This window comes from Lactuca virosa, chromosome 3 (assembly GCF_052849685.1).
Source record: "Lactuca virosa cultivar CGN04683 chromosome 3, Lactuca_virosa_CGN04683_v6, whole genome shotgun sequence".
Classification (NCBI taxonomy): Eukaryota; Viridiplantae; Streptophyta; class Magnoliopsida; order Asterales; family Asteraceae; genus Lactuca; species Lactuca virosa.
Window position 1 is genome coordinate 344043267 of NC_136428.1, and position 72089 is coordinate 344115355.

Genomic DNA, 72089 nt, shown 5'->3' on the forward strand with positions numbered 1-72089 from the left:
GTCCAAACGTGAAGACGAGTTTGTTGATGGTCCGCGGCTGCGGTTGAAGGAATGTCCTCAACGTTAGAGGACTATGCGGTTGGAGAATGTGGTTCCCCCTCGATTTGAGAGCAACCCGCAAATGTGTCTTGGACTGTAGGAATTTGTTCTGCATCTGTTGAAGGAGGGTCCCCTTGGATCGAAGATGGGAGTTCCCCCTGAATCGATGACATTGGTTCCCCCTGGATTGATGAGTGATTAATAACCCTCGAATCTGTTCTTGTATCAATGTTCTCAACTTTTTCATCCTCATAGTCTTCAGAAAAATTTGATTCGTTGGGTACTCTGCGGTCAGACACCGGAGCAGCATCTTCTAGTACTGGAACCTCGATGGCTGTCACTTCCAATGGAGTGGAACTTTCCCCCTCAAGCGGCAAGGTGGGAGTATTGAGTGACCGATCTTCAGACATGGTTGGTCCAGATACTTCAGCATTTTGTTGTTGGGCTACCAGAGACACCAGAATTTCTGAGAGATGAGCTGTCTCTGCAGGATCAAAAAATCATCATATTTGAATGCAACTATGTTCAACGGACCCTGATAAGAATAATGCGCTATAGATCGATAGATTCTAAACAGTAAAACAATATTAATCAAGTAAAGAACACAAGAATAGATCAAATGGTGTCGAATGATTAATATCTCACACCTCAGAAGAGCTCGACGAAGAACTTCGACTGTAGATGTGTGCTAGGGTTACAATGCAAAAGATATTAATGAGAACGATAACCTAAAAGCTATACATGCATGCAATATATATAATCTAACCCTAATGAGAATCCACGGTTGGACAGGCCCAAACCGGGTAAACAAAATGGACTATTAAACGAGACCAAAGACGCAACACTTTAAACCTAACAATCTCCCCCTTTGCGTCAATAGAGGCGAAAGACTACTTCGATTGAGTAACTTTAGTCTTCCTCACAATCTTGAACATCTTGGGGATGATGGAAAGAAGAGTTTGACGAAACAAAATATACCACCGAAGCATATCAGTAAACATCTTTTTATCAGCTTCGCTGTTCTGATTACACCCATGTATAATATCCAAAATATGCTCCAAGCAGGCGGTGGAAAATAGGTGTTTGTCAATAAGAGCGAACAGGCATTGTTGACCTTCGCCCCTAATGAACATAACAATATGAAAATTGGGGTCAATTTTTCCCTTAACCATCACATTGACATCGCTTGCTCTCCCTATCGACTTCATAGTGGTCTTCTTATGTATGGCAGAAGCGATTTCCTGATCCATCTTTGCGACTTCATGAATATAGCACACGAGCATTCGCTTGATGTGATCGATAATGGGCTGATACTCCTTTTGATTGGTCAGCAAAATATAGTTCAGGAGTATCCAATCACGAGGATTCAGGTTCAGCAGATCAGCCAGGAAAATCATATGAACTGAGCCATCAGAGCCTCGGGTCACTTTGAATTTGATGTGGATAAACTTCCCTGCTGAAGTGGGTTTCAACACCTTGACCGTTGTGATTTTCCGATTACTCCAAGTTAGGTATTGCGGCTGAGCAAACTCAAGATAATACTCAAGCAAATCCCAATCAACCTTCGGGTATGGGGAAGGAATGCCAGCCGTTGACTCAAAACAGTGAAAAATGAATGCCTTTCGGGTGATTGGCATGTCAAACTGTGAGTCCTTGGAGTTCTCAAGCCCGAAAGAAAGAACCGGTTCGAGCTAATGAGTGCTCGGTGCATCGATTACCTCTCTCTGAGGCGAATCCATAGTCCATTCAGGAAACATAGACTTCTTTTGCTCTAGCATTTCGTTCGCTTTTATCTCCTTATCAAGAAGTTCCTTATCTTTTTGAATTTTCTCCCGAATCTCTTGATCACTAGGCTTGACTTTCAGACTTTCAGTTTTAGAAACATTTCCTTCTGTATCAATGTCATCGTCGTTTTCATCCACATCATCAACCAATTTTCTTCTTTTGCTTGTCCTTCATACTGCCCGAAGCTTCATTACCCTTCGGCTCAGTAGTGACTTTCGGTTTTGGAGGTGGATGAGGTTGGCCCTTGCCCTGAGTAACATTATCTCCCCCTTGTTTCGGAGGGACAACAGACTCCGGAACACCCTCAATTCTGCTCAAAACATCCAGAGCAAGTCTCAACTTCTTAGCCAAGTGGCGTCGAATTGAGATGGTAAGAATGGAGTCATGGGCATCCAGGAGGTGTAGGAGAATGAAGTGGACATCACCAACCGAACTTTTAATTATTTCACGATCAGTTTTTAAGTCTTCAATCTCCTAGTTGTCAGTCTTGAGCTTGAGATTCTGAATTTTAAGCTGAGAAGTGCGCTTATCCAGCTCATCCATAATCTTGTTTTCCACAGCAAGCTCAGCTTCAAGTTGAGTGAGACGAGCATCAACTGAAGTGTGAAGCTCTTTATTAGCAGCCTGAATTTCTGTCGAGCTTCTTCAAAATGTTTCTTTTAGGCCTCAAGGGAACGCGTAATATGATCAACCGAAGTGTTCACTGTTTGAGCATTCTTCTGGGCGGCAGCTTGAAGAGAATCAAGAAATAGTTGTGCATCCGAAACTAGTTTTTCGACATTTACGGTCGCCTGCTTGCACTCCTTGGTGGAAGCTTCAACTGCAAGTGAAGCTTTCTGACAGGTGGAGGTTGAGGCTTCAATGGCTTTAACAACACTGGAGATGGAAGTGTCATGATCTTTGACAACGGATGCGAAGAAAGCCTTGAGTGCTGCTTCCGAATATGCACTGGAAGAAGAGGTAGAGAGCAGTTGGTCAAGTTTGTCATTCATGACCTTGAGATGCGTTTTGGTCACATGAGCGTCATCATCGTCATCACTCTGTACTCGATAAGGACTATAGTAAACATAGTCGAATTCCACGTCTTCCCCGCCAAGAACAGGTTCGGATTCATGTGATAGAGGCGGGGATAAAGGTGCGGAGGTAATAGGGGGATCATAACCGAAAGTAGATGCCCCCGTATCAGATACTTTGACACGAACATTAGGTTCGGTTGGATAAGTAGTAGTGGTAGTAACTATAGTGAACAGTGGGGTTATAATAGGGATTGAGGTAGCAGTGGTAGATGAGAATGGTGGAGGACAGGGAGCGATATTAATAGGAACCGAATGTGGAAGAGAACGAGGAGCTGAGTTTCAGTTACTGTCATTAGTTGGTGAGGGTGGAGGCGAATTACCTCTAGGTGGACTTTCGGTTCGAGTAGCTTCGTCGTCAGTTGACTCGGGTTCAGGCTGTGGGTCAGAAGGAACATACTCAGAGTCATTGGAAGATGGGGAAGGAGACTTCTGTCTGTGAGCTTTCATCTTGGTCTTTCGTTTCTTTGGAGCAGTAGGCGCTGCTTGCTCAGACTTGCGTTTCTTAGGAGTAGAAACTTTGGAGGATTGACCATCCTTTTCCCCTTTTTTATCAGGCTTCTTCCCTCGTTTGACTGGTTTGTCTGCAGCGTCTAGCGAGCTTTGCATCTCTGGAGTAAGCTGTCGTGGCCCTGAAGGGGTTAGCTTCTTGTACTCATTGATAACGTTGCTTTCAGGGGAAACACATCTGTACATTGACTCCAGAATTGAGCCAATGAAGATAAACTTGGAGGGATCTGATACAAGGATCCTCTTCGTATGGAAGGTAGCAATCGATGACTTGAGTGAATCCGCCATTGTTGGAACAGTAAACTTTTCCATCGCCCAATGAGTGATGATAGTCCAAAATCGAGCACACAAAATTTCAAAGTGCCTTGAAGAAGAGCTTATACTCTGAACTAGTTGAGACCATATGATTGACCTGTAATCCATATTAACCCCATGATGCAGACCATATAAAAGGGTCATGAATGCCCTACTCGTTCCATCTGAACCTGCAACCCTCTCCGATAAGCCATTGGAGATGAGAGTAAAGAGTCCGTTCCATTGAGGAGGAAGACAAGATTTCTTGAACTTGGTGACAGTGGTGAGAAGCTCTGTGTACCCCATATCATAGAACATCGTGAACAACTGATTTGTTGTAATGGAATCTGGGTTAATTATGGAATCGGCGACAGCACGGCGTAGCAACAAGCAAAACCTAGCTTTTGAAATCAACGTCTTTTGATTGACGATCTCGAAGAAGATATGCTCCTTAGCTTTATCGTAAACAACAGTGGAGTAGACGTGAGAGAGCATCGACATTGGAACGATTTCCACCTGTGTGAGAGCAACCACCAGTGGTGAATACTTGAGACATTCAACCACATGCAGCATGTACAAATCATAGACAAAGGGGTTCAGTTCGATGATCAGATTCTGATTGGGTTTGATGGGCAGAAGAGAGGACTGAGCGGATTGTTTGTAAACCGATGAAGATTCAGCCATTGTTGCTGGTGGGAAGAAGAAGATGAACAGTAGAAAATCACCGATTTGTTCTTGAGAGAGTTGAGATTTGGTAAAGTAACCCAAGAGGTGTGAGAAAACCTTTTATACCGTCGCTAGGAGAGAGAAAAATCCACAGTAATGATTTGACTATCTTCTGAATCGACGCCTGAAAAAGCGTGAGTTGACAGCTAGGTTTTCCGAAGAAGACGTCATCAGGCGTGATATTAGGTGTCGTTTCAAATTCACGCGCCTTTCCATCCTTATCTCCTGTTTAAATTTTGAATCGTTTCAAATTCATGCTGACTCACCCTTATTTTATTTTTATTATTAAAATAAATCAACACCACCATAAACGTGACTCATCCTTCTTCGTCATACTGAGGAACCTTCGCTCCATATTAAAGTGAACAACCATTTCTGTTAGAGCCGAAAGCACAAATCTGGAAATGTGCCATGAGTACCACAAACAAGAATTTGGAAAATCATAAAGATCTTCGTGCTAGAGTGTGCCAATGAAAAAGAAATAAAGCAAAATATTTGTGGGATTTAAGTGATGTCTATTTAGACACGTAACTGTGGATCCCGTGCACGAATCTCTTCCTTCAAAGTCAAGAGAGACTGAGAAGTGTCTGTGTGGTTTCCCGTGAAATACGATCAAATGTTTGTAAAGAAACATTGAAAGGCATCTTTTCAATTATAGGCTTTAGTGGGTAGTTTTTCTTCAACCGAACATCGATACTTAAAATAAGACCGAAAGTTGGATGAAGTACTTGTGAGACCGATGTGGTTTGTTGAACAAGTAGGTTTGGAGGATATATACAGTAACTGGATAATAATAAGAAATCTCAAAAACAAAAAGAAACTAGATCTTATGGGAAGAAATGTCCTGGTGTTAGACAGTTTCATAAAGATCACACAAAAATAAAAGGAGATTTCGTGAGGTAACAAGTAACAGCTTGAACAGTTTAGTGTTCACCGTCAATTCATTCAAGGTGTTGGATTTTGGGTCTCACTTAGCACGTGGTAAACGAAATTAAGATCCTCAACACAGAGATTGTGTAACCATAAACCTCAGTGGTAATTGTTGAGAGTCTCAAGGGTTACTTTTATGAAGCGAAACTTAATGGAGAAATGTGAGGAGATGGTGAAGGAACCGAAAGTACCTCTGCTGCATAAGAATGACAAAGCAGAAAACTCGTTACTCACTATGAGAAGAGTAAGTTAGCTCGTGACTTGAGCGATTGTAGCAGCCTGATTGGGAAGAAACGATTGGTGTTTATCGAATCATTAAGGCTTCACTCAGAGTCATTGATGCTTTGGTCTACATGCAACAACATGCTTCTAGGGACACTTAACTAGTACATAGATAAGAATGTTATACCTGCCTCAACGTCATTGTGAAACTTAAAAAAAACACATAGAAATATTTTTTTGTAGTTTTTGAGTTTTTCTGAAAAATAATAAAAACAGAAAAGAAAATATTTTTGGATTTTTTTTGTAATTTCTGAAAGATAATAAAAACAGAAAAGAAAATATTTTTGGATTTTTGTAATTTCTGAAAAATAATAAAAATAGAAAAGAAAATATATTCTGAATATAAACACGCGAAAGAATAAAAAAGGTTTACAAAAGTATACAACCGAAACCATACCTTAGAAAAGATGAAGCGAAATGGGCCGAGCGTTCGGTTCATTTCGGTTCTCGAAAAATTCTAGAGCCGAAATAGACCGAGCGTTCGGTTCATTTCGGTTCCCGAAAAATTCTAGAGCCGAAATAGACCGAGCGTTCGGTTCATTTCGGTTCCCGAAAATTTTTAGAGCCGAAATAGACCGATCGTTCGCTCTATTTCGCTTGTTCAATTTTAGTGAGAAGAAAGGGGTTTCGGCACTGAATCAGCTTCCATCATTCCCAAGCCTTGGAGTATCTTGTTAAAACTTGCTTCTGGTAAGGCCTTAGTGAAGATGTCAGCCAGTTGATCTTAGGACCGAACGAAGTGAACTTCAACATTACCATCTTCAACGTGGTCCTTGATGAAGTGGGATCTCAGTGCAATATGCTTAGTCTTGGAATGTTGCACTGGATTGTGACATATTCGAATCGCACTTTTAGAGTCACAGTAGAGAGGGATCTTCTTCATGCTTACGCCATAATCTCTAAGTTGGCTTTGTATCCATATGACCTGTGATGTACAGGATACTGCAGCGATGTACTCAGCTTCGGCTGTGGAAAGAGACACGCAAGTTTGTTTCTTTGACTGCCAGCTGACAAGTTTGCCATCAAGGAACTAGCATCCACCGGTTGTGCTGTTTCGGTCCAATCCACATCCACCAAGATCAGCGTCAGAGACAGCTTGAACAAAGAAGCCGGATTTTGCAGGATACCAAAGACCGAGAGACGAGGTTCTCTTCAAATAACGGAAGATATTTTTCACTGCAAGCATATGACATTCTCTAGGATTTGCTTGAAACCTGGCACAATAGCAGACAGAAAACATTATATCCGGTCTACTAGCTGTTAGATACATTAGAGATCCTATCATCTGACGATAGAGAGTCACATCAACAGCCGTTTATCAAGAGATGAAGTCAGCTTCGTGCCAAATGCCATTGGAATCTTTACTTTGGAATCTCCCGTCATGCCGAACTTCGCCAACAGAGTCTTCGTGTATGCTTCCTGATTAATGAAGATGCCTTCTAGTCCCTGTCTTATATTCAATCCAAGAAAAAAGTTAATCGGACCCATTGCGCTCATTTCAAACTGAATTATCATTAAGTGTTCGCCTTCTTTCTTGCGAAAGAAGGTTGGGTCGACCGAACCTTGTTTGAATTTTGACATTTTCAGAAAGCGTGTTAGAGTTTCATACCAGGCTCTCGGGGCTTGCTTCAATCCATAGACTGCTTTATCCAGTATGTATCAGTGATCATGATACTTCTCGTTCACAAATCCGGAAGGTTGCTCAACGTATACCGTTTCTTCTAGTTCTCCATTCAAGAAAGCACATTTTACATCCATTTGGAAAACTTCGATGTTTTTATGTGCAGCATATGCCAAAAAGATTCTCACTGATTCCAACCTTGCTACTGGAGCGAAGGTCTCTTCATAGTCTATTCCTTCTTCCTCTCAATATCCTTTCACCACCAGCCTCGCTTTGTTGCGAATGACGTTACCCTCTTTATCTAACTTATTTCTAAAAACTCATTTTAAACTGACTACAGATGCATTCTTTGGTGTGGGAATCAGCCTCCAAACACGATTTCGTTCAAACTCATGGAGTTCGTCTTGCATAGCTTGCACCCAATCAGAGTGATCAAGAGCAGCATTTACCGTCTTCGGTTCAACTTTAGAGACAAACGAATTAAACATGCAGAATTCTACTTGAGAGAATAAAGCGGCTTGCTTCGCCTTCATTTGAGAGCGTGTGAGAACACCCTCAGATGATTCACCAATGATTTGAGTTTTAGGATGATCCTTTGTCCATTTTATGAGAGGAGGGTAATTTGGATCATAAGCAGGATCCAGCTCAGCATTGACTTCTTCTTCCAGTTCTGACAGATCGCCTTCTTCATTTGCATTTTCATTCTCCCCCTCAAATGGCGAACCGAATCCCATGTCAGGTTCAGTACTCTCCCCTTCAAATGGATCTTCATGGGTTGGGGTTTTAGATGGGGTTTCCCCGTGGAAAGGCATGTCGGTTGTTTTTGGTGTAGACGAACCCTCCCCCTGGCGTATAGTGCTTTTTGTTGGAGGGTCATTAGTAGCAGGAGGTTCACCTCATACAGGAGGTTCACTTTCCATGTCTTTAGTAGCTTCATCGATTATTTTCTTCAAGGAATCGATTTTGTTATCTGCTGCTTTCGCTTCTGAGTGGATCGCCTTTTCTGGTTCATCAAAGAGGAGGATGTACTCTTCAAAAAGACTGGAAATAGGAACCGAGACTTGACCTGATTCTGGAAATATTTCCTCCGTTGGACTTTCGGTTGTTCGTATTTTCTTCACGTAATTGTCATCAAAAGTAACATAGTAGGTTTCTTCAATCTTCTTCGAGCGTTTATTCAGAACCCTATATGCTTTTGAAGTAAGCGAATAACCAAGAAAGATCCCTTCGTCTGCCTTGACATCAAATTTGTTTCGGTTCTCTTTGGAGTTGAAAATAAAGCATCTGGAATCGAACACGTGGAAAAACTTTACATTGGGCTTTCGATTATTCAAAATATCGTATGGAGTGATGGAAAATCGCTTGTTGAGGAAGGATCGGTTCTGAGTGTAACATGCAGCAGCAATTGCATCAACCCAAAAGTATAGTGGAAGAGAAGCGAAGCTCAGCATGGTCCGGGCGGCTTCACATAAAGAAAGATTTCGCCTTTCAACGATCCCATTCTGTTGTGGAGTATAGGGAGCAGAGAAGTTGTGAGTTACTCCCTTTTCAGCCAGAAACTCTTCAAAGTCTTTGTTTTTGAACTCTAGCGCATTATCGCTTCTTATATTTCTTACCACCTTTCGCATCTGCAATTCCACTTTCTTGATAAAAACCTTCAGGTTGGGAGTGGCCTCTGATTTCTGTTTAAGAAAGAAAAACCAGGTGAAGCGAGAAAAATCATCTACAATAACAAGTATAAACTTACTACCACCGAAGCTTTCGATAGCCGAAGTACCACATAAGTCGATGTGCAGTAGTTCAAGAGGTTCGATGATTTTTGTATTGATACGAGAAGGGTGACTCTTTCTGCTTTGCTTGCCCATCTCGCACGCTGCGCACAGGTGTTCTTTGTCAAATTTAAGAACAGGAAGTCCACGCACGTGATCACCAAGCACCAGTTTATTAATATCTTTGAAGTTCAGGTGCGATAGTCTTCGGTGCCACAACCAACTTTCATCTGAGTTCGCCTTCGACAGCAAGCATATTGCTTGCTTTCCTTTTATCGGGTTGAGATTTAGAAGATACATCTCCCCTTTGCGCTCATATTTCAACAGAACTTTCTTCGTTTGCTTTTCAATTATCTCTGAGCCCTCATCATCAAACGAGACTTTCAAACCGGTTCCCACGACTAGTTGAGAAACACTGATGAGGTTGTCCTGTAATCCTTCCACGTAGGCTACTTTTCGTATTGAGAATTCTCCATTGGTGATCATGCCATACCCTTTGATCGTGCCGTATGAGTTGTTTCCATATTTAACACATCCACCATTCTTAAGGGACCGAAACTCCCTAAGTTCTTCCCTCCTTCCTGTCATGTGACGAGAGCAACCACTGTCAATATACCATTCGTCGTCAAACTGCTCGTCACTGATAACCTGCAAAATTAAGCAGATTTAGGAACCCAAAGTCTCTTGGGCCCTGGTGAGTCTTTTACAGAATAGGGAATTGCAACCGAAAGATCAACCATATATGTTCTTTTGATTAAAGTGGTCTCATATTTTCCTTTGATGGTGTAAACTTTGATTTTATTTTCAACTTGTTTTAACTGGTGTGTGTTATTGTTAGATGGTTTCACAGTTGAGGTTTTCTTTGGAGTCCTAGGGTTAGCTGACTTTTTGGTATTTTGGACTTCAGAATCTGAGACGAGCTTTCCCTTTCCTTTGATATCCTTTACAGAGTTAGGTTTTGGTTGGGAGTTAGGATGATGGAATTTAGGACCGAAACTTGACTTTCGGTTCTGAGCACTTGTTTTGGGACCGAAACTGAACTTTCGGTTCTTAGCGTAGTAAGAGTTGGGACCGAAACTTGACTTTTGGTTCTTGTGACCACTAGTATTAGGATCGAAACAGGTCGTTCGGTTCACCTGACTGCATGACTGGCAGTGATTGACCCGAGCTTCCTTTTTCATCTTGAGATTAGAAGCTTTTTCAGAGCGAACATAAGTGGGGTTTTGGGATTGCCAAAACTGTTTTCTCTCATTTAGGTTCTTCATATATCTTTTGTTCCTCTGGCGTTTCTGTTCAGCAAGTTGCTCTTGAGTCAAGTGAATGTTGGCCTTAGGTTTCGTTTTCTTCTCATGAGCTTCGGTTGTTGTTGATGATTCGCTGGAAGCTTTCAGTGGTTCGTTTGGTATTTCTTTTGTACCACTTGAACTGGGTTTATCAAAGCTTGAGGTCTTGTTGAGGGGCTCGGGAATGTATCGTCCCTTAACTCTCCATGAGGTTTACTCTGACAGACCAATTGTTTCGTCTGCATTATCGATAGGAGCGGACCAGAAGTGGTTATCGCACCCTTTAGCATTATCTTTGTCAACCATGGACGTCAACTCTGTCGTTTGTTTCTTAGTCACTCCAGTGACTGCATACACTTGGTTTGGTGTAGTTTTCACCTTCTGATTGACAACAACCTTTTCTTTGAGTTTCTTGGATTTGTCCTTTGACACCCAAGCGTACTCAACCGGATTTTCAGATATGAGTGGTTTTGCTGCATCGGGTTCGCTCTTAAGAAATTCTGAACAATCGACCTCGTCTTCTACGGAGATTTCGCTCATCTCGCCGTCCTCATTAAATTCAGAAGTGGTTTCTAAATTTATTTTATTTTCTGAACTTAATTTGGCGTTGGATGAGTTAAACTTATGTATAGTCTTGGTCTTGACTTTTAATTTGTCGTTTTCGTCCAGTAAATTCTTAAGCATGCATTTATGTTCTTTGGACTCAATGAAAGATTCAATTTTGTCCAGTCCATATTTGTAGGTTACTGAAATCTCATCCGAAGACATTATAGATTCACATTCAGCAATGACTTCGTCTTCCTTAAATTCAAGGAAGGGCAAAATCATTTTATGAATCTTTTTACCTATCTCACAATCTAGATGCAACTTGGTGATATTTGTATATAAACGCTTAGTAATCAAACAAAAAACATTTCGTTGTTTTAAAAACATTAAATTGTCACGTTGCAAATAAATAAGTTCATCCCTAGACCTAGCTAACTCGGACTCCTTCAGCTGAATCCACATTCTTCTCTCCTCACTCTTGGAAGATTCCCTGCTGAGTTGGTCAGTTAGGTTAGAATTCGCTAAGCGAGTTTGCATAAGACTTCCACTTAAGTTAGAAAACTTGAATTTTAATTCATTTAATTCTTTTTCGTAGTTTGTTACTGTTATTTTAAGAGATTCAACTATGGATTGTACCTTCTTAATCAACTGATCGCAATCGTTGATCCTTTCACTCACAGGCTTAGCAGCGAAACAATTGTCATCCTTTAGTTTCGCTTCCTCATGCTCACCTTCGGTTGTATATCCCCTCATCTGCGATACCCCAGCTGACACCATTAAGAACCTCCCTGTTGAATCAGTAACACCTTCTTTTGCCACATAAGCTCTTCCATGCGAAGGTTTGCGTACCTCTTCATCTTCAGAGTTTGTAGACCAGACTTCTACTCCTCCAAACTCATCATCAATAACATTTTCCTGCACAATCAAAGCATTCATTGAAACATTAGTTGCTTTCTTCTTCTTTATCTCCTCCAACTTTCTCATGTAGTAAGCTTCGTCATCTTCACCATCTTTCTTCTCAGCCATCTTCCTTAACATGCAATCCTTGGCAAAGTGGTTCTTGCCATGACAATAGTTGCAGTCGTACCCAAAGTCTCCCACAATCTTACTCTCCTTCTTTTTGTCGTTCTTTTGAGAGGTGTTCTTGGTTTCTTCTTTAACCTTTTCTGAGCTGTAGCTTCCCTGCCAGTTTCGGTTCTCTTTGACCGGGAACTTTCTGCGAGCAAACTTCTTTGGGTTTGTAACCATCATTGCATATTCTTCACTGGACAGATCACACTATGACATATCAGATTCCTCCTCCTCGTCTTCTACATTCTTGCTCTTAGAAACAAGGGCCAGTGAACCTACACTCGAAACTATCTTCGCTTCCTTATTCACCACACTTTCATGAGATTTAAGTATACCCATCAGTTTCGCCAGCTAATATGATTTAAATTGCTCATGAGCCTTCACGGTCGAGACCACTGCCATCCATTCGGGCCTTAAGCCATTCATGAATGTAACCTTTTGTTCGATCACCTTCCTTTCAATACCGTGCTTCATCATCTTGCTAAGCAAATGGTTGAAACGATCGAATGTCTAAATGAGTTTCTCTTCAGGTTTTTGTTCGAAAGCACCAAATTCATAGAGCAATAGGGTTTGGATCGAGTGCTCTAAATCCTCATCAGTTGAATATAATTCTTTCAACCTATCCCATATTTCTTTAGTTGTTGTGCATGAACTTACCAGACGAGAAGTGTCGGATTGTAAAGCGAATCGGATCATCCTCACGGCTTTAACGTTTCATAACACCTTGTCTTTTTCGTCTTGAGGAATCTTATCTTCGTCCGCCAAGAGTTGATTATACTCTTTTTGAGTCTTGATCATTCTATTTGTTCCAGAGTGAACAAACGGACCCAATGTTATTGCCTCCCATATAAGATAGCCGTTGTCTTCAGATCCAACGGCATAGTCTTCGAAGTGATGAGCCCATACTTCATAATCTTGAGTATAAAGAATGGGAACCCTTGTAGTGAATCCTATACTGTTGGAGATGTTGATCAGATTGATTTGAGAGTCATCGTGAGACATGATGAACTTTTTCTTTTAATCTGCTAGAATCAGACTTGTAAAGTTTAATTTAGGGTTTTATCAAACACAAGAGATACCGTCGACAAGAAGAAGACAACTTCTATATATTGATAAAAGCGGAAACCCTAAAGGATTCTTCAAACAGAAGAGATGCGTATGTATTACACAATCTCCTGCTCTGATACCAATTGATGAGAATAATGCGCTATAGATCGATAGATTCTAAACATAAAAACAATATTAATCAAGTAAATAACACAAGAATGAATCAAATGGTGTCGAATGATTAATATCTCACACCTCAGAAGAGCTCGATGAAGAACTTCGACTATAGAGGTGTTCTAGGGTTACAATGCAAAGCTATTAATGAGAACGATAACCTTAAAGCTATACATGCATGCAATATATATAATCTAACCCTAATGAGAGTCCACGGTTGGACAGGCCCAAACCGGGTAAAAAAAATGGACTATTAAACGAGCCCAAAGACGCAACACTTTAAACCCAACAGACCCACAGAGGCTGGGATATCACTTTCCAGGATAAATTTTGTTTCAGTTGAAGGAGCAATGCTGCAGACATAATAGTCATCAAATTTGACATCAAAGCTTTCGACGATTAGTCTTGTACGTCTTCTGAGAACCCCGTAAGCCACTTTGTTGGTTGAGTAGCCAAGAAAAATGTCTTATTTTGGTGCAAAATTGTTAAGGTGATCCTTGTTGTTGATTACAAACACCTGCACCCAAAAATATGGAAGAATCAGATATTGGATTTGCGGTTGTTGAGACCTTCATAAGGGGTCTTGTTAAGACATTTGCAAATAATGCTTCGATTCTGAACAAAGCATGCAATTGCCACTGCTTCTGCCCAGAAGTAGAGAGGAAGTTTGGCAAAAATTAAGCATCGATCTAGCTGCTTCGATCAATGTTCTATTTCTTCGCTCCACTACTCTATTTTGTTGTGGTGTTTAGGGTACCAAAAAATTGTGACTGATGCCCTTGGAGACTAAAAAACTGTTCAAAAGTTGATTAGTGAATTCAGTCCCGTTGTCACTTCTTATCCTTCTGACGGGTAGTTTGATTTGGAGCTCTATTTCCTTTATGAAGTTGATCATGATCTGCGGTGTGTCTGATTTGAGTCTTAAGAAGAAAACCCAAGTGAAGCGAGTAAAGTCATCAACTATGACTAGAATGTACTTATTATGGTGAAGACTGGCTACGGTTGATGGACCACAAAGATCAATGTGAAGTAACTCTAAAGGTTCAACAATTGAAGAATCGACAATCAGAGGATGACTACCATTCGTTTTCTTACCACGCTCACAGGCTGGGCATAACGTATCATTGTTGTACTTCAAGATTGGTGGTCCACGGACCGAATCTTCGGTTACCAGGTTGTTGATGTATCTGAAGTGGAGGTGATCAAGTTTGTGGTGCCACAACCAACTCACTTTAGACACTGCCTTTGACAGAAAACACAACTGCGGTTTGCCAATGATCAAAGAGACATCCAAATGATACATTGTCCCTTTAGCTTTAGATTTGATCAGGCAAGTGTTCATGTCATTTGTCATTATCTAGCAATATTCACTATCAAATTCAACCCGATGACCAGCTTTACATAGTTGACCCACATTGATCAAGTTATGCTTAAGACCCTCTACGTAAGCAACTCTCTGAATAGGGAAGCTTCCTGTAGTTAATACTCCATAACCCCTGATAATTCCATTTGCATTGTTTCCAAAAGTGACGTGTCCACCATTACATATTGGCCTGAAATCGCGAAGGTATTCCAACCTTCCGGTCATGCGCAAGTAGAAGGCACTATCGATTAACCATTCTTCTTCTTGTTCCTCCTTGCACATTGCCTACAAAATCAAAGGGTTAGTTTGGACACCCAAACAAGTTTGGAGCCCCGGATAACGGTTGACACTTTCTTAACAAATGCATGCACATGAGATTCATGAACAAGTTTCTTTTCTTGCTTCAGTCCAAGTCCGGGACGTTTTACTCTTTTTGGAAAGTCACAAGTTGGGATTGGATGTGACTCTTGAAGTGGATAAAAACAAAACTTGAGATTTTTCTCATTCAACCAAAAACCATATTTTGTTAAAGGTCTGGAAGGTGAAGTTTCTTTCTTGTGTCCGGTCCTTGAATGGTGTTTTGCTGGAGTATTCTTGGGATTTGAAAAAGATTTGTCATGTGACCTAGACTTAGGTTTTGACTTGGTGACTGATTGATGTGATTTTGAAAGATTTGGAGTTGGCAAAATACCTTTAAAATTTGGATCTCTTAAGGTATTTTGTGAAAATGACTTGACCTCCTTTTGATGTTTTGCAGAAACGTTTTGAAAATATTTTGTTACTGATTGTTCCTTTTTTCATGATCCATCAACTGCAGTAGATTTCGAAAAGTTTTTTTTGCAGTGATAGGTTTTTCGAAGTCCTTTTTGATTGAAATTTGACTGTATTTTTGAAAATTTTGTTCTTGTAATCAGCTTCCCGCTTTTCTCATCCAGATCTGATCTCCTTGTGTAAAGCCAGTATTGCTTGAATTTTTGGTGAGACCACATCAGTTACATTCAACTGAGGTTTTTTGGAATTTTGAGGTAAAGTTCGAGGATTTGACTCATCAGAACTGGACATTTCATGACTTTGAGAACATTGGCCAAATTCAAAATTATTGATTGGCAATTCATGCAAGATAGGTTGAAGAGTGGTTGTGCAATGGACTGGGATCTATGGTATAGAAGCTTGATTGAGAGCCAGAACAAATTAGACGACAAGAATGAACAGTCAGTGTCTAGTTTAAGTTCTTCCATGGCAATTTCTTCATGAACATCTGAACTTGATTGAGAGCCAGAACAAATTGTGCCAAAAGTGGGTATGAATTCATTTGAATTACCTGAGGATTCAGGAAGAATTTCCTCAATGACATAATTGTTGTTGAGTTCACGAAGTCTACCGAAGTGACACTGGATGTCTTCAGGATATGTTTTGTTGTTGACTGGATATTGAAAAGGTCTATCCGGTGGAACATAGGGACGTTCAACATTGAATCAGGGAGAAGAAGTCTCATCGGTTGAGTGCCCATTGGACCATCCCCAATTATAAGTATTGTCTACGGTCCCATTGTTAACAATATTCTCAATAGCTTCACTTTCATTAAAGAGTTTTTCAATTAAAAGATTTAAACATACAATCTCTTTTCGGGAAAGATCCCGTTGATTGAAAGTAATATCTAATTGAGTTTCACTTAACATCCTAGCATCTTTTTCTAACAATAAGTCCTTTTCTAACATGGCGACCTTAATCCTTTTATCTTCTAGTCTTCCTCTCACATGATAAAGATCTTGGGACGCTATGTTCTTTTCGTCTAGGGCCTTGTTGTAGTCTAAAAGGACGGAAACACACGTGTCATTAAGTCTTTCTAAGTATGGTTCACAATCATGCATGCTGTAATTATTTGTAACACCCATAAAATTCAAGCCAATTTAAAACTTTTCAAAACATTTAAGACCAGCAGTTATTACAATTTTGTTTTCAAAATAGTCTAATATCATAGTTTTTCCTAGAAGCATAAATAAAACATGAGGAGCGGTACGATTACGCCTTCGCCTTGCCGCGATCCCCTAATGTACCTGAAACAATAAACTGAAACTGTAAGCCCGAAAGCTTAGTGAGTTCCCCCAAAATACCCATACCCACAACGATACCCATATAATCATAAAAAGCATACTATAGGTCCAGTCAACCATCGGGTTGGAATACCCTAGGCCCACAACCAACATGTTGGAATGCCAACATATTATGGACCCAATCATCCTCGGGATGGGATTCCCCAGGCCCACAACCAACAGGTTGGAATGCCCACATACTATGAGTCCAATCATCCTCGGGATGGAATACTTATGGCCCACAACCAACAGGTTGGAATGCCCCGGTCTATTGGCCTCCGCACAAAGAAGATAAGCCTCAACCGCTAAACAAACATATTCACATATATAAAAAATAATCACATAACAGTGTATAGACAACAACTTATCTAACAGATCATACCACATAGCACATAATACCATCCTATCTACCAGGATACCGATCTAAAAGATCATACCACATACCACATAATATCATCCTACCCTCTAGGACACCGATCTAACAGATCATACCAGCATAACATAACCAGATAACAATCCAAAGGGTCGTCCTTGGTTCCTCAGACCCTTGAGTATAGTGAGGATAACTCACCTCGCAAGTAGTGCTGAAATACCGAACCTCTGACTGCTGTCTCACCAGAAATCCCGAATTATTACATAATAAATACTAATTTAATACCCAAAATAAGTTCTTGACTAAGTGTCCACACAATTCATTAAATCCATTCTCTTTATTGGGCCAAGGCCCAATACCAAGTCCTTAACTTGAAGGTCCATATATAAAGCCCATTATTGGCCCAATTTACTAAATTGGGCCCAACCTCCTAATTGGGCCTAACCACATGATCCACTATCACTAACCGGCCCAAAATACCTTATTTACAAAGTCTAGCAAAGGCCTAATTCCATTTAGTCCATAACCAGCCCAAAACCCGAAGCCTAATTGACAAAAGCCCAACAGAGGACGTACGCTGGGCATACTCCTCTGGTACGCGGGGCGTACTCGCCCAGATGTTGACCACCATCGGGGTGGTTGACCCAGTATGTTGGGCGTAATGGAATTATGCTGGGCGTACTCAACAGTTTTCCAAAACCTTATTAAGTGCTTAATGGTTTAAGCACTTAAGCCCAAACTTCAGATCCAGAGACCTAACATGCCTAGGATCCATAAAGTCATGAACTTTATCACTTTGGACGTCCATAAAGTTCTTAATGCTTGGTCTTAATCCATTAAGACCTTATTTCTCCATGTATGGAAAACATACAACTAATGGGACCTCATTTCTATCACTCAAGGTCCCTTCAAGAGTCTAGAAGGACAGTCCTTTTTGTCCAAATCACAACATGCACCACCTTTTGGTTTTTGGGATAAGAAATGGTTCTTTTAAAGAAAAAAGGTGAGATCTATTCATATATGCATAAAGTTTGGAGCTTTATACCTTCTGGAGCTTCTTGGGCACAAGCTAACTTCAGATCCACAAGCTAGATCTTCTCCTCCAACTCTTTGATGCAATAACTTCCTCTTAAAGCACTCAAGAACACACTCAATAAGCTTAAACACATAAAGGAAAGGCTAGGGTTTGGGGGAAGACGAGTATAATCTGTGGAGGCTTAGGTAAGGGAGGTTTTGGTGCTCATAATGTTGCTTACATAGGCCCCAAACCCTAAATATTGGGGTTTCACCCAGACATTAGTACGCGCACCATACACAAGTGTACGCCCAACATACTAAGGCGGACCTAAGTACGCTTAGCGTACTCTTATGTATGCGCAACGTACTCCCTCTTGGCCCAAGTTTGCAACCTTGGCCCTTAAACCAATCTTGTGTCTTCACGTTTAACCCCCCCCCCCCAAGGACTAAAAATGACAAGGAAATGATAGAAGAGGGTTCGGGAATACCTACCAAATCTCAGGATGTTACAATTCTCCCCCACTTGACTTAGACTTCGTCCTCGAAGTCTGCTGCCGCAAAAAGATTCGGGTAATGCTCCCGCATCTCGGACTCGGGCTCCCAAGTCCACTCGGATCCTTTCCAGTGCTCCCACTGTACCTTTACCAAAGGTATGTCCTTGCTCCGCTGAACCTTCATCTTCCTTTCCAGAATGGCCATGGGCCTCTCCACATAGTTCAGGCGCTCATCGACCTGAATATCATCCAACGAAACCACTACCTCCTAATCCATAATGAACTTTCGCAATTACGAAACGTGGAAAGTGTTGTGGATCCGGCTAAGCTCCTCCGGTAGCTTTAGCCTGTATGCCACCTTGCCAACCCTGGCAACAACCTAAATGGTCCAATGTAGCGGGGGCCCAATTTCCCCCTCTTCCTGAAGCGGATCACACCCTTCCAAGTTGAGACCTTCAGGAGTACCATATCATCCACCTGGAACTCTAACTCATATCGACGTCTATCGGCGTAACTCTTCTGTCGACTCTGAGCAGTCTACAGCCGCTGACTAATCTGCTGAATCTTCTCGGTAGTCTGCAAGAATACCTACGTCTGTCCCATCACCCTGTGTCCGACCTCACCCCAACAAGCTGGGGTGCGACATCTCCGTCCATACAACAGCTCGAAAGGCGGGGCGCCAATGCTGGAATGATAGCTGTTGTTATAGGCGAACTCTGCAACGGGTACGTGCGAGTCCCAGCTCCTACCGAAGTCAATGACACACGCCCTCAACATATCCTCGAGGGTCGGAATGGTCCGCTCACTCTGACAATCGGTCTGTGGATAAAAGGTTGTGCTAAAGTGCAGCCACGTGCCCAGTTCCTCGTGGAACTTCTGCCAGAAACAGGAGGTAAATCTAACATCCCGGTCGGAAACAATGGAGACCGGAACCCCATGGCGAGCAACGATCTCGCGGACATACACGTCGGCCAACTTCTCTGTCGATGAACTCTCCCGTATGGCCAAGAAATGGGCACTCTTGGTCAATCGATCCACGATGACCCATATAACATCAAACCCCGTCCCCGTCCTTGGCAACTTGGTAATAAAGTCCACCGTGATCTGTTCCCATTTCCACATGGGAATCTCCAGGGGCTGTAGCTTGCCATTGTTGGATTAATGTCTAAGTCCATAACTATAATTGGTAAGACTTGACCCGACCCGACCCGGCATGGTCCATTTGGGTTGCATGGCATCGTGACAATTGGATAGACAAGATGAGGAAAAAGGATACTAGTGATTTATATTAATATATTATAAGTTCTAATATATTAATATATAATCATATTATTTAATTAGTATTGATCAAGAATTAATTTATAATTAATTAAGTGATCAAAAGTAACTAATTAAATATGGACTCTAAGATATATGTGTGTGATGGGCCAAGTTCATTTAGATTGGGCTAAGCTTTCATGGATAGTCCATGGAGTGTTTAACCCATGGATCATATGAAATGAAAGGTCATGGGTATTAGGGTTTAACCCTAATCTCCATACTATATAAAGATGTCCTTGGTTGGTGAAATGGGCACTAGTGTGTGTACACAAAAGGGCAAGGCCGATTTCACTAGAGAGAACCAAAGTATCCTTATTCTCAAGGTTATTCCAAGTGTTCATGGTGTTGTGTGAACCATTTGAGGTGTCACACTTGGGGCACTAGGCGCTCAAGCTTCATGAAGACAAGTTACAAAAAAAAAGGTATGTATTCTATCTATTTTATTACCCAAGTATATGATATTTGTATGCTAGTATAGGGTAATATCTTGGAAACTTCATATTTGCATGTATAATAGAGAAAACATAGATCCAAGGTATTTAGGGTTGTATGTGCACCATAGGATGTTGTAGTATACTAAAACCCAACAGTGGTATCAGAGCCATGGGTTGTTTTCTGTTATATTCATGCAAATGTTTGATTTTCAAAGTTGAAAAAAAAAAGAAAAAAAACATGAAGTTTGTCAAATTTTAAGATAATTACTTGTTTTGTGAAAAATTAATTATTTGTAAAATTTGAATCGTTTGCTATATGAGTTGAATTAGGTCAAATTTAGTAAAAGATAAAATGATATGATTATTTTATTAGTTTTAAAAGTTTGATCTAAATGTTTTAAGGAGTTACAAATTTTGTCATAAAATTTTGGAGCTCAAAAAGTTTTTTTAAAGTTGTGATCTTATGTGTTTTGAAACCTCCATAAGTTATGGATATGAAAAGGTTTTAAAAAAAAATTGATTCAAAGTTTTTATTTAGTTAAAAAATTTGGTGTTAGTGTTTTAAAGAATTCCATAACTTATTCTTAAGTTATGGAACATGAAAAGTTTCATCATAAAACAAACATTTAACTCCATAAGTTATGGATTACCAAAAGTTCTATGTTTCCTTGATTTATGAGTTAGTTTAGATTAATGGAAAAAAAAAATTATTTTTAGTTGTTTTCAATCCTAATTAATCTAAAAGTTGTTCATAAAATGTGTTTTTTTTAACTTGTCCTCAAGTTATATGAAAAGTCACATTTATGAATCTTAAAAACTCATAAATATGCCTTAGGTTACAAAAAAAATGAAGAGTCTTTTCTTATAAATAGTTTTTATGGCTCCATAAGTTGTCCTCAAGTTATGAATGTCCAAGAGTCTCTTCATTAAAAGTTTTAAAGCTTTACTTAAAACTCATAAGTTATGAATATCCAAGAGTTTTGAATAGTCTCTAATGAATACTTTAATTCCAAGTTAAGCCCTTAGAATTTTAAAAGTTAAAATTCAACCCTTATACTTTATAATATTATAAGTTAATAATATATATATATATATATATATATATATATATATATATATATATATATATATATATATGTGTGTGTGTGTGTGTGTGTATAAGAGCAACTCAGTCTTACCATTAGTAGGCCTCATTCACGAAGCCGGTCTATAAGGGGGGTATAAGGTTGTTGCCTATAAAATGGCAGCTTAATGGGTGTCCACTCTCACCCACCGCTTCCTTGACTGGTGGAGGGTCGTTAGCCGAACAGGTAGGACAAGGACTATAATTCTCCCTTCATTAAAAGTATTAATGATAAATACTAAGTAACTAAACCTTTTATTAATTCCCAATCTTAGTTACTTAGGAAAATGTGAATAAGGTGCTAATCCATGAAATTACACTTTGCACTTTGTTTAAACCGTTAGTGGAGCGTGTGTGGTTAACCGGCACACTAACCTGGATTTAACAAAGTAGGCAAAGGGTAACTTAATATTTATCATAGTATCGGTGGAGCTCGTCAGGTTAACCGACACATCGATTGAGGGGTAAATATTAAGGGTACCAAGTATATTTGCATGGTTACTTCACACCTTGTTTTGTGATCCTCAGCATCCCAGTCACAAAACCTGAAGGGCACACTCGAGATTGAAACATGCCATTGAAAAGTTCAATGAATCTCAAAAGATCTAGGAGTTTCAAATCCAAGTAAAAACCTAATTAAATTATTTCGTTTTTCATGGTGGAAATTGGTAAATCGTCATTTACCTACCTTCAACTATTTTATAACTCGGATTACGGCATTCCTCTTCCAGTTATAAATAGGTTGTTGGATCCTAGCCTTAATATTTCATATTGGGTGTTATATTAAGGACTTTAGATCAACTATCTTGAATATCTCCCAAAAGATGTCTAGTTCAGACATCTATGATCTTCCCAAATATCTTGGAACTTTACTTCCTCCACCTCCTCCAATTATTCTCCCTAACCCACAAGTTCAAGGTCACTCAAGCCCTAATGGCAAGCAAGGTCTATGTGTGATCACATCTTAGAGATGAAATCACATATTGACAAGCCGGGAGAGTTGGGTTTCAAAGTCTTGAGAAAGTTGGATGTTCAATCACTTTCTAAGTCACATAGTGAGTTCCTTTGGGACTACTATGAAACAGACTATGACATGAACCTTAATGATCATATCTATTTGCTTGGTGCTGCTGAATCAGCAATGATTTGGAACGATAGTAAAGAAAATTTGATTAGAAGATTAACTTCCCAAAAACTTTATGGACAGTGACAATGGTGACACTGGAAATCCAGAAAAAGCATTCTCTTCCCAATGGAAAGGGATTGGCCATAGTCAACCCGGTTGACCAAATGGTAAAGAGAAAGGCTAAGTCTGAGATAGTCCCATTACCAAAGGGTCCATATGTTTATTTTGCCAAAGGAAGGGGCGTTGATTGCAAAGCTGTCAAATTTACCTAAGGATGTTAAAGTCAATAAGTTTGACTCTACATCAGGTAGAGCCCATTATCTAACTCTGTTAAGTTCTATTTTGAGGTCCTCATTACATGATGTGACTGGGTCAAATGTTGATGTTTTAAGAATCAAAGAATAAAGAGAAATCTTAAAGGAAGTATATGTTGATTCTGATCGCGAAGGTGGATTTCGATCGCATCAGAATTTTGAGCAGTTGCTTAAGAAGTTATGATATATTGCTAAGGAATAGATAACAACAATTTTCCATGTGGATTGTAAGGATAAGTTTTTCCGCAAAGTTTTAAAATAAAAGAAAATTGTTTAATTTTATTTATTTGAAGTATCCTTACAATGGCATTTGTGGAAAATTGTTGCTTATATGATTCCACTGACAGCAATATTGGAAAATGGATTTGATTCTTTCATTTGTGGTAGTGTCTAAATTTACCAAATCAGGAAAGTTCCTCATCACCCAAGTTTCAATTGGACCGAAACTTGGAATCATGCAAGTTGAATAGTATGATGAATGAGAACTTTTAAGCATTGGAAAATCAAGACTAACTACTTGTTCACATGGATGTGTGGGTCAAGTGAAGGACTAAAGGGATCGAGTACACATTCTTGTGCACTGGTCAAGTCCACCACAAAGATCGATAAGACTATTCGTCATGATTTACAAAAGTTTAGTAAATATGGTTATAATTACAGGCTTAAGTGTAATTCTGAAGCATTGGAAAAGTCTCGATGTATGGCAGAACGAATGAGAAGAATCAAATTAGGCAGAAAGATAAAAGTTTCTCAAATATGAAAAGATGGGAGAGTACTTTAGTATCATGTTTTGTGATCATCTTAATGATTTAAGAACCACATCACAATTGGTCTTCTAAGGACATCTTAGTGCATTCTTATGACTAAGAAGAGGAGTCATGAATTGTTGAAATGGTTAAATCAAGAAGATGAGTCATACTTCGTTCCAAAACAATTCTTAAAGTCATACTCCAAGATTGTAACTTGAGTGATATATCTTAAAGAAAGGTTTAAAGCACTTGTCCAATGTAAGAGTAAAAGTGTCCTACTCTTGTACATTTGAAATTGGTAAGTTGTGATGTTTTGGATAAAACAAAGACCAACTAAGGCAAATTGTGTGAAGTGTTTGTCTTGATAAAGAATCCGCACTATCTCTTGAATATTTGGCAAGATAGTCTTATATGTCAAGAGGACAGTGGGAGTCTTAAAGATCCTAAAAAGAATTTCAAGAACTAATAAAGAATAAAACCTGAGGTTCTTCACTAGCACACGACTTGAGGTTTATAACCTATCGTGTTGACATATTCTGTGCCCATTCCAGTTAAAGTTGGCTTTGCATAGGAGTTCTGAAAGTTCTCAATTGGTTGCATAACAACTTGGAAGCAATGGCAGGCCCGGTACTGCCAGGTGGCAAGAAGTTAAGATTGCATAAGTTCAGTCCATATGAGTTTGGATTTGTCATTATCCTTGTCTTGTGACTATGGTTTTGACGATTCACATGGATAAGAACACATACACCATAAAATCTAAGGGTCATAAGGTTTCTCTCCGATTCATGAAAATGATGGTGAGGAAACACTTCCACCAAGTATATTTGAAGCAGATGGCAAAAGGTCTAAACAATTGAGACTATGATTACGGCATCCCTTTTCATAGTTCTGAAATTGTTTAGACACACATGCATGCTATCTAAGGAAAGGTGTATGATTTTGATAAAGTCTTATAAAAGCAATCTCATCTCAGAAATCTGAACTTTGGTAAGAAAGTCTGTAAAGTATTGACTTCTAGAAGTCCAACTGATTTCTGACTATGTGTCAAAGCTAGTGGGAGCATAAGTGTTATGCTAATAATCATCATGTTAGTGGGAGCATGATAATTATTGTTAGTGTTGCAAGTTAGCAATGTTAATTATGGAAAACAAAAGTTTCAATTCGTGAGGCTGCAGGGGTTGAAAGAGTTGTTTTGCTATAATTAAGTGAGAGGATATACTTCATTTCAGTTCTAAAGGCTTAGATTGAGACCCTTAATCATCTTTAGTCAAGAATATATATATGAATTTCATGTTGGATTGGTTCAACTTAAGGAAATTCTATATATTGCGTTCTCAAAATTTGATTATGATTACGGCATCCCTCTTCATAGTCAAATTTTGAAAACATGGCAAATAAAAATATTGTAGCAAAAGACCGGTCTAGAATCATGTCTTTATGAATCGTGTACCATTTGCTTTGGGTACAGGATCGATTGCATGTGCTATAATATTTGTCATTTCTAAATTTTTCCAAATGCCCAGAGGCATTAAGAAGGGAAAAGGTCTAGAATTGGATATGACTAAAATGATTAAGCAATTGTCGAGGACAATCTGAGGTTTACCAAAGTTTGGTTTCTCAGGGACAGTTGGAAGTATAGTGCTAATTTTGGAAGGACCATATTGACATATTATGAAAAGAGGCATCTCTTGTTCAGAAGTGATAGTCAAAATGAGAATATGGAGTTGTCTCCATAGGAGGAAGTTATCTGTGTAAGATTAGAAAACTTAATGCAAGAAGCATGTCCAAAGCAATGTACTTTGAATATGAGACTTAGTTTCCATGGAGTTGATCTCCATTGGAATACCTTATAATGACTGTTGACAAGTCTTTGTGACTTTGTACATATTCATTACAGGAGGGTCAGTGCATATAAGTTTAAAATCTAAACAGATTTCGATAAATGATAGGAATTTGAAATTCTCACATTTTTCGGTAAGGATTTGGGAGTGTGAAATTAGAATCATTGAAATTATGTTCAATTGGTTTATTTCACAAAGTAAGGATCATAGACAAACATAGAGTGCATACTTGGTGTATGGCAAAGCTATTGTTTAGAAAAACATAGTGTTCATGCTTGGAGCATGGGACAACTAGTGTTTTTAATTCAGGTATAAAGTTGATAAAACCGAAACAATGAAATAATGAGTAATCAGTATGGTGATAAATAAAAGTGGTCTATTTATATTCATAGGGTTTGATACCATATTTGATTCATTTATTCTTGTGTTTCATTTTGCATGTTTTGACTTCCAGAATAAACTAGGTCATTCTTCCTGAATGACTAAGTTATTCAAAATATCCACAATCGGTAATATGTTGGAAGTTGATATGAATCAAGACTATCATGGGTTGGCTTGTAGAGGTCTAAGATGTTGGACAAAGCGGTGCTACAACACTCATGAGTGCTCATAAGTTCTGAGTATTGGATTCAACCCATGATCATTTGAATCACTTCATGGATTTTATCACGAGTGATCATGAGACGATAATATCTTATATTCTTAAAACCTAGAGATATGAGTTGGTTATACATTGATTGCACGAAAACGCATTGGTAACTCGATGTTATAAAACGTGCCTTTGTGTATGATTCAACAAGTAGTAGAACAAGCCATATGAGTCGAAGTTTATCCATTCCTTTTACCTTCGGGATAAAAGCGATATCTGTGGGCCCCTCGATGATTTAGCGATGATACATGTGAGTACTTGGCCAAGCTAGGACTGATTTGATTTGTTCAATCAGTCAGTCATCATAAATCGGAAATCGGGAAACAACAAATGGACAGACAGAATGATTGATAATCCATGTCTCAGTCCATATGATATCTAGAATGGAGGAATATATGATCCCTTATCTAATGGACAAGTCATTGACAAAGGTCAAAGTTCACCGGCAAGGTCAGAGTTCGATAGAAGCTTTTGAGAGCTATGATTGCTAGTCGGGGTTTGAAGTCATACTCAGTAATAGTTTTAGACTTATCCAAGTGGGAGACTGTTGGATTAATGTCTAAGTCCATAACTATAATTGGTAAGACTTGACCCGACCCGGCATGGTCCATTTGGGTTGCATGGCATCGGGACAATTGGATAGACAAGATGAGGAAAAAGGATACTAGTGATTTATATTAATATATTATTAGTTCTAATATATTAATATATAATCATATTATTTAATTAGTATTGATCAAGAATTAATTTATAATTAATTAAGTGATCAAAAGTAACTAATTAAATATGGACTCTAAGATATATGTGTGTGATGGGTCAAGTTCATTTAGGTTGGGCTAAGCTTTCATGGATAGTCCATGGAGTGTTTAACCCATGGATCATATGAAATGAAAGGTCATGGGTATTAGGGTTTAATCCTAATCTCCACACTATATAAAGATGTCCTTGGTTGGTGAAATGGGCACTAGTGTGTGTACACAAAAGGGCAAGGCCGATTTCACTAGAGAGAACCAAAGTATCCTTATTCTCAAGGTTATTCCAAGTGTTCATGGTGTTGTGTGAACCATTTGAGGTGTCACACTTGGGGCACTAGGCACTCAAGCTTCATGAAGACAAGTTACATAAAAAAAGGTATGTATTCTATCTATTTTATTACCCAAGTATATGATATTTGTATGCTAGTATAGGGTAATATCTTGGAAACTTTATATTTGCATGTATAATAGAGAAAACATAGATCCAAGGTATTTAGCGTTGTATGTGCACCATAGGATGTTGTAGTATACTAAAACCCAACAGCCATGCGGCCTATGATGCTCGGCCTTGACCATCCTACAGGTCAAGCACCTCTCGACGTACCAAGCGATTTCTCGCTTCATGCACGGCCACCAGTAACTCAAACTCAAGTCCCGGTACATCTTTGTGGCCCCCGGGTTAATAGAAAAGTGAGACTTGTGAGCCTCCTCCATAACTGTCTCTCTGACCCCACTAGACATCGGAACCCATACCCGACCACATCGGGTCAACAATACCCGACTATCCTGCACAAACCGGACATTCTCGCCCCTGATCCTCTCCAGTTTCCAGTTCTCTGGTTGCATGCCCTCCACCCGAGCATCCCTGATCAAACTCACAAGCGGAGAATCCACCGCTATCCTCATACATACTGCTGGGGAGGAAGACCCAGCTGACTTGCGGCTCAGAGCATCCACCACCACATTCGCTTTACCGGAGTGGTAAAGGATCTCGCAGTCGTAGTCCTTGACTACATCCAGCCACCTGCGCTGCCTCATGTTCAGGTTCGGTTGATCCATGATGTGTCTCAGGCTCTTTTGATATGTGAATATGGTACAGCGGACCCTATAGAGGTAATGTCTCCATATCTTGAGAGTGAAAACCACCGCTCCCAGCTCTAGATCATGTGTAGGATATCTCGTCTCATGCGGCTTCAGCTGTCGCGATGCGTAGGCTATCACCCGTCCTCTCTGCATGAGGACCACCCCTAAACCTATGATGGGTGCATCACAGAACACCACAAAATCCTCAAATCCTTCCGGGAGTGTCAAAACTGGAGCCTCGCACAAACGCTGTTGGAGGGTATCAAACGCCCTCTGCTGCTCGGGGCCCCACCGGAAATCCACCCCCTTCCTCCTCAGTTGAGTGAGGGGTACTGCAATCTTAGAGAAATCCAGAATGAATCTCCGGTAGTACCCTGCTAATCCCAGAAAACTCCTGATGTCTGAAGGAGATCTCTGCACCTCCCACTGCATGACTCCCAATAACTCCATGAGGTGCTCCTCGTGCTGCTCTCGGGTCTTGGAATACACCAAGATATCATCAATAAACACTATGACCGAGCGATCTACAAGGAGCCCAAACGGAATCACCACGAACTCGTAATGTCCATATCGAGTCTGAAACGCGGTCTTCTCCACGTCCTCCTCTCTGACCCGGACCTGATGATACCCCGACCTCAAATCTATCTTGGAGAACCAAGATGCACCTTGCAACTGATCAAAGAGATCATCTATCCTCGGGAGTGGATAACGGTTCTTCACCGTCAACTTGTTCAACTCCCTATAATCAATGCACATCCGGTGCGAACCGTACTTCTTCCTGACAAAGAGGATCGGCGCTCCCCATGGAGAACTGCTAGGTCGAATGAACTGCTTGCCCAGCAGTTCCTACAGCTGTGATGACAGTTCCTACATCTTGGGTGGCTCCAATCAGTATGGTGCCTTGGCGATAGGAGCCGCACCCGGCACCAGGTCGATCTGGAACTCGACCTGCCTCTCCGGAGGTATCCCTGGTAACTCCTCCAGGAACACATCCGCAAACTCTCTAGCCACTGGAACCTCTGCGACTGGAGTCTGATCCCTGACCCGTGTATCCACCACACACGCTAGATAACTCGCACACCCGTGCTGAATATACTGCCGAGCTCTGGCATTTGAACAAAACCCTGATCCCACTCTGGTGCCCTCACCAAATATAATCAGTTCTCCCCCACTTGGGGTTCTAACTACCACCCGCTGACCCTCGCAATCAATCATGGCACCGAATCGACTAAGCCAGTCCATCCCCACAATCACGCACACATCCCCCATGGGAATCGGAACCAAATCTATCGGAAAGGACACTCCGAAGATCTCCAACTCGCATCCTCGGTAGACCAAAGAAGCAGAAACTTCGTGTTCGTTGGCGATAGAGACTCGCAATGGACACTCTAGCTCGTCTACTGGCACACTGAGCTCCCTACTAAAAGTATGAGATACGAAAGACCGACTCTCCCCCGAGTCAAATAAAACCAATTCAGGAAAGGAGTTCACTAAAAACGTACCTAAACATAGGTACAAAATATAAGCACAAAACATATACAATAAAAGAAATAGAGAATAAAAACATACCAGCAACTATGTACGGCGCCGCCCTGGCCTCCTTGGCCCTAAGCTGGAAGGTACACCCCTGAGCCTTTGGAGGCTCTGCCTTAATTGGCATCCCATCCGCAATCCTCAAAGTATCCGGTGTTGGAACCTGCGCCGGCTTGGCGGCTAGTAGAGGGCATTGGGCCTTCACATGGCCCACCTGCTCACAATGATAACAAAGTCGGACTCTGGGAGCCGAAGTTTGCTGCCTGCAATCCCTGGCCAGATGACCCTGCTTGCCACATCGGTGGCACCCACTCCCTGATCGGCACGTCCCTGAATGAGCCTTTCCGCACTTCCAACAAGTGCAGCCTGGCTGTCCCCTAGTCTTGGTATCAGCGGTCTTAGACCGCTTCGACGCCGGCTGTGACTGCTTCGGGGCCTGCTGCTGTTCCCTCAGTTGCAGCTCAATCTCCAACTCACGCCGCCTAGCGGCCTCCTGTAAATCCAGTAGAGTGTCACATCGCTCACCTATGCGGGTGATCTCCTTCACCGACTCTCCATCCTGTATCAAACTCAAAAACTCATGAGCCAACCGTTCCCACTCAACCCGAGGAATGTAGCGAGCATAGGACATATCCCTGAACTGCTCCCAAGTAACAGCAACTCTCTGATCATCAGTGTACGACCCTGTCGTCAATCTCCACCAGTCCTTGGCCCCGAGTCTCAGCAGGTTCAGGGCACATCTGATCCTCTGGTCAGTAGGACACGATCAAGTAAAGAAGCACCCCTCCACATCAGAAATCCACCTCATGGATTTGATGGGGTCCTGAGTCCCATCAAAAGTATGGGGCTTCGTGTTATCGAAGTCCCTATACTAAAAAGCACGACTGGCTCCTCCTCCTCCTCCTCCTCTTCCTGCTGCCGCCGATACATCCGCTGTAGCTGTTGCGACAGCCGTCTCAGCAAGGACTGCGTATCTTTCATCGAAGTACTCCCTAATAGCGGACTTAATAGTCCCAAACAACTCCGGAATCTGGCCCCGGACAATCTCGACCACCTCCTCGCGGATTATCTCCCTGACACGATCCTCTGACAACGCTGCTGGCACACCCTGGCCGATAACCTCGGGCTCTGTTGGAGCGCCCTGGTCACCCTGCCCTGATCTCAACCCGGATCCAGTCATAAAACGCCTCGTAACCACCATACTGAAAAATATAACAGGAAGATATCAGAAAATCCGCATAAATAATAGGAAACCAACTTCCAACTAAACCATAGGGATTGTGACTTCCTTGCTACGTGTATGGGTCCTATGCTTTCAGTAGTACGGGCCCATACTACCTTCCACACCTACCCACATTTGTCTCAAGTATCATCACAACACCCTGACAATATACGTTCACATGGTGGTCGCTCAATCCTCACTTCTAGAGGAAGGCTAACTATCTCACATTGACCTACCAGCCTCACACAACTCACTCGTCCATGAAACTTCCACCAACCCTGCAGTGATAGTGTATGCTAACCATACATAACGTTGGACCCTATAGACTTTCGAATATCTAATCCTACCCTAAGCCCTAATCAATAAGAACAGAACATAAGGCCAAATCAAACATTCTCGGGCTATAAGATCTTAATTATGTACAGCGGCGATACATACACAAGTAACTATAGTAATGATGTCAATCTCATATAAAGGAAACCCTAGGCTAGCAGGCATCATGTAATCAGGCAATTCTATCATGCAATTCCTGAATATCCCTAGCCTAGTACTAGAATGTTGTTCTAACACATTACATAATCAAATAATTGTAGGGTATTTTGGGGTCTACTTACTGGCTCCGGCTGATCGTATACCCTGCATCCTCCTTTACTTATTTTGAAAACCATTTAGAAATCATTTTAAAATTCTTTCCTTGATTTTAGACTGGATTCACACGAATGTTCCTCCAATTCACTCAAACCAAGGCTCTGATACCAACTTGTAACACCCATAAAATTCAAGCCAATTTAAAACTTTTCAAAACATTTAAGACCAGCAGTTATTACAATTTTGTTTTCAAAATAGTCTAATATCAGAGTTTTTCCCAGAAACATAAATAAAACATGAGGAGCTGCACGATCACGCCTTCGCCTTGCCGCGATCCCCTGATGTACCTGAAACAATAAACTGAAACTGTAAGCCCGAAAGTTTAGCGAGTTCCCCCAAAATACTCATACCCAGAACGATACAAATATAATCATAAACAACATACAATGGGTCCAATCAACACACTGGGTTGGAATATGCCAGGCCCACAACCAACAGGTTGGAATGCCAACATACTATGGGTCCAATCATCCTCGGGATGGGATTCCCCAGGCCCACAACCGACAGGTTGTAATGCCCACATACTATGAGTCCAATCATCCTCGGGATGGAATACTCACGGCCTACAACCAACAGGTTGGAATGCCCATGTCTATTGGCCTCCGCACAAAGTAGATAAGCCTCAACCGCCAAACAAACATGTGCACATATATAACAAATAATCACATAACAATCTATAGACAACAACTTATCTAACGGATCATACCACATAGCACATAATACCATCCTATCTACCAGGATACCGATCTAAAAGATCATACCACATACCACATAATATCATCCTACCCTCTAGGACACCGATCTAACAGATCATACCAGCATAACATAACCAGATAACAATCCAAAGGGCCGTCCTTGGTTCCTCAGACCCTTGAGTATAGTGAGGATAACTCACCTCGCAAGTAGTGCTGAAATACCGAACCTCTGACTGCTGTCTCACCAGAAATCCCGAATTATTACATAATAAATACTAATTTAATACCCAAAATAAGTTCTTGACTAAGTGTCCACACAATTCATTAAATCCATTCTCTTTATTGGGCCAAGGCCCAATACCAAGTCCTTAACTTGAAGGTCCATATATAAAGCCCGTTATTGGCCCAATTTACTAAATTGGGCCCAACCTCCTAATTGGGCCTAACCACATGATCCACTATCACTAACCGGCCCAAAATACCTTATTTACAAATTCTAGCAAAGGCCTAATTCCATTTAGTCCATAACCAGCCCAAAACCCGAAGCCTAATTGACAAAAGCCCAACAGAGGACGTACGCTGGGCATACTCCTCTGGTACGCGGGGCGTACTCGCCCAGATGTTGACCACCATCGGGGTGGTTGACCCAGTATGCTGGGCGTACTGGAATTATGCTGGGCGTACTCAACAGTTTTCCAAAACCTTATTAAGTGCTTAATGGCTTAAGCACTTAAGCCCAAACTTCAGATCCAGAGACCTAACATGCCTAGGATCCATAAAGTCATGAACTTTATCGCTTTGGACGTCCATAAAGTTCTTAATGCTTGGTCTTAATCCATTAAGACCTTATTTCTCCATGCATGGGACACATACAACTAATAGGACCTCATTTCTATCACTCAAGGTCCCTTCAAGAGTCTAGAAGGACAGTCCTTTTTGTCCAAATCACAACATGCACCACCTTGTGGTTTTTGGGACAAGAAATGGTTCTTTTAAAGCAAAAAGGTGAGATCTATTCATATATGCATAAATTTTGGAGCTTTATACCTTCTGGAGTTTCTTGGGCACAAGCTAACTTCAGATCCACAAGCTAGATCTTCTCCTCCAACTCTTTGATGCAATAACTTCCTCTTAAAGCACTCAAGAACACACTCAATAAGCTTAAACACACAAAGGAAAGGCTAGGGTTTGGGGGAAGACGAGTATAATCTGTGGAGGCTGAGGTAAGGAAGGTTTTGGTGCTCATAATATTGCTTATATAGGCCCCAAACCCAAAGTATTAGGGTTTCACCTAGACATTGGTACGCCCAGCGTACTAAGGCGGACCTAAGTACGCTTAGCGTACTCTTATGTACACACAGCGTACTCCCTCTTGGCCCAAGTTTGCAAAATTGGCCCTTAAACCAATCTTGGCTCTTCACGTTTAACCCCCCCCCCCAAGGACTAAAAATGACAAGGAAATGATAGAAGATGGTTCGGGAATACCTGCCAAATCTCGGGATGTTACATTATTAGAATGGATCATAATTTTTACCTGCTCGACGATGTTGAGGGTGCCATCTTTGGCCATGTAGCAGTAATTCCTATGCAAATTCGTCGATCCATCCTCTTTGGTGGTTTCCACCATGCAAATTTTCCCTTTCTTCTTGTTGTTATCAATCTCTTCATCTTCATCTCCTGACGACCACACTTGATGATCCATTTTCACGTGAGCAACGTAAGCTCTTGCCTTTTCTTTTTCCTCCATTTCTTGGGCCATTCTAAGGTAGAATGCCTTGTCCTTTACCACATTTGCTTTATAGTCTTTGGCAAAGTGTTTTTTCTTTATGACACTTATGGCAGACAATGACTCTATCTTTATCTTCAGGAGTGGTACCAGAGTCTGAAGGCTTGTTGGTCTGCGGTGGTTCTTTAGTATGATGTTCATTTTGTTACTGAGATGGGTGGTGAGGGTTTCTGGGATATCTTGAGTGGTTATTTTGTGGATTGAAGTTGCGATTAAAATGTGGTTTGGTAAACTGTTGGTTTTTACAAAATGATGGTGGTGGAAGCCTGTTGAATTGTTGGCTGACCAAGGCGATAGCATTTTGAAACTCTTCATCATCATCTAGTTCAGCATCAACTTCATACGTCTGCGGTGGGCAATCATATGAGTGTTGGTATGATGACTCTACGATATGTGGGTACTGAGAAGTTTTTACTTGTGGGGTTTGAGCCATCAGGGCAAGTGGTCCACCCAGGTCTGCACAATCCTTTAGCACGTTTGATTCTTGTGCTCGAAGTTCTCCATATAGCTTGAACAGAGATAGAGTATGAATCTTTCTGTCCCCCTGGACAATCATCTTCGCAGTAGACCAGTGTCTTCCCAAAAGATTCAAGAACTGTAGGTTTGTTTCATGATTACTTCGAACTGTACCAACATTTGACAGGTTTGTGATGATGAGATTGAACCGTTTGAACGAATCGTCAAGACTTTCACCGGGAAGAGCTTTAAAGTTGTTAAACTCATTGAGATTCGTGGTGAGTTTCTTGTCTTGTGCTTGTTCTGACCCTTGGTAAAGATTCTTGAGCACATCCCAGATCTCCTTGGCAGACTTGCAGTTGATGATGGTGTCGAAATTATCTGGAGCAACACCACATGAAATTTCATAAAATGCTATGGCATCTTTCTCCATTTTGTAAAGATCATCATTTGTTGGTCGGTTCATGGCTGCCTGAGCTCCACCCAGTCGTGCCTGAGCACCATCTGCTTAAACGGGAGTGAGAACAGGGACATGGGGACCTTCTTCCACAGACCTCCATACATCTCTACCAAGTCTCTTAAGATACCTTTCCATTCTCTGAGACCAGTGGTGGTATTTATTTGCAACAAGTATTGGAGATCTGTTTGAACCTCCAACACTGTTGGAAAAATTTAGTGAAAAAGCTTGTGCCATATTTCCTTTTTTTGAGAATGAGCTTCAGTGGTATAGAAGGCTTTTTAAGATCAGAGTTTTGTTTAGAAAGCAACCACTTTGGATCTGATACCAATTGTTGAGAGAAAAACTTTGAAGAACACTTGAACAAATGTTAGTACAAGATAATAAGTTGTGGAATAAGTTATTCTCAAGGATCTTGTTAGCTCAACAATAATAAGTTAGAGATGTTAGATTGTTAGTTGCAGAAATGTAAAGGAAATATAAATGACATCAAGTTAAATCAAGTAGACACCAAGTTGATTCATAACGAGGTTTTCATTCAAACACAAGTTAGTAAAAGCGAACAACTTATGGTGAAAAGGGACTCGTTTATCAGAAGATGATACATAGAGATGCATGATCTTTGTATTGCAATAATAGTTCAGAAAGATCGTGAAGGTTTTTCATTACATGAAGTGGGATCCTCTATTTATAGAGTCTCGGAAAGTTACATATTGATATAAACAACTATTAAACTACTGACTGCAGTCACCATCTAAGGTTCACTGGATAATACAAAGCTAACACGTTAAGTCAGTAACGTAATAAACTAGTCTTCATGCGTTGATCACTTCTTCGGTTCAGCTTCCAATTGTGGTTGATTGAAAGAAAAAAAGAAACTCCAGTTGACATCTTCACTTCGGTACTTCAGCAACACAAAACATTCTCCGGTAGTGGATTCTCCTGCGGTATCACTATCATCATGAGGTTACGGATCCTTAGCTGAAAGAGGGTCACTTTTTGTTTCAACACAAGCAACATTCGAGCATCAAGTTATCAGAACCAAGCATAACCTAATCATGACATCCTATCACTGACTGATCAGTATTAGCATGCAAGTCTACAAGCTCATACAATAGGCATACAAAGGCATCTCTCTTAGTATTCTATCATGCAAATATTGAGCAGATCCTTAGCCCTAACTAACATGCGATTCATAGATTCACAATTCAAATCAATCACATAACATTTATGGGTATTTTAGGAAAACTTATTTGAGCTCGGTTGATTGCATGCACCACACACTTTCTTGTGTTAGAGAACTGTTTTCTTAAAAAAAACATTTATTTTTGAAAACTTTACCAAATCCTCAGTTTGAGTTCGGACACACCCGAGAGTATGTCTCAATCCCTCAAACCAAGGCTCTAATACCAACTTGTAATGTCCCAAAAATAAGACCCAAAAATTTCATTTTTAATTTTATAAAAACAGTAAACGAAACATTGTCATACAACCCACAAAGACCAAAGTATGTCACTACATCATATCATAATAGATTAAATCTCAATATACGGAAAAAGGTGGTGTGTGCTCTACAATCATCCCGGGCTCTTCCCTTTCGATCCTGAAGTACTTGAAACATAAACTGAAAACCGTAAGCCTAAACCTTAGTGAGTTCACGAAAATACCACATACCATTTATAAATAAACATATACTAGGCCCCTGCCCCACATCGGGCCTCACTCGACATCGAGTCCCACTCGGCCTCGGGCTCCGCCTGACATCGAGTCCCGCTCGGATTACATATATGTCATTCATTAGTCCCCGCCTGACATCGGGCCCCGACCGGTACACATAATCCACATATAACATATAATCATGCTAACACATGCGATTATCACAAAACCATAGCATACAATACAGTCATCGGGCCTTACCCGACATCGAGCGTCGCTCGGTATATAAACCAACACATAACACATGCAAGAGTCATGCAAACATCTAGCATCCTATCATAATAATCATGGGTTGGCATTGGTTCCTTTGACCCTCTAAACACAGTGATGATACTCACCTCAGACTGCTGAATCACACAGATAAATCTCTGGCTGGTGGCCCGCTAAAATCCCCGCGCTATCAACCACAAAATAACATCCAATTAATAATTAGATCCCGACTCACACTAAGAGTCCAAACTAGGGTAAAACACCTTTCACCCTTTACCTAACTTGGCCTAAGGCCAAGGCCCAATCCAACTGTCCAAAAAGCCTAAATTCCAAAATAATCACCCGAAGCCCAAATATGGCCCAATTTTCCAAATTGGGCCCAAATCCCTTTCATGGGACCTCAACCAAAAGAGTCCAATAAAATTACATTAGCCTAAAAATAGAATTCTGATGGCCCAACAAGGCCCAAGACTACTAATGTCGAACATGACCCAAAACCGAAAAGCCCACGAATCTGAAGTCCACTGCTGAGTAACGCATAACACATGCAAGAGTAACGCATGCAAGAGTAACGCATAGCCGGAATTGGTGCCTTCGACCCGCTAAACACAGTGAGGATACTCACTTCAGACTGCTGAATCTCACAGATAAATCTCTGGTTGCTGGCCCGCTAAAATAACCACGCTATCAACCACAAAATAACATCCAATTACTAATTGGATCCCAACTCACACTAAGAGTCCAAAATAGGGTAAAAGACCTATTTACCCTTTACCCAACTTTGCCCAAGGCCAAGGCCCAATCCAACTTTCCAAAAAGCCCAAATTCCAAAATAATCACCCAAAGCCCAAATGTGGACCAATTTTCCAAATTGGGCCCAAATCCCTTTCATGGTCCCTCAACTAAAAGAGTCCAATAAAATAACATTAGCCTAATAATAGAATTTTGATGGCCCAACAAGGCCCAAGACTATTAATGTCCAACATGACCGAAAACCGAAAAGCCCACAAATCCGAAGCCCACTACTGAGTATGCAGGGCGTACTAAACTCGTACGCTTAGTGTACTACCTCTGGGGATTGTACACACAACGTACCGGCTTGTACGCCCATCGTACTCCCCATTTTGGCAAACTTCCATCATTAAGCTCTTAATTAGCTAAGACTTCCACCCAACACTTAGATCTGACTTCCTTAAGGTGGTTTATCATGTAAGGTTGGCGACTTTACATGCATGAATGGCTTAATGGGGTTCTATAGCTCAAAAGAACTTAATAAAGGGTCTTAACACATGCATGAGTCCATAAGCACCTCAAAGATTGCATTTTATGGACTAAGGGACCAAAAGAACCATAGATCTACCATCAATCACTTTTGGAGTGAATCAAGAGGCTCAACAAACAATCCATGGACTGAAAAAGCACAAAAAGGCACCAAAACTAGATCTAACATCATAGATTAGCAAGATGGGAGCTTTTTACCTCAAAAATATGGAAAATGATGAACTATTCCCAAATCCTCAAGCTCCAAGCACAACTCCAAATGGTTCACTTCTTCTTATCCTTCACAAAGTACCAATAAGCACACTTTATGGCTCAAATCTCTCAAAAACTCACTAGAGTTTCGATTTCTGGACAAGAGGGGATGGAGGCTGTCTAAACTTGACCTAGTGAGGCTATCACAAGGTTTAAATAGGGTGCAATACCCTAGAAATTAGGGTTTCATTAACCCCACGTACGCCATGCGTACTCCACATACGCCCAACATACGTGGATTAACTTCGTGACCAATATTGGGCTAGTACGCTGAGCATACCACCTAGTACGCCCTGCGTACTAGCTTAAGGACTAATTTTGAAAACTTTTAATAAGAAGTGTTAAATAATAAACTTACCAAATCCAAGTGTTACAGAACTACCAATATTAACTTGAGTTGCTTCAAGTGTTCGATCATTATATCATTGAACCGAGACGTACCTGATTCACTTCTATTTTTGTTTTCCGGAAAATCATTCCACCGCCATGACTTTTCTTCATCACAGAGGGTATGCACTTATAACAATTTTATTTTCTCTTTGATTGTATAACCGAAATCCTCCCGAATTGGGTTTATTTCCAAGATATACCAACGGACGTGACCAATCATCGACTTTCTTCAAATGTTTTGAGACTATTCTTTCATATGCAACACAACCAAATACTTTCAAATCTTCAAGGTTTGGTTTTTCACCATAAAATTTCCCGAATGGCGTAACTGATGGGTTTTGAGCATTCTAACACTCCTAAAGTGTACATACAACCCTAGAAACCTTGGATCTATGTTTTCTCTATTATACATGCAAACTTTCATTTTTCCAAGGTTTCATCGTAACTAGCATACCATGAAGTATATGTAATACAAAATCTAGTAGAATGACATACCTTTTCTTGTAGCTTGATTCCTTAAGCCTTTAAGAGCCTAGCACCAATAATGTGAATGCCTCAAGTGGAACCACAAATCACCACCAACAAATGGAAGAACTTGAGAGAAGATAATGTGCACTCAAAATCGGCTAGCCCTCTTGTGTGTATGCTTAGTGGCCGATTTTGCTAGCTAGAAGGGTTCTTATATAGTGTGGCTTAATTAGGGTTACACCATGAAAACCCTAATGTGCATGACTTTCCACATTCCTCATGCTCCATGGGTTTTAACCCTCCATAGAGTATCCATGGGTTACCACATGGGTTTATCCCTACATAAGGAATCATGGATCATTAACCCACTTCATAAGAATGAATGATTTACACAATCAATCCCCATATATTTAATTAGTCTCTTTTGATAACAAAATTAATTCCAAATTAATTCTTGATCAATACTAATTAAATAATATGATTTCATATTAATATATTAGAACTTAAAATATATTAATAAATCATAAATACCCTCTTCTCAAAAGTCCATCCTTACAGATTGTTCTGTCGAAGTGCAACCCAAATGGACCATGCTACTTTCGGGTCAAGTACATACCAAATATAGTTATGGACTTAGACACCTTATCCAACAGTCTCCCACTTGGATAAGTCTAATAACTATAAGTATAACTTCAGGATCCGACTAGCAATCGTGGCTCTTAAATGCCTTTGTCGAACTCAGACGTACCATTTTAGATAAGTGATCATATAATCCTCTGTTCTCAAGATATCAGCCGGACAAATACATGGAACAACGTCATAATTATTGTACAGCAGTTTGTTTCCCGATTTCCGATTTGTTTGACATAGAACTTAATCGAACACATCAATTTAGTTCTGACCGGGCCCGACACATAATTCAAAACAAAATCATCGAGGGGCCCAAGATATCGCTTTTAATCCTCCATGGACTAAAAGGAACATATAAACTTCGACAGTATATGCTTGCATTTACTATTCATTGAATCACACATAATAGCATGTTTTATAACATCGAGTTACCGATGCATTTTCATACTATCAATGTACAACCAACTCATAGTCAACAACTCATATATCTAGGTTTGAAGACTTATATGATATTATCGTCTCACGATCACTCGAGATGAATTCCATGAAGTGATACAAGTGAGCGTGGGTTTAATTCAATACTCAGACCTTATGAGCACTCATGAATGTTGCATCAAACATTGTTATGTCTAATACAATTCAGACAAATCTACAGGCCAAATTCATGACAGTCTTGATTCAATACCTACTTCCAATGTACGATCGACTGTGGATGAATAATATTTAATCATTCGGGAAGTCAAAACATGCAAAAATGAACAATAGTAAATGATTGACACAAGACAGTACCATACTAATAAATAAAAAACACCTTTTATTTAAGCATCAAATGTCAATTACATTCAACTATTACAAGTTTCGAAAGCTATCTAATCATTAAAGATAATATTATCCTTCAGCCCAATGCGCCTCGCATGCTGTAAATGCTTAACCCTACTCAGTCCCTTCGTGAGGGGATCTGTTGGGTTCTCATCCGATGAAACCCTCTTTGCCACGAGGAGTCCTTCTTCTATACGATGTCTAATGAAGTGGTATTTTCTGTCAATGTGCCTGGATCTGCCATGATCCCTTGGTTCCTTGGCTAAGGCAACTGCACTCTCACTGTCATAGAAAATATCCATAGGCTCCTTTATAGCTGGTATAACTCCAAGGTCTCCAATGAAGTTCTTCAGCCATATTGCCTCCTTCTTCGCCTCGCTTGCTGCTATATACTCTAATTTGCAAGTTGAATCAGCTACTGTCTCTTTCTTGGAACTTTTCCAAGTAATTGCTCCTCCATTCAGGGTAAAGACCCAGCCCGACTGAGATCAGAAATTATCTCTGTCGGTATGAAAGCTGGCGTCACTGTACCCCACCACTCTCAAGTCATCACTCCCACCAAGGGTAAGGACCCAGTTCTTAGTCCTCCGCATGTACTTGAGAATGTTCTCAACCGCAGTCCAGTGAGCCTTACCAGGGTTCCCTTGATATCTGCTGACCATTCTCAAAGTAAAGGCCACATCAGGGCGAGTACAAGTCATAGGATACATGATCGAGCCAACAGCGGATACAAGTCACCTTTCTTGGAATTGTGCATGTTGAACCTCTTCAACACCTTGTCCACGTAGGTACTTTGACTAAGTCCAATTAGTCTCTTACTCCTGTCTCTCAATATCCTTATCCCAAGAATATAGACAACTTCTCCGAGGTCCTTCATCGCAAAACACTTCCCAAGCCAGGACTTAGCCTCCTACAAGGTTGGGATGGCATTTCCTATGAGTAGTATGTCATCCACATATAGTACCAAAAAGCTAACTATACTCCCACTAGCTTTGACATATACACAGGACTCATCCTCGCTTCTCGAAAAGCCAAACTCTTTGACTTTCTCATCGAAACAAAGATTCCATCTACGAGATGCTTGTTTCAATCCATAAATGGATTTCTCAAGCTTACACACTTTATTAAGGTACTTTGCATCGACAAAACCCTCTGGCTAACTCATGTAAACATCCTCAACCAACTTTCCATTAAGGAAAGCGGTTTTGACATCCATTTGCCATATTTAATAATCATGAAATGTGGCTATGGCTAGAATAACCCTAATAGACTTAATCTTCACTACTGGTGAAAAGGTCTCATCATAATCAACTCCCAGAGTTTGAGTAAAGCCTTTCGCAACCAATCGCGCCTTATAAGTGTGCACCTTACCATCCATGTCGGTCTTCTTCTTGAAGATCCATTTGTACCCGACTGTCTTACGACCTGGTACATTGTCAACCAAGTTCCAAACTTGATTGTCATACATAGACTGAATCTCACTTTCCATCGCCTCCTTCCATTTAGCAGATTCGAGGCCTGCCATGGCTTCCTTGTAGTTGTTAGGTTTATCCAAATTTACCAGTGTGTTATCAATGATAAATGTATCACCCTCAGATGTTATTTGAAAACCATATAACACAGGTGGAACACTAACTCTACTAGAACGCCTCAGAGGTACGGATTCGTCAATTGGATCGACAGGAGTTTCCTCCTCTGGTTGATCGCTAGTGTTTGAGGTTCCTTCACTGCTTGACTCGTGAAGTTCTTCAAGGTCAATTTTCCTCCCAATGTCTCCTTGGCATATTATCTCTCTCTCGCGAAAGACTCCTCTTCTTGCAACGAAGACAACATTATCACTCGGTCTATAGAAGAGATAACCAAAGGATTTTTGTTGGTAGCCGATGAAAATACACCGCTCACTTCGAGGTTCGAGCTTTTCGTGAGCCTCGCGTCTTAATAAAGCCTCGCAACCCCAAACCTTGATGTGGTCTAATGTGGGACCCTTCCCGGTCCACATATCGTGAGGTGTTTTGGCCACCTTCTTGGTAGGGACTAGATTAAGGATATGGGCGGCAGTCTCTAAGGCATACCCCCATAATGAGATTGGTAACGAAGCTCGAATCATAATGGAACGAACCATGTCCAACAAGTTTCGATTGCACCTCTCAACAACACCATTAAGTTGTGGTGTCCTAGGTGGCGTCAACTGTGAAACAATTCCACACTCCTTAAGATAGTCGAGGACCTCGATACTAAGATACTCACCACCCCGATCGGATGGGAGCATCTTTATCTTCCTGCCCAGCTGATTCTCCATTTCTTGCTTAAACTCTTTGAATTTCTAAAAGGTTTCTGACTTATGCTTGATTAAGTAGATATAGCCATATTTGTTGTAATCATCAGTAAAAGTCACATAGAAGCGGTTAGCATCCCTTGTGGTGGTTCTGAAGGGCCCACACACATCGGTGTGTATGAGATCCAACAAACCCTCACGCCTTTTACAAGAACCAGTGAAGGGTGACTTAGTCATTTTTCCAAGTAAACAAGACTCGTAAGTGTCATCCGACCTTAAGTCGAATGACTCCAAAACTCCAGCCTTCTGGAGTTGGCCTATGCGCTTCTTGTTGACATGTCCAAGACGACAACGCCACAAGGATTCCTTATCATTAGAAGAACCGATATGCAACACATATTATTTCCTAAGTTGTCTACAACCATCACAGTTTCATATACACCATTACAAGGTAATGCTTTAAAATAAAAAACACCATTATAATAAGCATTTATTGCACCAATTTCATTATCAAACGAAAATGTGAAACCTTGTTTGTACAAACCATGAAAAGAAATAACATTTCTCGCCATTTTCAGACGAGTAGCAACAATTATTCAAATCTATTTCTAACCAACTACTAAGCAATAAAGAATAAACTCCAATCTTGGTGACAGGTGAAACCTTCCTATTCCCCCATGATCAAGTTTATCTTCTCGTGCTCCACATCCTTACTTCTTTTTAGGCCCTGTACATCAGAACAAATGTGAATTCCATAACCTGTGTCAAGAACCCAAGAGTTAGAACGCGATGAGTTTTTAGATAGAATAGTGTAAATTCCTGCATGGGTGGGTTTAACCTTCCCATCCTTAACATCCTGCAAGTACTTGGGGCAGTTTCGCTTCCAGTGCCCCTTATCATGGAAATAGAAACACTCTGCTTCTTTTGGGATGGCCGAGGGAGCAGCATAACCTCCTTTGGTTCCACTTGAAGAGGATCCATCAAGAGACTTTCCCTTGCAACTCTTGGAAGGAGCCTTCCTCTTCTTCCCCTTACCTTGCCCAATTGCCAGAACAGGGGCATTAGCAGTAGGAGTGGTTACAACATTCTTACCTTTGAGACCACTTTCGGAAGTCCTCAAACGGCCCTGAAGTTTGCTCAATGTGACTTCCTCCTTGTTCATATGATATGTCATGCGGAACTGATCATAACATGGAGGTAAGGAGTGTAGGATAATATCTATATCCAGCTCCTCATCAAAGTCCACATTCAATTTGAGTAGACGGTCCACAAACCTTTGTATTTTCTGCAAGTGGCTCGTGATGGGTTCACTATCGTTCCCCTTTGTTGTTATCATGGAGGTGATAACTTCATACCTCTATTGACGAGCACTTTGATGGTATCTTTCCATCAGGTCCTGGTGCATCTCAAAAAGGTAGAAGTCCTCATAGGACTTTTGGAGTTCAAGACACATGGTAGCAAGAACGATACAAGCTACCTTGGTGGCATCTTTCTCATGTGACCTGAAATCAGCAATCTCCTGAGGAGTAGTAGCAGACTCATTGATATCCTTAAGCTCCTTGTCGAGGACATATTCCTTGTCCTCGTAGCGAGTGACCATCCTGATGTTCCTAATTCAATCATTGAATTAGTCCTATTAAAGATGACTCTCCCATAAAGGTTCATGAGAGAGAAGGAGCCGGTAGGGTTTGAGCCCGAAGCAGTGTTGGAAGACATCTGAAAAGAAAGAAAGACAAGTTTAGATTAGATAAAGAGTCCTTAATATAACACCCAAATGAAATATTAAGGCTAGGACCCAACACAATATTTTACAAATTGAAAGAGGGATGCCATAATCCAACTTGCAAAATATTGGAAGGTAGGTAAATGATGATTTACCAATTTCCACCATGAAAACGAAATTTTTTGTTAATTAAGTTTTAATTGGATTTGAAACTCCAAGATCCTTTGAGATTCATTGAACAATTCAATGGCATGTTTAAATCTCGATTATGCCCTTCAGGTTTGTGACTGGGATACCGAGGATCACAAACAAGGTGTGAATAACCATGCAAATGCACTTGGTACTCTCAATTTCAATTATCACCTTAATCAATGTGCCGGTTAACCACACACGCTCCATTGACCTTATGATAAACATTAAGCTACCCTTTGCCACCCTTACTAGTCCAAGTTAATGTGCCGGTTAACCACACACGCTCCATCAACGACTTAGTAAGGTGCAAAGTGTAATTTCATGGATTAGCATCAATTTCACATATTCCTAAAGTAACTAAGATTGAGAATTTATAAAAGGTTTAGTTACTTTATAGTTGTCATTATACTTTTAATGAGAATTATAGTCTTTGTCTTATCCGTTCGGCTAACGACCATCCACCAGTCAAGGAAGCGGTGGGTGAGAGTGGACACCCATTAAACTGCAATTTTATAGGCAGTAACCTTATACCCCCCTTATAGACTGGCTTCGTGAATGAGGCCTACTAACGGTGAAACTGACATTATCTTATATATATATATATATATATATATATATATATATATATATATATATATATATATATATATATATATATATATATATATATATATATTATTAATTTATAATACTATAAAGTATAAGGTTTGAATTTTAAACTTTTAAAATCCTAGGGTTTGGAATTAAAGTATTCTAAAGTGACTTTATAAATCCAAAACTTGAGGGCAAGTTTTGAAACTATTCAAAACCTTTCATTTCTATAACTTATGAGTTTTAATGACTTTTAAGGAAAAGACTTTTGGAATTCCATAACTTGAGGACAAGTTATGGAGTCCATTAAAAGGCATTTAGATCAATAATTAAACTAACAAGAAATGTCAAATAATATCTATGATCTAGCAAAACTCATAAGCATGGATAATTCACATCAACAATTTTCAAGAATCATGTAAACTAATATAAAACTTGAAACTTTGAGAATTATCTTTGAAATTGGATCAGCATGATCATTACCACATCAAAAATAGGTTTATAAGTTCAAAAACAGTTTAGGGTAATGATCCTAGTCAAATTCTAGCCTTAAAACTTGAAAATCTGCACTCAGGAGCACCAACTCGTCGAGTGCATGAACTGACTTGGCGAGTTGGTCGGATTTGTGAGGGGACTCGGCGAGTTCCTCAGTGGACTCGGCTAGTCCACTGAACAGTGAGCAGAAATTCGATTTTTCAAGCATTTGAAAGCAAGTAGCATCAAGTATCATTGAAAACAAGCCTAGGCTCTGAGACCACTGATGGGTTTTGAGCATTTTAACACTCCTAAGGTGTACATGCAACCCTAGAAACCTTGGATCTATGTTTTCTCTATTATACATGCAAACTTTCATTTTTCCAAGGTTTCATCCTAACTAGCATACCATGAAGTATATGTAATACAAAATCTAGTATAATGAAATACCTTTTCTTGTGGCTTGATTCCTTAAGCCTTTAAGAGCCTAGCACCGATAATGTGAATTCCTCAAGTGGAACCACAAATCACCACCAACAAATGGAAGAACTTGATAGAAGATAATGTGCACTCAAAATCGGCTAGCCCTCTTGTGTGTATGCTTAGTGGCCGATTTTGCTAGCTAGAAGGGTTCTTATATAGTGTGGCTTAATTAGGGTTACACCATGCAAACCCTAATGTGCATGACTTTCCACATTCCTCATGCTCCATGGGTTTTAACCCTCCATGGAGTATCCATGGGTTATCACATGGGTTTAGCCGAACATAAGGAATCATGGATCATTAGCCCACTTCATAAGAATGAATGATTTACACAATCAATCCCCATATATTTAATTAGTCTCTTTTGATCACAAAATTAATTCAAAATTAATTCTTGATCAATACTAATTAAATAATATGATTTCATATTAATATATTAGAACTTAAAATATATTAATAAATCATAAATACCCTCTTGTCAAAAGTCCATCCTTACAGATTGTCCTGGTGAAGTGCAACTCAAATGGACCATGCTACTTTCGGGTCAAGTACATACCAAATATAGTTATGGACTTAGACACCTTATCCAACAGTAACACCTTTCAATGCTCGAGTCGGTGTTTGATTTATGTTGTATGTTTCATGAAGAATCGCTTCACCCCAAAATTGGTTAGGAATATCTTTTTTTTCATTAGGCACCATGTCATCTCGATTAAAGTCTGATTTCTCCATTCAACTATTCCATTTTGTTGATGTGCATAAGGAGACGTCATCATACATGTTATCCCTTCTTCATCACAAAAACAGTTCAACTCATGCGATGTGAATTATCCGCCTCTATCTGTATGGAATGTTTTGATCTTTTTTCCGGTTCATTTTTCAGTTGAAGTCTTGAAGCTCTTAATGATTCCGGATGCATCACTTTTTTGCTTCAAGAAAAAAGACCACATATATCTAGAATAATCATAAATAAGTACTAAAAATATGAATGTTAACCGCTTGGGTGTGGGGATCAACCGACCCATAAATATCTCGATGCAACATCTCGAGAATATTTTTAGCTATATACTTAGCTTGGTTTGGAAACGAATGCTTCGTTTATTTTCCAACCATGTAGGATTCACATAGTTGGTCTTGATGTTCATTTTCCGGTACCCCTTTAGCTAGCTTGTGTATTAAGTGTATTAGACCAAAGTTGATGTGGCCAAGCTGTTGATGGGAGAATATTTTATATGTTACAAATTTTGGCGAAAAAACGTAAACCCTAAGTTCACATGCACCCTAAAGGATCTATGTTCTCACTATGATTTGCAAACAATTATTGAATATCAAAACCCTAGAACTACATTTCTATTTTCGAAAATCACTAAAGGGCTATTAGAAAAATACATACCTTAGTTTATTATTTCAAATTAACTAGTAATCCTTCCTTTATTGGTCTTCAGAAAGAAAGCACCAGAAGTATCGTGCCTCTAATGGCTCACACCCAAACCCTAGCAAGTTGGAGGCTAAAGAGGAGAGAGGAGAGGGAATGGGAATTTTAGATTCTCACTCTTGTAGAAGGGTTCGATGAAATTATGAACCCTTAGGAGGGTTTATATAGGTGACTAAGGGAACTAGGATAAGACAAGTTTCCTTGGCTTCCTTATTGCCCAAGAACTCCTTGGCTTCCTTATTGCCCAAGAAAACCACTAAAGACCATCTAGAATCCCCCCCCCCCCCACTCTTAGGGAGGTTGTAGAATTGGTCAATGTTCAACTTTTGAACATTTTCATCTTTAGTCCTTCTACTTTTAATTAATCCCAAAATTAATTCCAATTAATTTCGGATTAATTATTAATTAAATAATACTATTTCTAATTAATATATTATTCTCATAATATATTAATAAATCCTTTATTTTGATTTCTAATTAATTTAGTAACTATATAATAAATTAATAAACCAGTCTCTCTCTCTCTCTCTCTCTCTCTCTCTCTCTCTCTCTCGCTCTCTCTTTCTCTCCAAAAAAACATTCCAGTTAATTACTAGGTTTGAGGGCAACCAAAAAGGACTTTGCTAATAATTCAAGATTATACTAATTTAGTTATTGGCTTAGACACCTTATCCAACATCTTCATTATTGATTTTTTCTTGTAAGCAATGTGGTTTTCCAACTTTTAGACGTATCTTGTAAAGACGGTTTGCACTTCTCGGGGCTTTCATTAATAATCTTCCATCTCCATCTCGCATGGTTAGGAAGCCTCCTCGCATTTTAATGTCACAACCGGATATAGTAGATTGTCCAAGTCTTATTACATTACTATGAAGGGATGAAATGTAATAAATATATTTCATCAGTTTTTGCTCACCGTTTTACCTTCGAATAAAATTGATCCTTTCGCTTTAATGCTAACACATGGTCCATCTCTAAACCTCACCTTTCCTGTTATGTTCTTATTTAATTTAGAAAAATAAGAATAGTTATCGGTCATGTGATTGCTCGCACCATTCTCTAAGTACCAAACTTCGTCTTCATCAGCATTTGACTCAATCTTTGGAGGGATGTATTTGTCTTCGTTCAGGAACACGGTTTCTTGAATTGATCATAAAGAACATTCCTTCTTCATGATTTGTATATCCGTCTTGTGTCTCATTAAGGGTTGCCTCGTGGTTTTTGGTTCGATCCGGAGATCTTGAAGCGAAGTCACCGTACTTGTCACAAGGGTAACACTGGATGCTTGAAAGATCTCTTTGCTCCCGTTGATTACCCTTTTGTTTTTTTCTCTTCACGATGTTTAGGTGGTTATGAGTGACCGTGATTTTGGGTGTTACCTCGTCCACGTCCACCGCCACGACTACTATGTAGCTTGAACCATGACCTCTTCCTCTTGATGATTCATGGTTCCTGTTTAAAGACTCGGCCTTAGGATAAAGCAATTTACTTGTGACTCAATTGCTTCATCTTCTCCTTTGACCCTCTTTTCATAGGTTTTTAACATGCCGACCATGTCTTGAAAACCTATTGTCTTGAGGTCTAGGACATGTTCAAGTGCTGCCACGATGTGGAAAAAGCATCTAGGAAGGTTGTTGAGGAATTTCTTCACAAGTTTTTGTTCTAAAATAACCTCTCCTAAAGTGGCTGACATTGAGGAGATTCCAGATAATTTTGCAGCATAATCATCTATAGTACCGCTTTCTCCTATCTTCAAACTTTCGAATTTTGTGATAAGGGTTTGGAGCCTTGCTTCCTTCACGCGCTCAACTCCTAGGTTGCGTATATTGATTGCTTCCTACATCTATTTCCTAGTTTTGATGTTTCCGATTTGGAGAATTAAATCTTCCAGTATAGACTGAAACAACAATCCTTTCACGATGTTGTTCTTCTTCACGTCATCTTGTCCAGGATCGATCACATCCTAAAAACCATGAATCCCAAGGAGTACCTCCATACACATTCTCCATATGGTGTAATTTGTCATTGTGAGTGTTGGACACTGGAATGATAGTGAGGTCGATTCCTTCACCGATGGTTGTGAAGGTTCTCCTCCTATCATCACTTGTGGATTCTCGATCTAACCTCGCTCTGATACCAATTAAAGTAATCAGAATAATGAAATATATATCCTAACTCGCTTTTATTTTTATTGAAGAAATATGACTCAAAAACTTCAATTACATCTGTTTATAGAGTTCTACGAATCACACACACACACACACACACATATATATATATATATATATATATATATATATATATATATATATATATATATATGTGTGTGTGTGTGTGTGTGTGTGTGTGTGTGTGACAACCCGTAAAATTTTGATTATAAAGCCCAGTCAATCAACTCAACTGAGTGTCAAACTCATTGGTACTGAGTTCTAGCCCGGCTAAAGGACATTCTAAGGAGTTTTAAGCCTAATACACTTAAGGAATAAGTGTTAGAAAGTACCTGCTAGAACCACAGTGTAGCAAATCAAACCTTAACCTCATCAAAATGAGTTCATGGCCACAAGGCAATGAGTTTACGGCCATAAACTCATGTGGCCGTAAACTCAAGAGTATATACATGATACTTGACCATTTCTAGTCATTTCTTCCTTCCTTGGCCGATTTTCCTTCAAATCCTCTCAAGTATCATCAAGATTTCCTTCCAAGATCTTCATATAAGTAAGTATTCTTCCTATATTTGTTGATACATCTCTAAATCTAGTATCCTTCCATGATTTCATCCATGGAAATCATTCTTTTCTTAGATCTTCAAGTTTCACCAAGAACACACACTAGTGTTCTTGGCGAATATCAACCATATCAAGCTTCTAGATCGTAAGTACTCTTCCCTATACTTCTTATCTAGTTAGTATCGATGCTTAGAGACTTGAAACATACACTTTCCCAAGAACATCTTGAGTTTACGGCCCAAGATTTCCCTTGGCCGTAAACTCAATGTTGAAGCATGTATGGACCATAAACCCTATAGGATGCAAAGCTAGTTACCCAGAACCTTTCCTTGATGATTGTAGGACCTTAAACTTATATCAAATACATAAATGACCATGAGTTTACGGCCGTAAACTCCTTAGGGCCGTAAACAAATCAAAAGCCTTCAATGGGTTGGTCTTTTTCATACAAGTGTAGAACAAAAGTCCCTAAAGTTTCCCTAGCTTTCAAACCAACACTTAGCCATGTTTGACCATGATTTTACGGCCATAAACTCCCTTGGGCCGTAAACCCATGGTAGTAAACTCAAGTTTGTGCCATTTCACTTCCCTTTGATGAATCACATGTGATTCCAACACTTGGTCAAAGTGTTTCCTAGTCCCGGAAGGTGTTTCCTTTCATATAGTTGTTTATAAACACTATATTCATGCAAATATGTGTCATTATATGTCATTTAGGACCTATTGTGTCTCGGGACTTCATTCGTGGAACTTCTCATCCTTACACGCATACCCGTTTGAATCACCCGCATCAGGTGAGTTCATACCCTGTAATGAATCTTTTAACTCTTTTAAATGTTTTATGGGGGGAATACAAGTTGAACACAATGATAATTGTGTAACTGTTTGTTATAAACATCTTTTAAAAATGTTACTTATGTCATATATAAGTTGTCAAAACATTTCAAAAACTCTTTTAAAAGTTATGCTAGTTTATAGTTTAACAAAACTCCGTTTTTAAAGGTATCAACATAACTTCGTAGAAAATGAGTCTTTTCAACATCAGTACAAGTAAATTACTAGTAAACTATAAGGGGTATAGTTTAGGGGTACAATTCATACTAGATACAAGAGTAGATACTATTATGAGAAACAAACAATACCATACAGAGAGAATACTATGATGAGAAACAAACAATACCATACAGAACAAACAAACTAGGTTGTTATAGCATGAGAACATACAGGATCTAATTATACCAATGAATCACTAACTCATTGTTTTAAACAAAAGGTGATAGTTATATTGGGTATACATGATCATATAAAAATGTGAATTACACGGCTTGCAAGAATTTGCAGAGGTCACGTTTAGTTCCCTTAATCTCTAGACAGGAAGAACGTTTAGTAGGGGTACTAGCCTTCACATTATGACCATAATAAAATAAACATGTTTTACGTCATTAGTACATCCGCATGTCATTTTAAACGACAACTTTGTACTTACATTTCCCATTACTTTCATAAAGTGACAGTACCACTTGAAAGACAAATACAAACTATTTTCGAGTTAAGATAGTTATAAACTAGGGAAAACATACATTTTTACAAACGACAAACAGAACAGTCGAGTCTAGCACATAACAGTAGATGCCTTGGTAGAAGGCTACGTTTAAAAGAAAGGACCATAATGCTAATCTTATGATTCCTTAATGTATACATCATAGGATATATATATACACCAATAGGATCCGACAGGTAATAGGATGTGTGTTCTCCGCTTCATTTCATGTTCCTTGTTTGGTTGTGGGCTTGGAACGAATTCACCCAATCTATTTTCTATTTGATCCTATATATATATATATATATATATATATATATATATATATATATATATATATATATATATATATATATATATATGCTTAGTATACATTAAGTCATCATAAGGGTACCAGGCATGGGTCAGGTCATAGGACACAGAGTCAAAGCAAATTTTTTCTAGTACAAAACATACTTTCCAAATCAGAACTTTTGGTATACAAAACTAGAAACTTAACCAGTAAAGGGTTTAATCCATTTTATTAAACCAGTGTAAACTTAAAGGACCTTAGGTGATTAACTCTATAATACTTTAGTTTATACATCATGGTTATATATAATTAATACCCAATAGGTAGTTGGATGTGTGTTTTCCGCCTTACTTCCTGTTCCTTGTTGGGTTGTGGGCTTAGGGCAGATTCACCCAACTAACTTTCTATCCGATATTAGATCATATATATCCAGTATAAACTAAGTTATTATAAAAGTAGTCACTGTGGTCACCATTTTATTATAAGAAATAAGGGTTTTCTTAAAGGATCTTTTCATCAAATGTAAAGGAACCATTACAACTAACTCCATGAGTAACAAGTGAATACACCAGGGTTATATACAACAATGATCTAACAACCAATAGGGTGTGTGCTATCCGCCTTAATTCCTGTTCCTTGTTTGGTTGTGGGATTGGGGCAGATGCGCACAGTCGATTGTTTGTTTACTCTGAGTTTTATATAACTTGTATCCATTTAGTACTCATAGAAAGGGTTGTAGAGTCATTTTACTTATCTTTCATTAAAGTAGGAAATATAGGATTTTCTAGAGGAACATGCGAACTTTTCTAAACAGAACTTACAACTTACTACATTTTACAACTACATTTTCAACAGCATTTTACAACTTACTCACATCACTAAAATTTTATGAACTCACCAGCTTAATTGCTGATCAACTCTTTCAAATAGCTTGTATTCTCAGGAGCCTAATAGACATGTACTCGTGCTGGGAATTCAGAAGATGGAGCATTATAGCTTCAAGCCTTGTTTTGGTTAATTGCTTATGAATTCTATGTTTTGTGAACACACACGTTGTAAACACTTTCTTTCTAAATGAAATGGTTGTTCATTACTTGCTTACTATAATGCATATCTTTTGATACTAAACATGACGTCCTCCGCCCCCGAACGTTTCCGCCGTTCCGGTTTTGGGGTGTGAAAGATTGGTATCAGAGCATTGTTTATAGTGAACTAAGTATATCAACCGATAAAAGATATAAAACTATAAATACAATGGGGCTTAAGTGCTCTAGATAATGATATATTTTAAGGGTATAACGATAAGTTATAAAAATATACCTACTTGCTTATACATGTACATACTAGAACAAGTATCACAAGAAGAACATAACTAAAGTATTTATAGGTTGAACACTGTCGTCAAACCTGAACAGTTATGTAATCATAGCTAGGATCAATATAGCCTAATCAACTATATTCATTCGAGATGTGACCGACATGTGTTTGGGAGTGATGTGGTGTTGCAACAGTCTTAAAACTTACCTAGCATCAGTCAAGAGAATACTAGATCAAGTACATTAGAGTTAGAATACTATAGGAGTATTCTACGATACTATAACGCGATAAAAAGTTTAAAACATACCAAGTACATTACGTTAAAATACTATAGGAGTATTTTAGGCACTACACAAATAACTTATGTGATAACTTAAAAGACCCTTGCAGATAGGTCTATAATTTTACAATGTATACTCCCAAGGTTATATACAATTGAGAATCTATAGACTTAGAATTTGTGATCTACGCTCCACTACCTGTTCCTTGTTTGGTTGTGGTCTTGGAGTAGGATCACTTATTCGAAGGTCTATTTAATCTTAAGTTATATACAACTTGTATACATTGTGCAATTATAGGAGGACTTTGTAAGGATCACCCCATAAAGTTACCATTAATCTCATAGATTCTTTAGTCACTTCCATTCTCGCACGACAAGCCCAGATAGATGTAACCACTTCCTCATAGTAGACAACAGAAGAGTTCAGGAGGAACAAGAACAAGTTCATGAGAAGCTTTCAAAGAGGGATCAACAGAAGTAACCAAAACGTCTTACACGTCACACTAATAAATAATAATCTTGTTAACTTGATGAGCGAGTGGAGACACTGCTCACATTATATGTTAGGATTATTTTCTTACATGCAGCTGGTAACAGTTATTCAGGCAACAGATATTCATTCGAGGATAGCCATTCCAAAATTCATAAAGTTTAGTAGGTATAGTCTCTTTTATGAATTGTTTCTAGAACCTTGTGGAAGTCAGGACCCGATACACCCAGAACTAGAATAACCTTGTCTTTTTAGCTTTCGGCTTGTGTCCATTGCTTTAGACTTATTCTGTCTCATCTTTGTATTCTTTTAGCAAAGATGCCTCCTCGCAGATCAAACAGACGCACTACTCCGATAACTCCAACGCCACCTCCTTCGCAAATCGATATGGTAGCTATAAACGCTGCAGTGGCTGCGGCTATGGCAACAACCATGGCTCAATATCATCCTACCAGTTCCAGCAGAGGTGGAACACCTGTTCATTCTACTCAAGGTGAGGCCCCCGTGCGCTCGAGAGAGTTCTCCTACAAGGACTTCACCAAATGCCAGCCATTGTCCTTTAATGGGACTGGCGGAGTCATCGCTCTGATGCAATGGTTCAAGAAAACAGAGTCGATCTTCGAAATCTATTTGTGCCCAGAAGAGAGCAAAGTGAAGTTTGCTGCCTGCACCTTCTCCAACAAAGCCCTAACATGGTGGAACAGCCATGTTAAGTCACTGACCCTATCCGTGGCTAACTCAATAGGTTGGGAAAACCTAAAAGAGTTAATACGGGAGGAATACTGCCCGTTAGGAGAAATTCAAAAGCTGGAACAAGAGCTGTGGGAGCTCACTATGGTCGGCTCAGACATAGTGATCTACACTGACTGGTTCAGCTAACTAGCAGCTCTATGTCCCGGTATGGTTACCCCGGAGAGCAAGAAGATAGAAAGATACATTTGGGGTCTGACTGCTCCGACCCAAGGAAATGTGTTGTCTTCTAACCCAGCCACATTCGACAGTGCTAAACGCCTGGCTCAACGACTCATCGACTACAGAGTCCACCATGGTGTAAAAGTCCCTATTCCCGAGCCATCGAGGGAAGAGGACTATAATCAGAAGTCGGGGAACAAGAGGAAGAAGAAGCGAACAACACAGGACACCCCGCAAGGACAACAAGCGAGTACTATGTACGCCGCTACAACACCTACTGCTCCAGCAACTGCCAGTCGTTATGCTGGAAACCTCCCGAAGTGTTGAAAGTGCAACTTTCACCACACCGGAGTATGTCGGGAAATGCAGTGTCTGAACTGCCACAGAAAGGGACACACAGTCCGTTTCTGCAGGGCACCGGCTCAACCGATCTCCCAAGTCCCCGGAGCTGAAGAAAACCAAGCCTGTTATGGCTGTGGCGAGACTGGACACTATCAGAGGGACTGCCCGATAACAAAGAACTCAGGAGCGGATGGACAAATTCTGATGATCACTGCAGGAGAATCTACCCCGGAGTCGTCTACGAGCAGCGGTACGTTTTCGAAATAGTAATTACTTTGAAAATTAATTTATATTCATATAAGATTAAAACTTGGGGACAACACTTAAAAGTAATTATAACAACTCACATACTGAAATAGGTCACAGTGTTCAAGAGAACTAAAAGATCCGTTTAGAGAAGCTACGATGGCTTAGCAGATACATCAGGGTTGTGCATAACTAAGATGTTGCAGACTTAGAGTGAGTGATTCCTCTTAGATCCCTATTCCTTGGTTGGTTAAGGATTTGAGGCAGAGTTACTCAGTCGACTGCTTTATTCATCTTAATTATTCATAACTTGTATATGTCAAGCGATCGTAGTGGTACCAAGGAGGATCATGATATAAAGTATCATCACCAGTTATCAAAGCACTTTCATTTGTATGTATACGCACATAGCGGTACGATACGTAGGAGTGTTAACATCAGAAAGAGAAAACAGGAAACACTGGAACATTTACAAAGAGTACATTACTAGGAGTACATTATCGAACACACTATGGATACATCATCGTATAACAGACGTTTCTTTCAAATTGACCAAAACTTTGTTCAGTAAAGAGTCCGTTACTATCATTCGTCATGAGTTGGCGTAGTCCTCACCATACCGAGCTTATATGTTTTTATCGCCTCGATCAGCAAGTTCTCGAAACTTTCGTCATTTGTAACGACAGTCCGACCTAAACCTCAGTTTTATCTTTCGTATTCTAAACCCCGAAGTACTCGTGCGAGGAGTACTTTGTCCTCCGAGGCCTTATCGTCAGATGTCCGCAGACCGTCATGAAATACCACTCGTCCAACAGACCAGGTTCGAGCACAGAGGCTATGGACGAATGCCGCCCACCTATTACTATTCAGTGTATACGCGAGGGTGGTATATGATTATGATTATGCAGATTTAGTATGTGTGTTTCCGCCTTATCTCCTGTTCCTTGTTTGGTTGTGGACGTGGGGCAGAGTCGCACATCCGACCGTCTTACTAATCCTAATTATATACGACTTGTATACACGAGGTAATGATAGATGGACCAAGTATGAATCCTATCATGAACAGAAGGGCAAAAGTTTCCAGGTCTACGAGTAGGTATTCTGCCAATCAGAGGAGCGCAACCCCAGTAGTACGACTAAGAAAGCTAATTTCGGGACGAAATTCCATCTAACGGAGGGATGATGTGACAAACCGGAAAATTTTGATTATAAAGCCCAGTAAATCAACTCAAGTGAGTGTCAAACTCATTAGTACTGAGTTCTAGCCCGGCTAAAGGACATTCTAAGGAGTTTTAAGCCTAATACACTTAAGGAATAAGTGTTAGAAAGTACCTGCTAGAACCACAGTGTAGCAAATCAAACCTTAACCTCATCAAAATGAGTTCACGGCCACAAGGCAATGAGTTTACGGCCGTAAACTCATGTGGCCGTAAACTCAAGAGTATATACATGATACTTGACCATTTCTAGTCATTTCTTCCTTCCTTAGCCGATTTTCCTTCAAATCCTCTCAAGTATCATCAAGATTTCCTTCCAAGATCTTCATATAAGTAAGTATTCTTCCTAGATTTGTTGATACATCTCTAAATCTAGTATCCTTCCATGATTTCATCCATGGAAATCATTCTTTTCTTAGATCTTCAAGTTTCACCAAGAACACACACTAGTGTTCTTGGCGAATATCAACCATTTCAAGCTTCTAGATCGTAAGTACTCTTCCCTATACTTCTTATCTAGTTAGTATCCATGCTTAGAGACTTGAAACATACACTTTCCCAAGAACATCTTGAGTTTATGGACCAAGATCTCCCTTGGCCGTAAACTCAATGTTGAAGCATGTATGGACCATAAACCCTATAGGATGCAAAGCTAGTTACCCAGAACCTTTCCTTGATGATTGTAGGACCTTAAACTTCTATTAAATACATAAATGACCATGAGTTTACGGCCGTAGACTCCTTAGGGCCGTAAACTCATCAAAAGCCTTCAATGGGTTGGTCTTTTTCATACAAGTGTAGAACAAAAGTCCCTAAAGTTTCCCTAGCTTTCAAACCAACACTTAGCCATGTTTGACCATGAGTTTACGGCCGTAAACTCCCTTGGGCCATAAACCCATGGTAGTAAACTCAAGTTTGTGCCATTTCACTTCCCTTTGATGAATCACATGTGATTCCAACACTTGGTCAAAGTGTTTCCTAGTCCCGGAAGGTGTTTCCTTTCATATAATTGTTTATAAACACTATATTCATGCAAATATGTGTCATTATATGTCATTTAGGACCTATTGTGTCTCGGGACTTCATTCGTGGAACTTCTCATCCTTACACGCATACCCGTTTGAATCACCCGCATCAGGTGAGTTCATACCCCGTAATGAATCTTTTAACTGTTTTAAATGTTTTAAGAGGGGGGGATACAAGTTGAACACAATGATAATTGTGTAACTGTTTGTTATAAACATCTTTTAAAAATGTTACTTATGTCATATATAAGTTGTCAAAACATTTCAAAAACTCTTTTAAAAGTTATGCTACTTTATAGTTTAACAAAACTCCGTTTTTAAAGGTATCAACATAACTTCGTAGAAAATGAGTCTTTTCAACATCAGTACAAGTAAATTACTAGTAAACTATAAGGGGTATAGTTTAGGGGTACAATTCATGCTAGATATAAGAGTAGATACTATTATGAGAAACAAACAATACCATACAGAGAGAATACTATGATGAGAAACAAACAATACCATACAGAACAACCAAACTAGGTTGCTATAGCATGAGAACATACAGGATCTAATTATACCAATGAATCACTAACTCATTGTTTTAAACAAAAGGTGATAGTTATATTGGGTATACATGATCATATAAAAATGTGAATCACACGGCTTGCAAGAATTTGCAGAGGTCGCGTTTAGTTCCCTTAATCTCTAGACAGGGAGAACGTTTAGTAGGGGTACTAGCCTTCACATTATGACCATAATAAAACAAACATGTTTTAGGTCATTAGTACATCCGCATGTCATTTTAAACGACAACTTTGTACTTACATTTCCCATTACTTTCATAAAGTGACAGTACCACTTGAAAGACAAATACAAACTATTTTCGACTTAAGATAGTTATAAACTAGGGAAAACATACATTTTTACAAACGACAAACAGAACAGTCGAGTCTAGCACATCATAGTAGATGCCTTGGTAAAAGGCTGCGTTTAAAAGAAAGGACCATAATGCTAATCTTATGATTCCTTAATGTATACATCATAGGATATATATACACCAATAGGATCTGACAGGTAATAGGATGTGTGTTCTCCGCTTTATTTCTTGTTCCTTGTTTGGTTGTGGGCTTGGAACGAATTCACCCAATCTATTTTCTATTTGATCCTATATATATATATATATATATATATATATATATATATATATATATATATATATATATGCTTAGTATACATTAAGTCATCATAAGGGTACCAGGTATGGGTTAGGTCATAGGACACAGAGTCAAACCACAGTTTTTCTAGTACAAAACATACTTTCCAAATCAGGACTTTTGGTATATAAAACTAGAAACTTAACCAGTAACGGGTTTAATCCATTTTATTAAACCAGTGTAAACTTAAAGGACCTTAGGTGATTAACTCTATAATACTTTAGTTTATACATCATGGTTATATATAATTAATACCCAATAGGTAGTTGGATGTGTGTTTTCCGCCTTACTTCCTGTTCCTTGTTGGGTTGTGGGCTTAGGGCAGATTCACCCAACTAACTTCTATCCGATATTAGATCATATATATCCAGTATAAACTAAGTTATTATAAAAGTAGTCACTGTGGTCACCATTTTATTATAAGAAATAAGGGTTTTCTTAAAGGATCTTTTCATCAAATATAAAGGAACCAATACAACTAACTCCATGAGTAACAAGTGAATACACCAGGGTTATATACAATAATGATCTAACAACCAATGAGGTGTGTGCTATCCGCCTTAATTCATGTTCCTTGTTTGGTTGTGGGATTGGGGCAGATGTGCACAGTCGATTGTTTGTTTACTCTGAGTTTTATATAACTTGTATCCATTTAGTACTCATAGAAAGGGTTGTAGAGTCATTTTATTTATCTTTCATTAAAGTAGGAAATATAGGATTTTCTAGAGGAACAGGCGAACTTTTCTAAACAGAACTTACAACTTACTACATTTTACAACTACATTTTCAACAACATTTTACAACTTACTCACATCACTAAAATCTTATGAACTCACCAGCTTAATTGCTGATCAACTCTTTCAAATAGCTTGTATTCTCAGGAGCCTAATAGACAGGTACTCGTGCTGGGAATTCAGAAGATGGAGCATTATAGCTTCAAGTCTTGTTTTGGTTATTTGCTTATGAATTCTGTCACACCCCCAAACCAAGGATGGCGGAAACGTCCGGGGGTGGAGGACTTCATGTATAGTATCACAACAACGAGTATAATAGTGCTCAAAGTAAATACAACCATCATAAATATAATTGAAAAGATTACACCATAGAATAAGTTTACATGTTTCAAAATCAATTACATTATGATGACAAAATGAACTATATGACGATTTATCGTCCCATCCTCAAAATGTCGTTGGTTTTCTTGTTTCACTGATTTCCTGAGAATACAAGTAGTTTTGAAAAAGTGTCAACAATTAAGTTGGTGAGTTCATAAGAGTTTTGTTTGAGAAAGAAACCGTTTTCCTTGTAAAAGCGACAAAGTATGTTTCCAGAAAATCCAATATTTTCTTTATTAAGTGAAATGAATGCTTCTATGTTATGCGATAATGAACCCTAGAAAGACCCATAGATTCCTTCTATAATCGCCCAGTGTATATAAGTTATATAAAATTTAAGTTAAATAAACCGTCGAATATAATGGGTATGCCCTAGGTCCACAACCAAACAAGGAACAGGAAGTAAGGCGGGCCCACCAATTCTAAGTCGATTATGACTAGATTCTTATATAACTCTAGCATATACACTTAGCAATTATAGCTGAAGTCTAACAATTTTAGACGAAATATAGCTTTAACAGAGATATGATTCCAAAGAAAATCCTATATTTTCCTTATAAAAGTTATGTGGTCCTAAATCCCAGGACCGGAAATAAACAAGTATTTCCATACTTAAAGATATAAAAGTGGTTTTAAATTGGCATAAAACCCTTTTTAAAGTAGAAGTTTCCATGTAAACTTGGAAGATTGTTAACTACCTATGTGAGTCGCTATAACCATACTATGACGAAAAATAACCTGCACAACGTTTTTCAAACGTTAAGATACTATGATTCTTGTCACCCGTAGACCTGCAGGTCCCACTGTAGCTAGCAGCAAGGTGTGGGGTGTCAAACCCAATATAGATCTATACACAATTATCACGCTCTCCCTACAAGAGACTCTGGTTATAACTTACAGGAATTGGGATCCCGTACTCGAACGTACGGGGAGAGAATTGCCTCACAACCTAAGTTAACTAGTTTACACATAGTTTGATATTAAAACATCTTTCGTGGAGGAAGTGAAATCACATTTTATGAAAATACATTAGTGATATGAAATCCTTAAACTATTACTATGATAGTTTATTACGTAAGATATGAAAAACCCATTTGTTTTGAGAGTAAAAGCTTTTTCATGTAGTAAAAATCCATAAACTATGCTTATTGAAGTTTATTATATGTATTTGAAATGAATGAGTAAACCTTATCATGAATGACTAAATTTCAGTTTAAGATGATAAACTAACAAGAAAATACATTCAATATTTAGAACTTATTGTTATACACTTTGCTCAACATAATACAAAGTGTTATGAAAGTTATAAGCTGTTAACTAGTTTTTAACCTTTCAGCACTGTTTTAGAAAAATCATAGAAAAATCATACGAAGTCGAAAACTGAATCCGTAAATTCTGAGAGTTCACAAAATGTGTCTAGTTTGTTCATAATTTTTATTGTGATTTTTGGAAGTCTTTAACTTGTGCTAAAATGTTCATATTCACAGGCTGGTCTGAATTCATTTTTGAAATGATAGGCAGTTTTGTAAAAATCACCATAAATCGTAGAAAAATCGTATGGTGATGTGCAAGTAGTCATTTTAAAGTTATGAACCTGAACTATTTGCACCTAATACAGTTTTGAAAACTAAAATGTTTAAGTTGACCAAAACAGTCCGTGAATGGAGTTGAACTTTTCTGATGAAGGCTGTTAAATGTATTTAGTTGTGTTCTTGGTGTTTAATCTTGTATTCCCCCCCCCCCCCTTAAAACTTAAGAAAAACATGAAAAGATAGGGGTATGAACTCACCTTGTGTGTTTTTAGTGGATGGATGTTGAAGAAAAGAAGTGTTCTACTCAAGAACACTAAGAAGATGCCTTGAAGGTTCGAAGATCTAACATGAATGTGATGATGTTTATGTAAGATATCTATGATTTGAGTAGAAAGAAGTGAAATAATCTTGTGGAGGATGATAATACTTACCAATAGTAGAAGAAAAGCTTGGAGAATGGTCTTGAATCTCGCAATCTAGAGAGAGAATTGAGAGAGAATGATGTTTGTCTTTTGGAGGAAAAATGAGAGAAATGAGAGGAAAGTGAGGAGAGATAGGAGTTTTCAGCCTTTGACCAAGAGTGTGGCTGGTCAAATGGTGGGGAAAGTACTCTTGAATGACCAGGTATGGTGGGAGGGACAAGGGGTTGTACTATGGAGGTATGTGGAGGTTGCTTGTGTCATACACTAAGGCAAAGTCAACACTCCACCCATAAATCTCACCTACTAGATTTTATTCTTAGGCAAGGATTTTCCCCAAAATATAATTAAAATATGAATATTTGGGGTTTATTATGTTAAAATACGAGTTTGGGTGAAAATCCTACGTTAAAATCTTGAAAAACGGGCTCAAAACGCTAAAAATATTGAAAACCAGGCAAAAACTGTCAAATTCCGAAATTTGGGGCCGGAGGTTCGGTCCTAGTCCTTAGAACCGAAAGTAGGAGAAGAAACCGAGAGAGAGGGGTTCGGCTGCGCGGGTTGCCTCTCGGACCGAAGGTGAGGCTCGGTTGTGCATGGGAACCGAGAGGTCTCGCAGGCATGCTCATCAGAAGGGACCGAGGGTCAGGATCTCGGACCGAAGGTCAAGTCCTCGGACCGAAGGTCAGGTCCTCAAACCGAAGGTTGGAAAGGAAGAGCCGAAAGTCAGGTCTCGATTCTGATTAGTCAGGGGACCGAAATAGACCGAGCGCTCAGTCCATTTCGGTTGAGAGGGTTTCGGTTCTTAGGAGGTTCGGCTCCTAAGAGGAGTTTCAGTTCCTAAGAGGTTCGGCTCCTAAGAGGAGTTTCGGTTCCTAAGAGGAGTTTCGGCTCCTTAAGGCTGTTTTTCGAGTAGACTTCCGTTTTCGAGCGGTTTTCGACTAAATTAAGGGCTGGGATGCCCCGAGTGATTATAAGAAGTAGAGAGAGAGATTTGGGAGAGATTTCACATTCTTGAAGAGATTTCTCACACAGAGAGAGATTTGGGAGAAATTTCACATAATTGGAGAGATTTTGGAGAGATTTTACACACTTGGAGAGATTTCTCATACAGAGAGAGATTTGGGAGAGATTTCACATTCTTGGAGAGATTTCTCATACATAGAGAGATTTGTGTGAGATTTCACATTCTTGGAGAGATTCCTCATACAGAGAGAGATTTGGGAGAGATTTCACACACTTGGAGAGATTTCTCATACAGAGAGAGATTTGGGAGAGATTTCACATTCTTGGAGAGATTTCTCATACAGAGAGAGATTTGGGAGAGATTTCACATACTTGGAGAGATTTGGGAGAGATTTCACACACTTGGAGAGATTTCTCATACAGAGAGAGATTTGAGAGAGATTTCACATACTTGGAGAGATTTCTCATACAGAGAGAGATTTGAAAGAGATTTCACACACTTGGAGAGATTTCTCATACTTAAAGAGTTTTGGGAGAGTTAGAGTGAAAGAGATTGGGAGAGACTTCTTTTGTGACCTTTTTGAGTGTTTAGTTTTGTAACGCAAGGTCTGTAAACCTCGTTAAGTCTTGTTATGATTGTTATATGCCCCCGAGGGTTAAGGAATAATGTTTTATCGAGTAGATTCATCATTTACCCTGATTAGGGTTTAGAATTTCCGAACACGTGAAAAACTCTAAGTGGTACTTTATATTAAGATTGCGAGTAGTATAATAAGAGTAATGATGGAAACCCTAATGTACAAGGGTTAGATGAGTTGACCGGTTTGACTCGTTGACTTTAGTTGACTTTGACTTGGCCAAAAATTGACGGTTGTCACAAATTCTATGTTTTGTGAACACACATATTTGTAAACACTTTCTTTCTAAATGAAATGGTTGTTCATTACTTGCTTACTATAATGCATATCTTGTGATACTAAACATGACGTCCTCCGCCCTGAAGGGTCCAGTAAATGGTTTGGTCTAGGCTTTTATTATATTTTGTTAAGTATGAGTCTGTAATGTTGGTTTTGTGTTGTTTAAGTGTTTTTTGTCAGAAAATATGTTTACGACCGTAAACTGTGTTTACGGCCGTAAACACGTTTACGACCGTAAACCCAGTTTACGGTCGTAAACCCCGTTTGCGGTCTTGTTGAGTATAAATAGTAGAGGTGTTGGTCTTTGCGTGGTTGTTGATGCCTTTGTGTTTACAGAGAGTCCCATCGAGTTGTACCTGACGTTTTTCTGAATATAAACGTGTACAAGCTCGATTTCATTTCATCTTATTCTCCTATTCGTGATTGGTTGTTGCTTGACTACTGGTAAAGATCCTTATTAGGACCTTACAATTGGTATCAGAGTTTGGATTGTATCACTCATCTTTGTCAGATCTGGAGCCGATTTGATCTTATTTTGGAAAGATTCTTGCGTTTTTGGATAGATCTCTGAAAATTAGGGGGGGGGGGTTTGTTCTTCGCGTTTTTGATAAAAACGAGTTTTTGATCGACTTTTGGAACAAAAAGAGGTGAAAAACGCTGTTTTTCACGTAATCTGCGAAGAGTTTATGGTCTTTGCAGGGTTTACGGTCGGCAGCGGCGGCGGCTAGGGTTTCCCGGAGTTTACGGCCGTAAACGTGTTTACGGTCCGGAGTTTACGGCCGTAAACGTGTTTACGGTCCGGAGTTTACGGCCGGCGGTTTACGGTCGCCGGAGTTTACGGTCGCCGGTTTACGGTCGCCGGAGTTTGCGGCCTCAGCTCGGAATTCGGTAGCAGCTCGGTGAACGGATTGAAGGACGGCTCGGTCAGCAGCAGTTTCCGGTTCGCACGCCTTCTCGGTCAGCAGCATCCTCGCACCAGGTCCTCGCCTTCGCACTTCGGTCTTCGCACCTCGCATCGCTTCGCACCTCGCGTCGTTCAGGAGCCTCGGCCTCGTCCTCGCTTCGTAGCCGTCTTCACAAGCCCTCGTCCTCACATCGTACAATTAAAAAGAAAATGGGGGGGCAGATTTTTGGAGGTGCCAGGGATCGTACCCGGGTTCCTCGCTTCAGCATCGCATGCGCCTTACCATCTCAGCTAGGCTGCTTGATGATTAAACTCTTCCGATTTTAATTCAAATAGACTCCTTATTCGCACCAATTTCGCATTTTTTACATTTTTAACCCAAAAATCAATTTTCTTTATTTTAAAATTCCATTTTCAACCCAAAAAATTTAGTTTTTAATTTTTGACTTTATTTTTTAACTTTTTACCTTAAAATTTTGACTTTGACTTTCAAGTTTGACCTTTGACTTTAAACTTTGACTTTCTCGTTTAACTTTTAAATTTTCAGATTTAGCTTTTCGGTTTGACTTTTAAGTTTGACTTTTTAAGTTTGACTTTTAAGTTTGACTTTTTAAGTTTGACTTTTGAGTTTGACTTTTTAAATTTACTTTTGAGGTTGACTTTTGAGTTTTTAGTCAAAGGGCTTTTTTTTGGGTTTGACTTTTAAGTTCTAGTTGTGCTTTTAATAGTTTTTGAAGTTTACGAGGGAATTGAAGACATGAAAGAGAGTCGTCAGGAGATGTTAAGACAAAACTTCAACATGTTCGATTATATCCCTGGAGAAACCTTGGAAGCTCAGTTGCAACGATTTACCACACTCACTACTGAGATGAATATAGCTGGGATCTTCTTGACTAAATCTGAGATAAACAAAAAGCTATTGAATTCACTTCCGAAATCGTGGGATATGAACGTGGCTGTCATCAACAAGACAAAAGATCTCAATCGTGTTAGTCTAGCTGATATAATTGAAGAAATTGACGCTTTGAAGTGTGGAAAAACAATGAGTTCCGCAAACCTTCCGGTCAATGAAGTTTCATGTTCTCAATCATGTGAAGTTTCATGTACACTATCTAGTGAAGATACGATTAAATTTCTTCGGGAACAAATTAATTTATTAAAAAGAGAAGTTGAGGACCTGAGATATGAAGGATATCAACTCAGGAAAGGACAGAAACCCCTGAAGGCTGAATTAGAAACAAAGATAAAGGACTTTAAGAGAATTCAGCAAGACTACAGTGAAAAATGTGAACATTATGATTATATCAAGAGACAGAATGCTGAGTTAATTACTGAGCTTGATACATTAAAAGGGCAATTTGAAACTGCAAATTCTGATTTTAAAAAGTTTGATGTATCAAGCGAAGTAGTTGCCAACATGATAGACCATTGCATGCAATTTAAACATAATCAATCAAAGGGTTTAGGATACGATAATGTACCTCCTCCTTTTAATCATACATATCAGTATCAACCTTTGTCTAAAGAGGAGATTACCAACGAACCATTCATGGTTTATGGCAAGCCATCTGGTTTTGTTTCAGGATGATTTATTAATGTTGAAAATGCTAACGTTTCTACTTCCCATGCAGATCAATCCTTAAATCAATCCAAGCAAGCAGCTGAAGAGAGTGTGTCCGATAGTAAAGTAGCAGAAGATGAGAACAAGGAGAAAAACATTGAACAAACCAACATCTCCTTGAACTCTGAATCTGTTGCTTCGAACTCAGCTGTTTCTGATCAACCTGCTGTTCAGAAATACAGGTCACCAATTCCAGTGAAACAGAGTGCCTGTTGCAATTGTGCGTGTGGGAAAAGCAAGAGACAAGGCAAATATACGCCACCAGGGGTAGGAAGAAACAACTTCACAGTGAAGAAAATGACATGTTTTCACTGTGGAACACCTGGACACATTGCCAGAAATTGTCCTAATCGCGCATACGTTCCCTACTATGCACAAGGCTGGCAGAACGCGCCAAGAGGGAGATATTCCAAAAGAAACCCCTCAAAGTCACATTCAGACCATGATGACTGGAACGCGCAGAAGGCCAAGAATCAAACCTACAAGGCCAAGAATCCAACTCCCAAGGGCAAGAAGGGAATGTCGGCCAAGAAACCAAATCTAAGAGATGCTCCCGTGAAGCCAAAATCAAAGTCATCTCAACGGCCGACATCAAGATCAAAAGCAAGTACTGAGCCACCCATCAGATCGAAAAAGAAATGGGTTAAACCCAACTACAAATGGGTTCCAAAGGCTCACTCTCCCAAATCAACTAATGACTCTAATATTTCTTCATCTTCTGTTTGTGATAAGCAGGACATGTTATGGGAGAGAGTATCGTGCAAGAATGACAAAGGTCAACCCAGTTTCAAAATGGAGTGGGTTCCAAAGACCAACTAATCCAGCTCTGTGTCGGAGTAGCTATGGAGGCATATCTTCAGACTTTGGTTTGTTGGTAGTGGCTGTTCCAGGCACATGATAGGGGACATCTCTCAACTATACAACACTCAGAACATTATTTGAGAGTATGTGTCCTTTGCGGGAAGGGAAGAAAGGAAGGGATCACAAATGGGGTTAGTGCTTAACGATGTGAAGAATTTTTGGATTTGTTCTGAGATTACGCGTGCTGTTCTCAGACCTTCTGGATGCAAATTCAATCGGTGACTTACGGTTTGAGTTTTCCTCTCTATACTCCTGAGTTTTTCTTAAGCTGATTCGCTTTAAAGACTAATTTTTGTTTTAGGATAGTTTAAATTTGTGCATTTACTTTCGTTTCTCTCCTATGCACAAATTTTGGGGGAGAAATAAAAACAAAACAAAAATTAGAAAATTTTAAAAAATCCAAAAACATTAGAAAATAAAAAAATCAAAAAAATATGTTGGTTATGGAATGAGTTTGAGGGAGATGTTTTGGGAAGTGATATAATCATGTGATAACAGGCAATTTGAATCTGTGTAAGGGACTGAATCTGAATTGTCTAGGCTCTGTGTTCGATGCGCTGGTAGGCACGAAAGATTAAAATGGACTTGACTAGGCATTAATGAACTTAAGGAATCTAGAGACTTGACAAATCTTGACCTAGATAGATCCATTTAGCCTGACAATACGACGCTTGGATAGGTTGAGCAGGGAGATATACATGATAATCCACTGGTCACATTAAAGTAATCCGTATCTAGAACTGTGGTTTAACTCTTCCTCGATGTGCGGATTCTGTCCTTAATTCTGGTATTGATGGGGCGACTGGGGAATTCCGATAAAGTAGGTCTGTAGGAAATTATTTTCTTGCTTTCTTTCTGTTAGTCATATGTTGCCTCCTCTGCGTGATTGAAATACATCCAACCTGGACTGCAACGTATGCAACTCTACTTCTCTGCATCCTCTATCTATGCAATTCTTTCTGTCTGTTAGCCATATGTTGTCTCCTTTGCGTGATTAACCATCCGACCTGGTACACAGCATATGCACCATTCTACTTCTCAATCCCTCTAAATCTGGTTAGTCATATGTTTCACCCTCTGCGAGATTGGAAGAGATCTGACATGGGTGTATAGCATATGCATTCTAAATCTGACTTCTCTCATAATAATTGTCTGCTCACCTAAAGTAAGGAGTACTTTGGAAGTTCCTGATTATTGGGGTATGTCAGGAAGCGGGAAACATGTTCTAGTACATTTAAAATTGAACAATCACTAGGTTGTCTGTAGATCTCGCTGCTCAATTTAGGTGGACAACAATATCTTTGGTCGTCGTCAGCTGAATGGTCCTTAAGGAATATTATCTAGGAACTTAGGATCACATTGTCTTGTCACTTACAGTATGTCCTAATTTTGTCACAATCTCTCGTGTTTAAGTGGACCACAATACCGGCGATTGACCAGATCTATTCATGAAGGGAGAAGTACTGATAAACGGATAAAGGCTGTCTAAAAACTTTGATCCCAAATCACTCTTAAAGTTAGATATCATTTTATTTTTGTTAAATTTATTCATAGTTTTCTTCTAATTTAAATATTAGGGGAGAATTAAAAAAAATCAGAAAATTAAAAATCCAAAAATAGTGTTAATTCTGTTTTATTTCTTTTTCAGAAAATATGAAAAATCCAAAAATATTGTGTGCTAAATTTTTCTTTTAGTTTTGTTTTGTCTTGAATAGTGAATTCAGATGAAGATGAAACTCATGGAAGTTTGTGTCGAAGATTTCTGAGCCAAGGCTTCATCCGTGAGCATCGAAGAATTCTCATTCGAAGGAGCAAGAAATGAAGATTATTCTTTCGACATTCAATCTTTCAACCCCAAAAGCAAGGTGAAGCTGCACTTGAAGATTAGGTGACGGATTGCATTGAAGCCTCCTCAATCAGTCTGTTGCTATCTTAAACCTGCTGAAGTGATCCAGAAGATTTGTTCTCTCTGACGTTCTCTCTAAAGATTCTCAAGCTGAAAGCGTTATCTTTCAAGAATCAGTACAAGAAGCCTCCTCATCCAACGTGCGTTCAAAGCCAAATTTTGAAGAAAATCCCAACTGCTCAAGATGAAGTCATTCATTAAAGATTCATATGTTCATCTTGAAGTCATGAAGATATCAAAGAGTAAAGCTGAAGCCAAAGCTCCCAATGAAGATTAACAAGAAAGCCAGCTATTTTTTAGGGAGAGCTTGTTGGGTCATTTAAGAAAAGAAAAGAAAGCTATAAACCAAGGGGGAGATTGTTGGGTTAAAAATATGGTTTATACTTTGCTTTTCTAAGCATTTATTGTTTTTATTATTTGGGCCAAAAATAGTATAGGATTAATTGTAGCTTGGACCGAGCATTGGATTATTTGTATTTTGGGCTTGGCCTTAGGTCTATATATATATATATATATATATATATATATATATATATATATATATATATATATATATATATATATATATATATATATATATATATATAGGGTGAGGAGTGCATGTGAAGGATGAACACATAGACTAGTGGAGCTTAAGTGTGTGCATTTGAAGGTGTTCTAGAGAGAGAGAAAAAAGAGAGTGTGTGTGTGTGTGTGTGAATCTTGTATCCAGATCTTCAATCATATCAATACATACAAGATTCATATTATTCTTCTTCTCATTCTCTTCTATTTGATCTGACATCATCCGTTTGATTGGGATTCCGCACCATCAAACAGATCTGATTGATACACAAGCAGATTAGGGACTTACACGCCCCCGAACGTTTCCGTCGTTCCGGTTTTGGGGTGTGACAAAATATATATATATATATATATATATATATATATATATATATATATATATATATATATATATATATATATATATATATATATACACACTAACTTGTAAACAACTATACTTTCCTTCTTTACTTTTTTTATTACTCCAAGATTCTAGAATTTGGACAACACTCCAAGATATTGTGATATGGACCAAACATAGCCAGATTAGACTAAGATAGTTTGCCAACAATCTAGGCATTTTAATTTGTTCAATTTATTAACAACTCGATTAACCAATTTTTTTTTATTAAAACATATAACTATTTATAATAAGTTATTTTAGTTTATATTATTGTAGAAATATAAACATTTCATTTAACAAAAAATAAAATAAAGACAAAACTGCAAAAATGGTCCCTGTGGTACGCATTTTTTCTAAGGTTTGGTCCAAACCTCGATTTTTTTGGATTGAGGTCACTTTGAGCTAGTTTTTTTTTGTTTTGGTCCCTTAGAAAACTAAAGAGACTAAAATGCCCTTTTTATTTTTATTTTTATATTTTTAATACTTATTTTTATATTTTATTAATTAAAAAACAAGAGATGACCCACCTCTGTGTGTGTGTGAACACACACAATCTGGACATGAACTTCATCTTCTTCTTCCCTTATATATCTGAAAATTTGTAAATAAATAACACCCAACCATCCTCTCTTCTTCCCAACCCCATCTTCTTCCCCACCCCTTCTCACCATCGACGAACCAATAGAAAATTCGTCAAAATGAAACATTCTTCTCCCTTCTTCGTATCTTCCATGAAAAATGATAAACCACAAATACTTTATAAAACCAATTGAATATCATAACTCAAAACTAAAATAGATCAATACCTAAAGAATGAAGCAGATTACTTGACCTGGTTGGACCAAAAGGGTGTTTAATTTCTTGTGATTCGCCATATTTAGGAACATTCATGTCCTAATTATTGACTTTTTCTTTCTTCTCGTTACCAAATATTTCTAAGGGTCTTTTTTCACTAATGAATTTATTAATTGGAGTAGAAAATAAACCAATAAACCTGATGCATATGCGTTGATTATAGGGTTGCTATCCTTTTCTGTCTCCTTCTCTACTTCATCAACCGCAACGATTCACACGTACTTTCAAGAAAATTTCTTCAAATAATTTCTACAAATCGAGTTCAGAGAGCCATTGCTAAGCCCAATTCCATCTGTAGTTGTTGTTGCTCTTGTTGTCTCTGGATTACTTTCGTTATCCTTCTTCTGATCATCATCGTCGCCATTGTCGACAGTGTATTTTACATCCTTTACCACCCTCATTGCCCTTCGTTCGTTGTTTCATCACTCCAGGTCTCTTAGTTTAACCTAACCTCATCGAATAAGCTAAACTCTAAATTGAATTTCACCATGACTGCTCGTAATCCTAACAAGAAGATTGTTGTTGGGGATACACAAAGAAGAGGTTATCCCGGTTCATCGGACTCCACCCCTATCACAATTATTCTCTAATCGATCAGATGCACGTACATTGTTCTTATTTTCCATGGGTTCGAAATAGATACAGGAAGAGGAGACTCACTGTTTCATATGAGTTTTTTCTTCACGTGGCTTTCGAGAAGCAAAAGGAGAAACCTCTAAGAAGCAAAGGAAGAACGTTTTTTTTTGTGCATCTGGTTTTTTGTTCATTTGGAATTTTTGAGTTTTCTCATTTGTGTAGTGTGTATGTGTTTTGAGAGAGAGAGAGAGAGAGAGAGAGA